At 45.2% G+C, this 71,544-nt stretch overlaps 4 protein-coding genes and 1 non-coding gene across 6 annotated transcripts; 2 read left to right on the top strand and 3 right to left on the bottom strand.

Moving 5' to 3' along the window:
- Positions 1-2,289: 2,289 nt before the first annotated feature.
- Positions 2,290-12,037, bottom strand: LOC123084101 (4-hydroxyphenylacetaldehyde oxime monooxygenase-like). Its single transcript, XM_044505879.1, has 3 exons — positions 11,446-12,037; positions 3,111-3,463; positions 2,290-2,922 (listed from the first exon to the last, which is right to left on the bottom strand). The coding sequence occupies exons 1-3, from the start codon at positions 12,035-12,037 to the stop codon at positions 2,290-2,292; spliced, it is 1,578 nt and encodes a 525-aa protein (XP_044361814.1).
- A 6,544-nt stretch (positions 12,038-18,581) lies between these two features.
- On the top strand, positions 18,582-21,572 carry LOC123087658 (GDSL esterase/lipase At3g48460). The gene is made up of 2 exons (XM_044509704.1): positions 18,582-19,300; positions 20,859-21,572. Exons 1-2 carry the CDS (start codon positions 18,656-18,658, stop codon positions 21,381-21,383), a joined length of 1,170 nt encoding a protein of 389 aa, XP_044365639.1. The 5' UTR covers positions 18,582-18,655; the 3' UTR covers positions 21,384-21,572.
- An 18-nt stretch (positions 21,573-21,590) lies between these two features.
- Positions 21,591-25,527, bottom strand: LOC123087656 (serine/threonine protein phosphatase 2A 57 kDa regulatory subunit B' theta isoform). Of its 2 annotated transcripts, none has more exons than XM_044509702.1 (4): positions 25,327-25,527; positions 23,522-24,920; positions 22,168-22,542; positions 21,591-22,074 (listed from the first exon to the last, which is right to left on the bottom strand). In XM_044509702.1, exons 2-3 carry the CDS (start codon positions 24,695-24,697, stop codon positions 22,183-22,185), a joined length of 1,536 nt encoding a protein of 511 aa, XP_044365637.1. In that variant the 5' UTR covers positions 24,698-24,920; positions 25,327-25,527; the 3' UTR covers positions 21,591-22,074; positions 22,168-22,182. The 2 variants fall into 2 exon arrangements, with proteins under 2 accessions (XP_044365637.1, XP_044365638.1); XM_044509703.1 differs by having other exon boundaries at positions 21,591-22,071; positions 25,327-25,497.
- Positions 25,528-47,092: 21,565 nt separating this feature from the next.
- On the top strand, positions 47,093-55,083 carry LOC123087659 (PTI1-like tyrosine-protein kinase 2). The gene is made up of 8 exons (XM_044509705.1): positions 47,093-47,371; positions 48,522-48,630; positions 50,544-50,788; positions 50,906-51,032; positions 51,141-51,414; positions 53,704-53,836; positions 54,428-54,514; positions 54,625-55,083. The coding sequence occupies exons 2-8, from the start codon at positions 48,537-48,539 to the stop codon at positions 54,769-54,771; spliced, it is 1,107 nt and encodes a 368-aa protein (XP_044365640.1). The 5' UTR covers positions 47,093-47,371; positions 48,522-48,536; the 3' UTR covers positions 54,772-55,083.
- Positions 49,163-49,234, bottom strand: TRNAC-GCA (transfer RNA cysteine (anticodon GCA)). Its single transcript has one exon. It is a non-coding gene; the product is annotated as a tRNA-Cys (tRNA).
- Positions 55,084-71,544: the final 16,461 nt, after the last annotated feature.

Below are 71,544 nucleotides of genomic sequence, written 5' to 3' on the forward strand. Positions count from 1 at the left end.
AACAAGCCTCTTCACACCAGCCTGGAATTTCGTCTTGTCTTCCTCCTTAAGCAGCCCTACCCAGTATAACATAAAAGAGCAAACGGTGAAGACAGCCCCCAAAGGAGTACGAGCATTATACTTATCAAAAGTAGTTTTGTTACGAAGGCACCAAACTGCCCAGCACACGGCCGCAATAATCATCATATATAATTTCTTCCCTCCTGGAAAGAGCTTGTACAACCAAGCAAAGCATTGCCAAATAGACCTAGGGGCACAAGAGGCCCCTGCTGTCAACCCCAGCACGTCCCAGACTGTGCGGGCGAGCGGACAAGTGAAAAAGAGATGATTAACAGTTTCCACATTCGTGCAAAATGAGCACATAGGATTTCCTGGATAATTCCTATGTCGCATGTTATCGTGCGTAAGCACAGCGTTTTGGAACAGCCGCCATAGAAAAGAAATTATTTTCAAGGAGATCACGGCTTTCCACACCCCTTTATAGTTAGGGCTAGATAAGTCTCTCTCCAGCCACTCGTATACATATTTAGTGGTAAATTTACCCCTACTATTCAAGGACCAGGAGACAATGTCAGGATTCTCATTCAAAGATTTCTTTCTAGCCTCGCACACCACCCAGTTCCATTGCTCCTCTAATGCACCAAACAACCTACGTCTAAAAGTTAGATCTTAGTTGTTGGCTGCAAAAGAGGCAATAGTGCAATCTTGATTTTGACAGATGTCATATAAGATAGGAAAACGATCCTGTAATGTGCAGTTATCTATCCATGGGTCGTGGCAAACCCTGGCTAAATCCCCTTTATTAATGATGATTCTCCTCCCAACCATATAAGTATCTTTGACCTTCATAATGGATTTCCAGCAAGGAGAATCAGAGAAGCGGCTGCGGATATTCGCCACAGTTTTGTTCCTGAAATATTTCACTCGGACAATATGTTGCCATAGCCCATCACTAGTTTCTAACTTCCACCACCATTTCACAAGGAGACTAATGTTTTGCTTGTGAAGATCTTTTTTCCCCAAGCCACCAATTCTCTTCGACCGGCAAATCCTAGCCCATTTAACCATGCGATAAGCATGCTTCTTATTCTTCCTCCTCCAAAAAAACATCTGCGATGCTTATTAATCTTCTCAATAGAAGTTTTGTTAAAGAGGAACATGGACATGCTCATCAACTAACCTTGTCATCTTTGAAAAACATAATTTACCATAAAAAATATTCGATTTGTCATGGTCAAAAAATCTGACGTCAAATGTGTAGTCCAAAGTCCAAACACAGACAAACCAACATATCCACAATCCACTGCAATCATCAGCTTATCCACTCTGTTTTTCTTCTGCTAGTCTTCTTCCATAGCCGTGTACCCATTTTCACCTTCTTCTTCTTCAGCTTCCGCTCGTCCACCCTCTTCCATATGCCCGATTTTGCCATCTCCCGTTGTAATGCATTTTGCTCATTCTTCCAGCATCACACGATCCTCCTCCAATTGCAAGCATGCCCAGTAATGCATAAACAAGCCTGCATAACACACAAATTCAGCCGACGACCGAACCGGTTTGAAATCAAAACAAGCTCTACTGTGAAGCTTCTGTATCGCCCATCAAAGAGCTGCTAAGCCCACAATTTGTAAGTTTCGACCATTTGTTAGGAACACAGGATTCCACCAGAAATATTGTAAGAGAGCTTTTTAACTACTAATCAGTCATCGGACCATGGTGGACTACCTTAGCAGATTGGCCCTAGAGATCCCCTATCAGAATCAGGTATCAGTGTTCCTGTCTATTTCTGTCTTCGCCCTCTGCCTCCCTAGCACAGGTTTGATGGAGAACGTGTACCCTTCGTCTCTTGTTCTGCGCGATCGATTGCTTATGACGAATTGGCTTCTTAAGTTAAGTTAAGGGGCAATTGCGAAACTTACAGATTTGACTTTTTCTCATATAAGCCCTCTCTAAAAAAACTCTACACACTTTTCTCAAAACACACATAACTCCACCACTGATTATAGTTACTCCCTCCGGCCCATATTACTTGTCGCTCAAACGGGTGTATCTAAACTGTTTGAGTAATGAGTAATATGGATCGGAATGGTATATTTTTCTAAAAAGACATGCCTCATTTTAGAGCTTAGCACAAGTGCACAACACCCTTTATTTTACCGGCTCGGCCCTGCAACATATGCCAATTTTATTATTCCATTAGAGTGCAGTGCAGCTCGTTATTTGCTAGTACAAGTTGAGTTGCAAAGTGGATAATGCAAAAGCAAATAGTGATCACCCTACTCAACAAGGTCATGGGCGCCATGGCGGCACGTAAGCGGTGGGCACGAGCACGAGGGGCGTCTTGCGGTGGAACACGAGCCTTCCTTCCTCCTCCATGCTCACGTTGTCCACCGCCATCCCCTTCGGGAGCGCCCAGTCGAAGCAGCAGAGCAGATTGGCCAGCGTGAACTCCACGGTGGCCATGGCGAGCGACATGCCGGGGCAGATCCGACGCCCAGTGCCGAACGGCATCAGCTCCGGATGCTTGCCCTTAAGGTCTATGTCGCTCCCCTCGAACCTGTCCGGGTTGAACTCCTCCGGGTTGTCCGGCCAGCTCGCCGGGTCCCTACCGATGGCCCACGCATTGACGTAGACCCGCGTCTTGGCCGGCACGTCGTACCCGGCCACCTGGATGTGCCGCATCGTCTTCCTCGGCAATATCAATGGCGCCGGCGGGTGCAGCCGCATGGTCTCTTTTACCACCATCCCGAGGTAGCTGAGCTTGGACACGTCTTCGGACAGCACCCTCCCGTTGACGTTGCCGCCAGCCACGGCTCTAATACCGGCTTGCACCTTGCCGAGCACGCGCGGCTTCCGGATAAGCTCCGACATTGTCCACAGTATCGTCACCGAGCTCGTGTCAATGCCGACGATGAACGTGTCCTGAAACTCAAAATGCTTTTATTTTTCTTGTTTTGTTCTTCTTAGTTCTTACTGAATGCACATGAATTGATCGGACCAAGCAAAGATTGATTAATTACTACTCCCTCCGTCTCATGATATAAGACATTTTTGACACTACACTTGCCTTAAACTATTGGAGGGAGTACTTAATTAATGGACATGCTTACAAAGATTATGGCCTTGACGTGGTCTCTGGTGAACCCACGATGCTCCTTCCAGTGGGCGATGAGCGCATCGACGAGGTCGCCGCCGTTCTCCATCTCAGGGGGGCTGGCGCGCTCAGGGTGCAGGTGCTGCTCGATGACCATGTAAAAGAAGGCGTCGAGCTGCCAGAAGATCCTCTCGCGGCGGGCCACGACGCCCGTGACGCGGTCGACGAGCCGGCCGATGACTTTGGGGAAGAAGTCCTCCGCGGAGGTGCTGGAGATCATCTCCATGGCCTCGTCGAGTGCGTGCTGGAAGCTCTCGTTGAGCGCGAACCTGTCGCTGGCGTAGACGCTGCCGAACGCCACCGTACCGAGAGTTAATTGCACAGAAGTACTACAATTCGGGCATCACATGCAGATTGGTACCATGATTGCTAATTTTTGCGTGTCAGTACCAACATTGGTGTAAGTTTTTGCAAATTAGGCTAAAACACGTATTTATACGTATTGACGCCCGATCCGACAGCTCGGGCCCACCCGTCAGGTGCCACGCTGGCCAATCGGCGCGTGCCCGCGTGCTGACTAGGACGAGCCGGTGCGCTGCTTCTCTCCAACCTGGTCCGGTCGCACCAGCTCCAGCCCGGTCGCACCATTCCCCTCCCCTCCTCCTCCTCGCTCGAACCCTAGTCCATGGCGTCGGCGATTCCGCCAGGGGGCGGCGAGGGCGTCCACGGCGGCAGTGAGATGCCGTTCTGGCCTCTTAGCGGAACGGCTGGCGTCGACTGGGATGGCGGCGACGACTCCAGCTCCGCGTACTTGACCGACGACGAGGAGTCGATGTTACTCACCATGGAGCAGCGGTTGCGGTTGGCGCATCAGTGGGTGGCGAACCCTAGCAGCAGCCAGAGTTGACGCATGGACTTGGCGGCGTGCTGTAAGTACCCTTGTCCTCTTCCTCCTCTGATTTATCCAATTGGGCATTTTTAGGGTTTGTTCATCTTCTGCTTTATCCAGTTGGGGATTAGGTTTTATCCAATTGAAGTGACTAGTATAGGACAATTAAACTAACCTAGTAACATAGTGTATTGCACTCTCAAATTAGTTCAATGACAGTAAAAATTTGGTATTATTGTGGCTCTCCAAATTGTTCTGTACTATCTGGTACTGTTACTTTAAATTGTTCTGTACTGTACTGTTGCTCTCCAAATTTTGCTATTGTGCTCAATTAGTAAATAATAGACTTACAGGTTACTTTAAATTGCATTGTACTGTACTGTTGCTCTGCAAATTAAGAGTAATTATAATGAATACATGAAATTTAATTTGTTCTGTAGTTTGGATGAAGACATTTGGGAAGTAAGGATCCATTTTGATGCAAGAGAGCCATTGGAGATGAAGCTGTGTGGTTCAGATATTACTTATCTGAATTTGGTTGCAGTGGTGGAAACCCAAGGATTTAATGCATATGATTGTTTGTTTCACATTGAAAATCCATCTTTAGGAGAGAAAGGGCTGGTTTTGGTAGACAGTCATGCAGAATTACAGATGATAAAGAGGAAGATCCAGGACAAATTGGTGCTTAATTTGCTAGTCAGGGCTTGTCCACCCCCTGATACTGATTTTGAGAGGCAGCATTTTGAAAAGCCAGACTTGTCCACTGTGGTGTACCAAGAGCCTCTTGTTTATGATCTGAGTGAGCCTCCTATCTTAGCTGTTGATAAGGAAGGAGTAGTCTTTGACAGTCAATGTAGCACACATCACCCTGCTGGTCCTGCTGGTGTTTGCACACAAGAAAGCAAAAATGCAACAGACAAGTTGAAAGCAGTTTTGGAAGAAGAAGAAGAGGGATATCAAGGATTTGAGGCTTATGAGGACAGTGATGCCTCTAATGAGGATGGTCAAATTGGAAGTGACCCTAATTACATGGTTGATGATGAAGATGTAGAGGTGGAAGAGGGAAAGAGACAGAGAGAGCTAGAAGCACAAGAGGAAGAATCAGATGATGATCAATCAGAAGAGGAAGAAATGTTGCATTATGAGGGTGACACTGAAGTTGAGGACCCATTTGAGGTAGAACAAGATAGGACTTTTGAACAAGAAGAAGAAACTATAGTTCAACCTGTAAAGAAGAAGCAGAAGCTGCCAGTTAGAAGAGGCCCAACCACTAGGTCACATTGTAGTGAGCTACCAGAGGTTGAACCTGATTTCAGACCATCATCAGATGAAGAAGAGAAGGGGTTGTTGAGGGAGAGTGATGATGATGGTTTTGAGCCACTCTCTTTTGTCCTACCAAAGAAAAGGAAGAGTAGGGCAAAGAAAAGGCCTGCTAGGAAGTGGTATAATGAGAAATTGGAGCAACCACATGAGCAACTGTGTATGAAGTTGTGTTTTAGGGATCAGCATCAATTCAGAGATGCTTTGTTGAATTTGCACATCACCCAGGCCAGGAATTTCAGGTATCACAAGAATTCAGATCAGAGGATAATTGTTGAGTGTACAGATAAACAATGCCACTTCTTAATGGTGGCAGCAGTTATAAAAGGGGAGAAAACCTTTGTAATTAAGAAGATGAGACTAGAGCACACTTGCCCTAGTACCACAGAGACCACCAGGGTTAGTGCTAAGTGGCTAGCACAGAAATATGAGCATCTCTTTAGATCTGATATAACTACTGGTATTCAGACTATAATTGATGCATGCAATGACAAATATGGTGTAGATGTGCCCAAGTGCATGGCATATAGGGCAAAGAACATAGCTATTGAAGTTGTGTTAGGAGATCACAAGAAGCAATATCCTAGGCTTAAAGACTATGCTCAGACTGTCATGGACACAAACCCTGGGAGCAGAGTAATAGTCACTACTGTCACTCCAACACCAACTGCAAGAATACCCCACCCAGGCCCAAGATTCCATGCCATGTTCTTTTGCATGAATGGAGCAAGGGAGGGGTTTCTCAATGGGTGTAGGCCATTCATTGGTTAGTTCCTAAACCTTGTGCACCATTTACATATTGTAGAGTACTACATTTTGTTTCTCACTTGAATGTATTTAATGTTTGGAAATGTTGATTATGCAGGTGTTGATGGGTGCTTCATTAAGCTCACTGCAGGTGCTCAACTCCTTGTTGCCACTGGTAGAGATGGCAACAACAACATATATCCACTGGCATTTGGCATAGTTGGACAAGAGGACAAAGCTAGTTGGTGTTGGTTTCTACACCAACTGAAAATTTGCCTAGGGGGAGAAGTGGGCAAGTGTGGACCTTATACTATAATGTCAGATAGACAAAAGGTATGTGTTTTGCAGAAGTGTTTACATTAGCTTAGAGTTTCATTATGTTTTGCACAAGTGTTTATAGTAGATTAGAATGCATATTTAATTCATTGGTGCATATTTCTTTAGGATGTAGCTTAGACTTGTTATATTGTTTGTGTCAGGGGTTACTGTATGCAGTGAATGCTGTGTTTCCAAATTGCAACCAAAGGTTCTGCCTTAGACATATATATGCAAATTTCCAAAATGCTGAGTTTAGGGGTGAAGATCTTAAGAAGTGCATGGATAATGCTAGCTATGCCTACAATGAACACAAATTTAATATTGCAATGAATGATCTTAGAGCTGAAAGTGAGGAAGCTTGGGAGTGGCTTACTGCAATACCAAAAAAGACATGGGCAAGGCATGCATTTGACACAAACTGCAAGACTGACTTGGTAGTGAACAACTTGTCTGAGGTGTTCAACAAGTACATTCTAGATGTTAGGAGAAAACCTATAAGGACAATGTGTGATGGGATAAAAGATAAGCAGATGGTGAGGTGGCACATGAAGAGAGAGAGTGTGTTAAGGAAGCAAGATGGGAGATAACACCTCATTACAGTGAGAAGCTAGAGGCTGAGAAGGAGAGGGCCAGATACTGCAAGCCAATACAGGCAGGGGTCAACTTATGGCAAGTTACAAGTGGGCAGAAAACACATGCTGTCAACCTGGAACTTCAGACATGTGGATGCAGGAAGTGGGACCTTAGTGGCATACCTTGCAACCATGCCATCTCTGCAATAAACAAGGCTAAAAGGAAACCAGAGGATTATGTCAGCAAATTCTTCAAGAAAGATTTTTATGCTGCAGCTTATGAACCAATGATCTTTCCTGTGCCTGGTGAGCATGATTGGACAAGGACCCCTGGTCCAGACATAGAACCACCTGCATTCAAAATCAAGAGAGGAAGAAGGAAAGAAAAGAGGATCAAGGGCAAATTTGAAGTACCAAAGCCAAAAGAAACTGCAAGAATGGGGACCATAACATGTGGTAATTGTGGTCTCCAAGGGCATAGGTACACAAACTGTCTTAAACAGTTGAAGCCTGAGCTAGCTTTGAGGAAGAATAAGCATGTGGTAATAATTTTTCACCTTGAAATATACTAATGTTTTCTTTCTTGTACATTTTTTTCTAGCATTATTAATTGTTTCCTTTTCTTTGCAAGGCTACTCCAAGTACCTCACAGCCAAGAGCTGTTGGTCCTTCTACTGCACCAACAGCAAGACAGCCAAGACCTGCTGCTTCTGCTCCTACACCACCACCATCTGGAAGAAGAGGAGCTGGCAAAGGAGCTGGTGCTACTTCTACTACAACACCACCATCTGGAAGAGGAAGGGGAGCTGGCAGAGGAGCTGGTGCTACTTCTACTACACCACCACCATCTGGAAGAGGAGCTGGCAGAGGCAGAGGAAGAGCTGGAAGAGGTGCTCCCAGGCAATATGCTGACATTCCTACTGATGGCACACACACTGGATGGATGTCCTACTTCAATGCTAGCATGGGAGGAGGAGGAGCCATGTAATGTGAAATACTGTGGTGTTATTTTGGTTGAACTTGATGCTTGAGGTGGAGTACTGGTGGAGTACTCTAGTAATGTTGAACTTGATGCTTGTAATGTTGAACTTGAGGTGGAGTACTGGATATGTAGAACTTGCTACTGGATATGTGGTTGAACTTTAGGTGATTATCTGAATGTTGAACTTTAGGTGGTTATCTGAATGTTCACCTTTAGGTGGTTTTCTGAATGTTGAACTTTAGGTGGTTTTCTGAACTACCAGTATTTGCAAAGCAGTACCACAATTGCAGTTACTTGTGACAAATTAGTACCAATACTGCTGCTATCTGTTGCATGTCAGTACCAATATTGGGGCATCACATAACATGCAGTACCACATTTGGGGATTCTGACATGTGGGACAGATACCTCTTCTACTATTAAAGTGACAGCACCAGATCTCAGAGTGGGGAACGAAACTAGGGTTCATCCACGCAGTGGCCATTTAGAGCGCAGCCAAGGAGAAATCTCAGAGGCGCTGACTGGGGCCGGCGGCGGAGATGTCGTGGTCGTCCAGTGCCGGGTCCGCTCCCGGATTTCGTCGAGCTGCAGGAAGGAGGGGGAGGAGTCGCGCTCGCCGGTGCGCTACCGCGAGAACCCAATGGCATACGAGCCTCCAGTGATGTGCCACTGCTCAACCCCGAGGAAGGCGCCAAGATGGATCTCCTGGAGCAGGCAGAACCCTGGTAGGAGGTACTATAGCTGCGCGGATGCTATGGTGAGTGTTGTTTTTTGCCCTAATTTTCTTCCTCTTTCTTCTGTGCAATAGTATGTGGCAGCATGGTGAAATTTGCTTGTGTATCTTAATAGCACGGTGGCTGTGGATTTGTGCAATGGCATGATGATCCATTGCCCACATTCTGGAGTGAGCTCATTGGGGATCTGCATGATGAAGTATGGAGGCTTAAAGGTGCAACTGTTGCTAGATCTGAAGATCAATTTCCAATCCTGACTCCAAGTGAAGATGATGGCACAAGGGAGGCCATGTTTCTGTCTCTGCAAACTCAACTCAGAGAGAAGAATGCAGAGATTGCAGGGATTAGGGCCAAATTTCACAATGTGTTGTTTCTTTTCACTATATTTGTGCTTGGCTTAGTTGCAGGCAAGATATTAAGTTAGTTAGTTGGTTCAGTTGTAGCCAAGTTGTAATGGATCAAGTTGTAATGGATCAGTGAAGTTATCTTATGATGCAATGAGATTTAGTGAGTCTTGTTCCTCTTTTATTGCAATGTACTGTCTGGTTTGCTGCAACATTGTCATAATGTACCATCATCAACATATCCATCTACATAATCAGCATATCCATACATAATAAGAAACTGATCCATACATAGCAATACATGTTCACAATACATAGAGGAGTTCCACTTCAAATGCATAGTTCATCCTTTTCTTACAAAAGGATGAAAAGCATAACTACTACATACATACACAGCCATAGTTCACCATTAGTACAAGCATACAGTACACAACATTAGTTCCTAGATGCTAGGTCATTACACAACCATCATTCCCAAAAGGTCAGTAATGCCACTAATCTCATTTTCATCTTCTTCACTTCTCCAAGATGGCATGAATCCCCCTGAACTTCTCCTTCAACTTTTCATTCTGAAACTCTAACTGCCACTTCTCTTCAATATGCTTTTCATTTCCCTTAAGCAGATCAGCAACCTGTAGCTTCAACTGTAGCTTCTCTTGGGTGAGCTTCTCCTGACACTTAGTTAGTTCTGCATTCTTCAGCTCCAAATTCATACTAGCTTCAGTAAACACTTGCTTCTCTTTCATTTTGTTCAACTTCAAGTTCTGAATGACTGTTGCTTGAGCTCTTGTCAGGTTGAGCAGCAGCTCATACTTCTGAGTAAGTTGCTGGGTCTCTGCATCTTTCTTTGCCATCTCAGTTGCCATCTTTGCCTTCATATCATCAATCAGTTCTTTTCTTACCTCCTGCTGATATGTAATGGCAGACTGCAGATGTCTGAAATCCACCACCTTATCTTCCTGGAAGTTCATCAGCTCATGCACATCTTGAACTAGCTTGTCATAGTTGGCCTCCAGTTTGTTCTTCTCTTCTGTCAGATGGTGGATAGTGAAAGAACTTTCAAGATTGTCATTCACCCTAGCACTTTTGGCATCTTCAACCATTGCCCATAGCTTCAACAATGCATTCTGCATTGTTGGGGGCCACTGGTGATCAACCCATTCAACAAAGCCACAATTGCTACCTTCCTGCAAAAACAACAACAACAACAACAAAACAGTTCATACAGCAAGTAATTACACAAAATCACTGCAGTTGCCAAAAAGAATGTCTAAATTTAGCATCAGACCACTACATTTAACAAGAGGAGCAGCCACTTGAGTAGCTGACTGACTAGTTTAGTTACTGTGCTGTTCATATCAAGGAGTGTTCAAATATTTGTAAGCTACTCTACTACCACTATTAACATAAATTACTATGTTAGCACCAGACCACTACATTTAACAAGAGGAGCAGCCACTTGAGTAGCTGACTAACTAGTTTAGTTACTGTACTGTTCATATCAAGGAGTGTTCAAACATTTGTAAGCTACTCTACTACCACTATTAACATAAATTACTATGCCATTGTACTCCAGCAAAATATACTCATACTTGACCTAAATAAGCTACTCTAACCACTATGAACCAAAATGTTGACAGCAAGCAGAGTACTCCAGCAAACAGAGTTCAATATGGCACTGACCATGTAAGAAAAAAAATCAGTATGCCTACAATCCTACAATCCATACCGACTGTGCACATGCTAAAAACCTCCTGCCTGTGTCTGTTCCTTCAAAGGCAACAAGCCTCTCAGATGCCATGCCGTGCTTCTCACATGGAGACATCACATCCAGCTCAAGCCCCTTGTAATTTGGATCTTCAATGCTGAAAGGGACCTGCAGAAGCTCGCACAAAGACAATGGCCAAATCAAAACCTAGCGATATTAACCAAATCAAGAAATCCCAAATCTGAAACCCTAACCCTAACCCTGTACTGACCTCGTTGAGACAGTCTGTGGAGGAAGACTGCATATACGGGAGGCTAGAATGGTCGTCGCTGCTTTCGTCCTCCAAAACCATGGCGTCGGCGGGGCGGTGCGGCGGCTGGCAGTCGGGACGCGGGCGGCGGCGACGGAGGAAACGAGCGACGAGGAGGAGGGGAGGGGAATGGTGCGGCCGGACTGGAGCTGGTGCGACCGGACCAGGTTGGAGAGCAGCAGCGCACCGGCTCATCCTAGTCAGCACGCGGGCACGCGCGGGCACGCGCCGATTGGCCAGCGTGGCACCTGACGGGTGGGCCCAAGCTGTCGGATCGGGCGTCAATACGTATAAATACGCGTTTTAGCCTAATTTGCAAAAACTTACACCAATGTTGGTACTGACATGCAAAAATTAGCAATCATGGTATCAATCTGCATGTGATGGCCGAATTGTGGTACTTTTGTGTAATTAACTCCCGTACCGATGACGCCGTCGGAGAGGCGCAGGACGTGCTCGTCCAGCGCCACCGCCCGCCTCGCCGCCGCGGCGGTTAACAGGGCGCTCATCAGCATGTCCACTTGCTCCTGGCGGGCGTACCACGCGGCCTTGACGCGGCGCGCGCTGAGGAGCTCGACGACGAGGAGCTTGCGGATGTGGCGCCAGTAGGCGCCGTAGGGCGCGAACGCCACGTTCTTGAGGCCGTAGGTGAGGCGCCTCGGCCCCGGGGACACGGGCCGCGTGCAGCAGTCCAGGTCGTGCACCTTGAGCACCTCCCATGCCGCCTCCGCCGACGACAGCACCACGGCGGGCGCCGTGCCGAGCCGCAGCTGCATCACCGGCCCGTGGAGCCGCGCCAGATCACGCAGAGCACGGTGCGGCAGCGAGCCTAGCTGGTGCAGGTTCCCCAGGAGGGGCACCTGGGCGGGCCCTGGTGGCAGCCTCAGCCGCCCTTTCCATTTCCTCCTCGTCAACAGCAGGAGGGAGACGGCAGAAACGAGGAGTGCTAAGAGGAGGGGCTGCCATTGTTGCCATTGTTGCCATTGTTGGGATTGGGAGAGGAGCAGCGAGGTCGCCATTTAGATTTAGTTTGGACGACTAAGTACTACTTCTTCAGTGTGTGAATTATATTCCTTCAAACTAGGAGTATGAGTGTGAGACGAAGAAAATTGCGGGTAATGCCATTGTGTGCGTGTTGAACTTCTCGAACGACTTATATAGGGTACAAGATAGGGGCAAGAAATCTTAATCTAGGAACCGGGGATAAGTCTATATACTCTAACAACACTCTCCTCGTGCAGCTGCAGCAGTACCGTCGCAAACAATAGGAACATCATGGACAACTAAAAAAACTGAAAGTAGAAACCAACGGGCTGACATCCCCATGCAGTCGTAGCAGGAGCATCGTGCATGGTACGGTGTCACGTTACATGCGCCCCGATTGTAAAGGAAGCTAAGGAAGCTAACGAGGAGCTCAAGCGAGGCGATAGCCCCCCTATTGTGCCGATGTCAAGGTAGCCAAGAATGTGCAACATAGTAGCCGTGGTCGACGTAACCATGCGAGGGACATATTGGTCAATGTTGAGGTCGGGATTGTTGGGGTCATCATCGTGTTTCATTATGAGTAATCACAGTTATCAACAGCAAAGGGAACCGCGGCTGAAAATCACAGTGACAACTCAAGCGTTTCATATGTGAGATATATATTGGCATGCGAAACTTAGCATGTCTCACATGGTTAGGTTCTTTTTGATGAAACCAGCACCAGGGTTCAAGTCCCAGCTTGAGCACTGGTACTTGCATTTTTCTAGATATATTTTAGTCTTTCGGTGATGGTTAGTCAGTGGAGAAGATGTTTCTGTCAACTACATAGATGCCTTTGTTGCCTTTGTGAATCTTAAGATGATGCCAACTTAGTATATCGGAGGATGAGTGTATGTGCGTTTGTTTAAGCGTATGTGCTTGTACCGCGCTAAAAAAAGATATATACTGACATGGAACAGGTCTATGTATGCTTGGCTGCAGTGAATGATTTTTCTAACATTTGTTTTTACCAAAATTCGCCTTGCTTTAAAGTGTTGCATGATGCTTTCCACTCCTTAGCTGTGTTGACTTGTTGTCTGTTTATGTTAGAATCGTTGGGTGACGCATTAGAGAATCGACGTCATCGCCAATAGGAAAACCAAATCTGAATATATAGGCATTCATCGTCTTGATCCATCCATGCAAGTTCTTCTTTGAGTGTGGACTCCAGCGACTTACCACGCATGCATGGTCTCGTCGGCCCGCCGCGAGGGCCGCCGGACCACCACGAGGTACGTACTAGGCCACACCGCCACAGTGGTCGCCAGCCGGTCCAGCACTCCACCTAGCTAGGTAGCTCCTCAGTCTCTGAAAGACGTACGTGCTGCACTCAACATAATACAGTACAAGGTAGAGCGTTCAGCATTGTTAGAGCATCTCCAACAGTAGTCCTATTTTTTACAAAGTCATTTTTACCGGTTAAGGTGGGGTGAACCATCCATCGTCCACACATGCATCATGATTCGTGGAGAGACCCATCACCAAGCCTACACGAGACCATATACAGCTCCTAGACCCCACAATGCATGCATGGGAGGAAAAGTCCCTTTTATTGATTCTCAAACGAAAATGTACCTTTTTTTATTAATTCTCAAAAAAGTGTACCCATTTATTTCATCTTTACTCATTTAAATCATTCATACATTTCAAACCATAATCTCATATTTGAAACTTTTTATATATTTGAATTCCTAGCCTTAAGCCCTTTTATAATAAGACCATTTTGGATACATTTCAAACATGTTTAAATTTCAATGTTTCAATTTAGTTGAAGTCGACTTTCAATTTTAGTGAAATTATTTTTCTGGAACGAGCAGAACTTCTGTTTTTTAGGAGTGAATGTTTTTTTCGTGAAATTAGTTTGTTTCAAAAGAGGAAAATTTGAAAGCATTTTGAAAAAGTGAAATATGTTATGAAATTATTGAAATCTATGATCTCACTTTTTCGAAATATCCAAAGTAAGTGAAATCATTTTTTGAAAATGTGAAATGCGCCTGAAATAGTTGAAATGACTTTTTAGGAAAAATTGAAATCGGATTCTTGGTTTAAGTGAAATATTTTGCGAAACTATTTTTTGAAATAATTTGAATTTGTTTTTGTAAAAGAACTAAAATCGGGATGTTCGAATGACTACGATGTTGGGAGCTGCTTAGAACAAGACCAATGAGTGAAATCAATTTTCATTTTTTGTGAAATTATACTTTTGGAATGAGTGAAACATGTGTTTTTGGAAAGGAATGAAGGTTTTGTAGTGAAATTAGTTTGTTTTAAAAGAGTAAACTTTTTAAAGTATTTTGAAAAGGTGAAAAATGTTATGAAATTATTGAAATGTATTAAGTCATTGTCTTTGAAATAGCCGAGTCTTATCTGAAATAAATGAAATAGTATTTTGTAAAAGTGAAACCGGATTCTTAAACCGAGTGAAATAATTTGTGAATCTGTTTCTTGAAATGATTGTTTGAAATAATTCAAACATATTTCTTACAATGGTCCACTCGTCCCTGTTGCAGCGCCGCTCCCAACACTCCGGAAAAAACTGCGGCGGCCTCACAACAGTGGCTCACAGCAACACTACCGTGGTCCGTCCACCGGGGTTGCCGTCGCAACATCACCACAACAGCGTTGCTGCAGACGACTTCACCGCCGGTCACCACTGTTGCAACCCCCTTGTCGCATTAGCCGGCTCGTGGCCGATCACCGCAGTTGCAACCCCACGTCACACAAACGGCGTTGTTGCATCCGCCTCACCGCCGACCACCATTGCAACTCTCTCGTCACAGCACCAGCGTGCCTTCGCGCCACGGTACCATCGTTGACCTTGCAACATCTCGCCGTCGTGCTTCTTTGGATGGAGGTTGCACCTTGCATGTCGCGGTGGGAGCAGGAAAAAGATAAGGAAAGGAGAGGGCGTGTGGAGAGAAGATAAGGAAGGAGAGAGGGCACGTGGACGTGCCCCCCCAGAACTCGTGTTGAATGGACTAGGCGGCTGTCGAGCGAGCTCTACAGTCAGTTGGAGAGAATCAGTTTCCATAATAACATTGTTTCATTGTTTAATTCTCTCATCTAAATGAGATTTAGCTATGTCTCAAGTCTCACACCATGCGATTAAAGGCATCGACAAGCTAGGTCCAAAATAAGTCTCACACCAAGTGATTAAAGGCGTTGTAATTTTCATGAAACCTTGCCGCTAGCACTTGTTTTCGCCGCGATCTTTTTTGTAGAACATCATTGTGGTTTTTTTTTTTTTTGAGAAACCGCCATGGGTGTTGTGCTTTCTGTCGTCCTTTTGTCTGGCCTGGTCTTTGGGAATGCATTTTTATGTCATGCGAGTTGCAGGGAGAATTGCCAGAGTTGGGCTAGCTCTCCCTTCAAGTGATTTTCACCGTCCGTTGCCCATTGTCTCTTCTCACTCCCACTCTTTCTATTTGTTTTTTCTCTCAGTATTTTTTTGTTTCCCTTTTCTGGTTTTATTCTTCATTTCAAATTCACGAACCTTTTTAAAACTCATGATTCTTTTTGTCCATGTCAGTTGCATGTTCACCATCAAATATGTAACTGGAAGTATCGCCCTTCCACCTCGCAATTGTATGTCTTTAAAATGACCGCACTTTGGGGGGACGAAATTGTTTTGTCGCACTGGGGGATGGGGCAGTTGCATATCTCATAGTAAAAATAATAGACCATAATATTAAGAGAGAATGTGAGACACATAATTCGACCTGAAGAGGGGTCGAACTCAGGTCGGCAGGCGACACCGCAACACTCCCACCACTAGGCTATGAGCGCATTAACATGTTTCGTAGTAATTAAACACATAGCTTCAAGCGCCATCACTAACTATAACTTTAGCAAAAAAAAGTCAAAATACTAGCAAAGGTTAAATATTTTCAAAAAGAAATTAGCAAACATGGTCTAGCTTTATACATGTGCGTAAAGCTGCTCAACAAAATGCATAATGTGGAAATCCCGGCAAAAAGACAAAATTGCAGGTACGAAAAAATGTGAATGGTAACTTCTATATTGTATCATTTTTGTTTTAGTCAATTTGTCACGAAATTTTACGCACATGCATAACACTAGATCATGTTTGTTCCAAAGTTTAATATTAGACTTTTTCTAATATTTTCATAAACATAATCAAATCGGGTCCATGTGCAACCATGTCATCGTTGTATTTTTTATTCAATAAGGAAATTTTCAAATTTTGAAGCCTCTTACTAATATTTCAAATAAAAATGTTATATTTCCTTTTGATGATGAATCTAAGGAAGGCTTTGGAAATCTTAAGAAAGCCTTAACTTTTGCACATATAGTTCATAATTATGTTGCAATTGTGTTATTTTGCAACAACAAAATCCCAAGACCCTGTATGCCTGCGCAAATGCGTGTGAATGGTGACATGTGAATTATTCTCCATGACAATACAACAAGCTTCACACGCACCTACTCGACTTCAGCAGACAATGAACTACTTGAGAGTTGAGACCAACCCCTCTTTCTCACTTCCATATTTGAGGATGCTTTAGAGTATCATTGAATGTTTTAAAAAGGTAAAAAGATTCAAAGTAATAAAAAAGATTCAAAATAATTAAAGACTCAAAGTAATCAAAATAATTAAAAAAACTCATAATAATAAAAATATTTAAAATAATAAAACAGTCAAAATGATAAAAGAAATAAAATGATAAAATACTGAAAATAATAAAATTGCTCAAAGTAATAAGAAGTTCCAAAATAATAAAAAGACTCAAATATTTTAAAAGTTTCAGCATCATAGAAGAATCAAAATCATCAACATATTCAAAATAACAAAAAGACTAAAAAATATAAAAAATATTCAATGTAATTACAATAACTACAATATTATAAAAATAACACAAAATAATATAGTGGTGATGTGGCAACACATATCACGCTACAAGAAAACCTAATAGTGTTGGTGTTCCCTGTTATGCCACATCACCACTATATGACGCCTTGTACCAATTGTGGGTCCCAAATATAAGTGGCCTTCAACTATTTTCCGACACCACCACTATGGTCTTAGTGATGTCGTACCAAATATGCCAATGCCACCTCTATTTGAAAAATATAGTGATGGCGTTGATTGAAAATGGGGCACCACAAACTAAAGTTCTGGCTGGCCATTTTTTTCTACTAGTGATAGGAAATAAAATGACATGTATCTCGAATCCTATTAATAGGGATAGGAAAAGAGATGCCCTTTCGTTCATATCATATGATTGTTTTTTTCATTTAGTCTAGGCTAATGATTATTTTCCTATGAAATGTGGAGGATACGAAGAGTTCCTTCATAAAATAGGATTCCATTCCTATAAACCAAGGTACTCTAACTGATTTTTTCCTGTATAAATCCTATCCTATATAATTCCTACAAAATTCCTCCAAACCAAAGGAGGCCTAAAGGGTGATAGAAATAAATCTCTTTATACAGTTTGTTAATAATAGAAAGAGGGGAAACTCTCTTTGCAAAAAAAATGAATCTATACCGCACGACTCTAGATCAAAGTTTACTTAATTTTGGCTCAAAAAAAGGTTACTCAATTTTTTTACAAACAAGCTGATGTGAAGGGTTATGATTGGTAATAAGAGGATGAAGGGGCAAGGGGAGAGAATTATAGTTTGAAAAATTAAGTAAACGTTTGTAGATTCTTTGTAGGTCTAGCATTATTGCCAGAGTAATGCTACATCTACGTAAAACACAAATGTAAATTAACCTAAACAACAACATGGTGGGCTGGGATTGGAGAGAGGGGGAGGAAGGGACCCACCCCCGGTTAAAACAGGGGTGGGGGAGAGAGGATTTAGTTTAGGCAAGTTACGTAAGCCTTTTTACTCAAAAAAAAAGTTACGTAAGCCTTTTGTAACTTTTTATGTAGATGTAGCATTATTGTTATTGATATAGATACTCCTATGTAGAGCACATACAAATGTTTAGTACTCCCTCCGTAAACTAATATAAGAGCGTTTAGATCACTATTTTAGTTATCTAAACACTCTTATATTAGTTTACAGAGGGAGTACCTTTTTTTTCTGGACTATTAATTGCACTGCAGCGCGTATATATAGTCCATCATCTAGAAGGACGTGGACAGAGGTGTAAGTGCGGCGCCTGCAGCCTGCCTGCTGTCTGTGCGAGTAATGAGCACCTAACAAATCCCAAGGGGTTGGTGCAGGCGTGCAGTGCATGACTGAACCCACACACACTAATCCGTTTGATCCATCCACATCTCCTCCTAGCTACCTCAGACACGGCCCATTATGGTCCTTAACCACCACCTAATTGGGTCTGCTAATAATTTCCCAGTGAAATTCAGCATAGTACCACCACCACTAGTACAGCAGCTTGACTTGCAGGCGCCTGCAGGTCAATGAGAAGCGCCATGCATGCAAGTCACGGGAGGCCCAGGTCCGATCTCACGGGCCGGGCCTCGGGCACGCGTTGACCCTCAAGTCAGTCAAGTCCGGCCCGGTGTGCTGGCGGGCCTGGATCCAACTATAAAAACTACCACACGCACACAAGCTAAGCAGCAGCAAGCTAAGCTAGGCAGCATCGAGAAGCTAGTGAGCTCACTCACTCAATCGCGCTCGCCATGGCCGCGTCCACCGCCGTCAGCTGTCTCTGCCTCCTCCTCGTCGCCGCCGTGACCTTCTCCGTCGCGGCCGCGGCGCCGGCGCCGGCACCACCCCCGCCGTTCCGGACGGTGTACGCGTTCGGGGACTCGTTCACGGACACGGGCAACACGCACTCCACGACGGGGCCCTACTCGTACGGCTACGTCTCCAACCCGCCCTACGGCGCCACCTTCTTCCACCGCTCCACCAACCGCTACTCCGACGGCCGCCTCGTCGTCGACTTCCTCGCCACCGACGCGCTGGCGCTGCCCTCCTTCCTCCCGCCCTACCTCTCCCTCGCCGCCCCCAACGCCAGCAGCAAGAGTAGCAAGTACTACGGCGCCAACTTCGCGGTGGCCGGCGCGACGGCCATCGAGCACGACTTCTTCGCCAAGAACAACCTGAGCATCGACATCACGCCGCAGTCCATCATGACGGAGCTGGGGTGGTTCGACGCGCACCTCAAGACGCGCCAAGCCAAGAAGGAGGAGATCGGCGAGGCGCTCTACTGGGTGGGCGAGATCGGCGCCAACGACTACGCCTACAGCTTCATGGCCGCCGACTCCATCCCGCCGGAGCGCATCCGGACCATGGCCGTCGACAGGGTCACCACCTTCCTCGAGGTACACCTAGCTACTCAACCTCAGTCAGTTACACTGACTAATTTTCGTCTGCACACTCTGTCTCTGCGGAACAATACTTCACAAAATGCATGTGCATTAATCTAGAGCACAGTGAGCATGCCTGTGGATGAAAGTTAAACCAAAATCTATCTAGTGGTGTAAGGATGCTTGCTACTCCCTCCATCCCATAATATAAGTAGCCTTTCGTCCCATAATATAAGTAGCGTCAGAAACGCTCTTATATTATGGGACTGACGGAGTAGATCTTCTAGATAGATGGATCTCCTAATTTCATCACTGTAACTTGTAATTAAGTAGTGCACAGTGAAAACAAAAGGCGGTTAGTTATCATAGTGAGCGTCCAGACCAGAGCTTCAGAGCCCATGCCGTGGATGCAACCTGTCCTTGTAGTACATGTCCGAAGGTCTGATTCTGACAGATGGGTGCATTTATTTACTTTGATTTCGGTGTGATTAATTCCTAGCTACTGAGCTGACCTCCAAGGACTGAGGGTTGTACCGAGTTTCTCTACCTTTGCTTGGTTGTAACCGGAGTCAGTAGGTGAGCGAGCTGTTGTTCTTCATCAAAACTCCTACTGGTGCGCAAGAGTAGATAGATCTACGGCTGCCTTTTTGCTGTCCCTGCCGACACTTACTACACTACTGCTGCCGATCTATCCGATCCCGTCTTAAATTCCCTCTTCAACCTTTGTCCCTGGAGAACATAATGCACCTAGCTAACAGCATCCTACTGAAGAGAATAGTAATTCCACCGTGAATCTCCCATCTGTGACTGCAGCTCAAGTGCTGGTCTGAATTTGGTTCGGTTCAGTTCAGTTAGGGGTTAGTACAGTGTCAGCCGATGATAAACAGGGAGAGGCGTGATTAATCCATTGAACTGACTAGTAGTACTCCGACTTAATTCTTGACGTTTTGATGAGGCGCCGCAGCTTCCATCCAGTACTCCGACCTACTCCCTCCGTTCCGAATTACTTGTCTTGGATTTGTCTAGATACGGATGTATCTAGACTCATTTTAGTGCTAGATACCTTCGTATCTAGACAAATCTAAGACAAGTAATTCGGAATGGAGGGAGTACTAATTTTGATGGCCATTTACTGCATTGTCTCTATCTGCTACCTCTGCATATGCATGTACAGTGCTAGCCTCAAATTCTGCTACCTACTCCCTCCGTTCGGAATTACTTGTCGTCGAAATGGATGTATCTAGATGTATTTTAGTTCTAGATACATCCATTTCCGAGACAAGTAATTCCGAACAGAAATTATGGGGGTACTCATAGAAAAGAAGCGCTGTGATGAATGAGGAAACCGGTTAAAGATTGCAGCAATCATGGACTTCATCATTCTTGTCCATGCAGTCACCATCTGGAGTTGCAGTAGTAAAAAGAAGAATCAGAGTATGGAGTAACGTACGAGAGTGTACTAGTACTACTTTTGTGCCAGGATACTTCTTCATGATCAAAATAAACCTCACATTGTCTCCTTAATTAATTTGGTGTGATTTCTCTGCGACTGACGGAGAAACAAAAATGGCAGGGGCTGCTGAAGAGGGGGGCCAGGTACGTGGTGGTGCAGGGGCTGCCGCTCACCGGCTGCCTGCCGCTGGCCATGACGCTGGCGCGGCCCGAGGACCGGGACAACCTCAGCTGCGTCGCCTCCGTCAACAAGCAGAGCATGGACCACAACCACCACCTCCAGGCCGGGATCCACCGGCTCCGCCAGGCGCACCCGGGCGCTGTCCTCGCCTACGCCGACTACTACGCCGCGCACCTCGCCGTCATGCGCAGCCCCGCCAGGTACGGCTTCGCCGAGCCCTTCAAGACCTGCTGCGGCTCCGGCGGCGGCGCCTACAACTTCGAGATCTTCTCCACCTGCGGCTCGCCCGAGGTCCCCGCCGCCTGCGCCCACCCCGCCCGCTACGTCAACTGGGACGGCGTCCACATGACCGAGGCCATGTACAAGGTCGTCGCCGGCATGTTCTTCCGCGACGCCTCGGGCACCTTCATCCGCCCATCCTTCGGCTCCCTGCTCGCCGCCGCCAGGAAAGGCCACGGCAACTGAGCGAGCGCCAGCATCATCTTCAGCATTCAGCAGCAGCAGCAGTCTTGTGGTGGCTGTTGTAATTCAGTTGAACTGTGACCAGCACCTTGTTCTGAATCCAGTGTGATTTGTGAGACAGATGTAGTTGACGCTATGGCGACCAACAGCGAATTTTAATAAAGAGTATCCTAGAGTTTCATCGGGTTAAAATGGCCAATTCAGAATACCTCCAACAAGACAGAACGCCATATAATAATAATAAAATGAATGCACCTCACACGTTCTGTGAGAAAATATTTTGGTTATATTGTACAGGAAAAGAAAACTTTGCTTCCATTTTTTACAACCATGCCGACTCGAGAACAACCATGACTCGTTTTGAAATGAAGACCGACTTCTCTCTACCTCTCTAACTAGAGATCTACCCACCGACAACAACGACCGACCATTTGCTTCCACAACAAACCCTTCAATGGGAGGAACAGACTGTGACCGAATTCCGACAAGGATAAAGGATATAGCAATGAACCGCAGATCTCAGCATGCCGAGAGAAGCCGCCGAGGCTCAGGACCAAGAAATGATGATGCTCCCGTGCTGCGCCAAACCCACCACCTGGCTTCTCAGATCTCCTGTCGATTTGCCTGCCTGATATACCTTGTATATACAATTCAATCATGTACAATGTTTCACGAATCTCTGGAGGACCCCCTACTGATTCAACAAATTCTTACATTAGACACAATTGCACGAGCTACAAACTACCCAGCAGAAAAAGAAAAGAAAAGAAAAGGAGAACATCTTTACCACTTGAATAATTAGCTACACAGCTGAAGATTGACGGGGTAAGGTTCGATGGACGAGCACAGCCTCTCCACTGGTTGCTCTTGATGACGCAATCTCTTCTAGGCGTTTCCATGTGGCTTCTTGCTTCAATTTATTCTCCTTCTCTTTGGCTTTGGCTTCTTCGTATTTCCGCAGACACTCGGTGTACAGTCCGGCGTCATGATCAGAGAACAATTTGCGCACATTAAGAGTGAGGCTTTGCACAGCTGGGTTCCAGTGCCCGCTGGAATTTCTCTCCAGTGCAGGGAATATGATAGGCAATATCACCTTGCTGTTCTGTTTGATCAAACTCTCGATATGGTCATTGTTCCACAAAAACAATGATCTCTCAGCAACCTGGAAGTGGCATAAGCACCATTAGCTACAATTCACCAGTTAATGATATACTCTGGTTCTGCGACTTCAAGCATGCTAGCATGTGCATTCATGAGTGCCTTCTCCAACAACAAAGTAAAGGTTCTATTCACATAATCATGAAGAATGAGAATAAAGAACCAGAAGCATCAGCTTTTCAAAATTCTGACAGATTCAAGATGTGCCACAAGGGCTTTTGATGGAATAAAGTGCAAGTGAAGTCCCTGAATTAGGCCATAGGATAATGGCCCACACGAAACAGACATCTCCTAAACAGAATCTTGTCAGGTGCCCATTGTAGGCAAAAGCCATAAACAGCTGATAGAATTTGCTTCTGTGACAATGTCACTAACCAGAGAACTGCCAAACCATTATTAAAACTAATCGTATAAGTTTTACTTTGGCATATTTATTCTGCTAGCATGTTCCAGTCATAGTGCTGGGAGCCCAGCGGTGCTCCATGACGACTTAAACATGCAGCATTTATGTCTAAAATTAAATAAAAAACGGCTTTTTGGCGAAGCTGTGATGTCAGAGATTGCGTGCAGCACTGCACTGCGTGTCATTAGCACAAAATAACAGGGCGCTCTAAAAAAGGAGGCCCTGAAAGTAAACGGAAAAGTATGGAATAGAGAAAACTATCACAAAAGTGTCGTTTCAAATACAAAGCAGTGAGCTGGAAATATGACATTCCGTGCAATAAGGTAACGTGTGCACTAATTCTAGACAGACCAGCCACCGGATAAATTGACACAATACAAATACTAAATCTGCACTACCATGTCTTGAATAGAAACATAATAAATAAAATGAGATTTTATCACTATTTATTTGTTACCTATCCAGGGACAAAAGGACAGATGAAAATTACACAACAGAAGAAATGGAAAATGAAGCATCAAGCAACACAAATAGATGTATACTTCTAATAAAAAAAGGTACCGTGTGCGGTTAATATTACCTGAAAGTGAGAGCTGTTCAGACAACGTGCAATCTGGCGGAAAAGAGGAACCATGCATTTCTGAAACTCTGCAGGCTGTGTAGCTTCTAGTATCTCTTCTAACTCTCCCAAAAACATCACCTCCTTGTTGCTGTTTGTGATGGGCCAATATTTCAGTAGGCCCCTGATAACTGTGTCTGAAAGTTTACAATCTTTTTCAACGAACTGCGTAATGCAGTAAGACAACTGTTGATGATACATTGCAATGCACTTTGGCTTGTGTAGTGGAATCAAGGCCCTGATAAGGAACAATTTATGCTCTTCCTTAAGTGGCAACGCAAACCCGTTGATGATGCTCCCTAAGATCTCCAGTAGCTCTGCAATTCCATTGTGCTTTTCAGTTTCGTAGATGAACTGGTAGAAGGTGTTGTTGATGGCTTTCCTAATAACTGGCCGATGAACCATGAACTTTCCATAGACACGATGGAGTATCATCTTGAGGTACTCTCTCTCCCTGGGGTCTTCGGAGTCAAAGAGATCAAGTAGCCTGAGGACAAAGGAATGATCGATGTACCTTTTAGCCAGCTTGGCATCAGTCTCCGGAGACTGAATGAACCTCAAGAACAACTCATAAACAATCTGCAAGTGCGACCAAGCAGGGTCCATCACAGGCTCATCCTCATCCAAATCATAGGCTGAAATGTTGTTCTCCCTGGGAGGGGTGGTCAGCGTCCTGAACAGGTTCAGAGAAACCATCCTCGTGGTCTCCTGCATAACTATCTCCGGAAACTTCTGATTGGCCGAGGCGACATAGTCCACGAGCTCCAACAGAGTTTGTCGTTTTACTTCCTTCTCCTTCATGCTCTTTGTCGGGTCGCTGAAGTCAAACGTGACGCAGCACAGGTTCAGTTTCTTGACGAAGAGGTTATTCTTCTCGGCGTTGGGGACATCCTTAAAGCCCGGGAGCAGCTCGAAGGCCGATGAATTGCCATTGTTGACCCTCGAGTTGTTTCCGTTACCCGGATGCTGGCCGTCGCCGTAGCTGAGCCCAGAGCTGGAGATAATTGGCGTGTGGCCGGATGCCCTCTCCGCGCCTCTCGGGGGGTTGGACACGGAGGCGCCTGACCGTCCGATCGGATCCTTGTCCCCGGACTTGGACGGCTTCTTAGGGAACCGCCCAAGGATCTGCTTGATCATACTACCACCCAGATCAGTCCAAATCTCCCCGACACGGACGCCGAATTAAGCTGCCCCGTCCCCTGGGTCCCCGGCAGCAGGAGGTGCCACCTCACCCTGCTGCTGCTGAACAGTAAACCCTAGGTCCGTCGCAGCACCACAGCGGGGAGCCGAGCTGTGCCTCCACCCACACCCAGAGCTGGCGTGTCCGGCGAGGCAGCGCGCCGAATCGAGCGCCCCCGACCTGCGACAACGAAATTGACAGGTGAGAAACATCAGATCACGGTAAGATCGCGCGAGGCACGCTCTCCGCAGGATCACAGGCGCGGCTAATCAATCGACCGGAGGGCGGGACCGAATTAGCCCGCATCGCGAAATGGAGAACAGTCCCGACGGCATCGAGAGTAAATCCCACCCATACAGAGGGAAAAAAATCCCGAGAACTCTGACAAATCCCCCACTACCGCGACCGCGACCAAAAAGGCGGCGGGGGCCAAATCTGCCCGCACCGCCGGCCGAGCCGGGAGCCTACTAGCGCAACAAACCACCGGCCGGATACATCAGAGGCCGCGCGCGGCCAACGCAGCAGCACCCACGCGCCCACGGCGAGGCGAGGCAGCACGCGACGGCGCTGACCGCTGAGCACGTACCTGTGCCTCCGAGGAGCGGGCGGAGGGAGGGAGGAGTCAAGCGGGGCGCGGCGGTGGTTGGGTCCGGTCGGTGGGGCGGCGCGGCCGGTGGGAAGAAGCAGTCGCTGGAGGAGGAAGGCGGGGACGGAGGGAGGACTCGGAACTTGGACCTTCTCTCTCTACTTTTCCTCCGCAAAAGAAAATGGCGGAGTTTGTTGGGGCGCGGGTGACGTGGCGTAACGCGTCGCTTTCCCCCCCTCTCTCTCCTCCGAAAAAAAAATGAAAAACAAATCCGTGGGCACGGCAGTTGGGCCGGGTCGCTTTTCTTTTCTTGTGCGATGCTAGGCTGGCCTGCCCGCTCCCTTCCTTCCGTTAAGCCGGAAAAAAAAGTTAGGCCGTCGTGAGATTGGCTACAGGCTAGAGAAGAAATAAATCATGAGACCGCCACCGTCTCACGTGCTCCACACTACTGCTCGTTAATTCATGATTCATTGGTTATTATTAAGTACCCAACGACTCCGCTGCCTACTCCTCGTGTCATCATTAATTAGCGGGCCGCGGTGTTACAGCTAATCCGGAAAGCCAACGAGGCCGGATCTGCACACTAACGCCCGGCCATTTTTAGAATTAGACGATGCCCCGCGCGTTATTGCGGAAATGAGGTCTTGGTTATATATATGAAACCTGAATATTTGAAATGATAGTTTTTGAACGAATGTACGAATTAAATATTAATAGCATAATAGAATGGAATTTTCCATGCATGCATGTTTGCATGTTGAGGTGGATTTTTATTATGAATAGTTGCATGTTTAGGTGGACCTTTCCCATGAATGTTGAATGATGAGGTGGCATGCTTGCATGTTGAGAGAAATATGTTAATGGGGGCTAGCTATTTAGATATAGAAGATTGATGATGACTTGCTCGCTCCAGTTTCAATCCCCCGAGAAGCAAAATGCGCTGGTACCATTTGAGCGGAAGGTTTGGAATGGAAAACAAAAATGTCATGCGCCGAGGGGGGGAATTCACAATCTTGACGAACAACCGGGTGGACTTGCTAGAGCGAAACCGAGGTCTTATCATGCATGTAAAGATGTGAATTTCATCAAGTGAAAGATGTTTGAAGGTCGTTGAGTTTATCGAAACTATGTTACTACATCGGTAGTGCTGTCGAATCTTGATCTCCATGAAGGGTGGTGTTTTGCAAGGACAACACTCCTTAGTTCATCGGATGGTGAGTGGAAGGATCTCAAGATTTAGATAGAGACTGTCGTATCGCAAGAGGAGGTACGAGTTAGAAAGATCGCGGAGAGATCCCGTACCGCAAATTACATGATTATTTCAGCATTGGTAGAGGCAAAAGGTGTAGGTAGCACCATGTATCACCCCGTGAATGTTGGGGAACGTAGCATAAATTCAAAATTTTCCTACGTGTCACCAAGATCTATCTATGGAGTCATCTAGCAACGAGGGAGGAGTGGATCTACATACCCTTGTAGATCGCGCGCGGAAGCGTTCAAGAGAACGGGGTTGATGGAGTCGTACTCGTCGTGATCCAAATCACCGATGATCCTAGCGCCGAACGGACGGCACCTCCGCGTTCAACACACATACGGAGCAGCGACGTCTCCTCCTTCTTGATCCAGTAAGGGGGGAGGAGAGGTTGATGGAGATCCAGTAGCACGACGGCGTGGTGATGAAAGTAGCGGGATTCCAACAGGGCTTCGCCAAGCGCTGCGGGAGGAGGAAGGTGTGTCATGGGAGGGAGAGGGAGGCGCCAGGGCTTAGGTTTCGTTGCCCTCCCTTCCCCCACTATATATAGGGCCAAGGGAGAGGGGGGGCGCAGCCTTGGCCCTTCCTCCAAGGAAGGGTGCGGCCAGGGAGGAGTCCATCCTCCCCAAGGCACCTCGGAGGTGCCTTCACCTTTAGGACTCTTCCTTTCCTTATCTCTTGGCGCATGGGCCTCTTGGGGCTGGTGCCCTTGGCCCATACAGGCCAAGGCGCACACCCCTACAGCCCATGTAGAGTTTTTGAAGAAGAAGAAGGAGGAAGCACATGGGATAGCAGTACCACGACCCCGTACGTGGATTCCACCACCAACAGATTACTACAAACTCAATGTGGACGCGGCCGTGTCACGCCCAGGTACGTTTGGCGCAGTTGGTGTGGTTTGCAGGGATGAGAGAGGTTTGTTCATGGGAGCGTCAGCTCTCGTTTTCAGAGGACTGCACAACCCCCAAGTGCTAGAAGCACTAGCTGTTCGGGAGGCATTAGCACTTTCAGAAGATCTCTATATCAACCATTTACTTGTTGCCTCCGATTGCAAGGTGGTGGTAGATGCAATCAGACAGGGAAGCTCAGCAGAATTTGGAGCCATTGTCGAGGAAATCAAGACTAGAGCAACTACCTTTATTTCATGTTCGTTTACTCATGAGTATAGGACCTCCAATACGGAGGCCCATAATCTCGCAAAGCATGCGTTATCTTTAGGGTTTGGCCGACACACTTGGCTAGGACAACCCGGCGATCTTCTTTTTGTACCTATGAACATTATGATTCAGTAATAAAGCTTTGTGAGATTCTCAAAAAAAATGTGCCCCCCGGGGTAGGTGGCCCCACCCGGTGGACCCCCGGGACCCTTCCGGTGGTCCCGGTACAATACCGGTGACCCCGAAACTTGTCCCGATGGCCGAAATAGCACTTCCTATATATAATTATTTACCTCCGGACCATTCCGGAACTCCTCGTGACGTCTGGGATCTCATCCGGGACTCCAAACAACTTTCGGGTTACCGCATACTAATATCTCTATAACCCTAGCGTCACCGAACCTTAAGTGTGTAGACCCTATGGGTTCGGGAGACATGCAGACATGACTGAGATGACTCTCCGGTCAATAACCAACAGCGGGATCTGGATACCCATGTTGGCTCCCACATGTTCCACGATGATCTCATCGGATGAACCACGATGTCAAGGACTTAGTCAATCCCGTATACAATTCCCTTTGTCTATCGGTACGATACTTGCCCGAGATTCGATCGTCGGTATCTCGATACCTTGTTCAATCTCGTTACCGGCAAGTCTCTTTACTCGTTTCGTAACACATCATCCCGTGATCAACTCCTTGACCACATTGTGCACATTATAATGATGTCCTACCGAGTGGGCCCAGAGATACCTCTCCATTTACACGGAGTGACAAATCCCAGTCTCGATTCGTGCCAACCCAACAGACACTTTCGGAGATACCTGTAGTGTACCTTTATAGCCACCCAGTTACGTTGTGACGTTTGGCACACCCAAAGCACTCCTACGGTATCCGGGAGTTGCACAATCTCATGGTCTAAGGAAATGATACTTGACATTAGAAAAGCTTTAGCATACGAACTACATGATCTTGTGCTAGGCTTAGGATTGGGTCTTTGTCCATCACATCATTCTCCTAATGATGTGATCCCATTATCAATGACATCCAATGTCCATGGTCAGGAAACCGTAACCATCTATTGATCAACGAGCTAGTCAACTAGAGGCTTACTAGGGACATGGTGTTGTCTATGTATCCACACATGTATTTGAGTTTCCTATCAATACAATTCTAGCATGGAAAATAAACGATTATCATGAACAAGGAAATATAATAATAATCAATTTATTATTGCCTCTAGGGCATATTTCCAACAGTCTCCCACTTGCACTAGAGTCAATAATCTAGTTCACATCTATATGTGATTAACACTCAAGGTCACATCCCCATGTGACTAACACCCAAAGAGTTTACTAGAGTCAATAATTAGTTCACATTTACCATGTGATTAACACTCGATGAGTTCTGGGTTTGATCATGTTATGCTTGTGAGAGAGGTTATAGTCAACGGGTCTGAACCTTTCAGATCCGTGTGTGCTTTACAAATCTCTATGTCATCTCCTAGATGCAGCTACCACGTTCTATTTGGAGCTATTCCAAATAACTGTTCTACTATATGAATCCAGTTTACTACTCAGAATAATCTGGATTAGTGTCAAAGTTTGCATCAGCGTAACCCTTTACGACGAACTCTTTTACCACCTCCATAATCGAGAAAATTCCTTAGTCCACTAGTTACTAAGGATAACTTTGACCGCTGTCCTGTGATCCATTCTTAGATCACTCTTGTACCCCTTGACTGACTCATGGTAAGGCACATTTCAGGTGCGGTACACAGCATAGCATACTGTAGAGCCTATGTCTTAAGCATAGGGGACGACCTTCGTCCTTTCTCTCTATTCTGCCGTGGTCGAGCTTTAAGTCTTAACTTCATACCTTACAACTCAGGCAAGAACTCCTTCTTTGACTGATCCATCTTGAACACCTTCAAGATCATGTCAAGGTATGTGCTCATTTGAAAGTACCATTAAGCGTTTTGATCTATCCTTATAGATCTTGATGCTCAACGTTGAAGTAGCTTAATCCAGGCTTTCCATTGAAAAACATTTTCCAAATAACCCTATATGCTTTCCAGAAATTCTACATCATTTCTGATCAACAATATGTTAACAACATATATATCAGAAATTCTATAGTGCTCCCACTCACTTGTTTGGAAATACAAATTTCTCATAAACTTTGTATAAACCCAAAAATCTTTGATCATCATCAAAGCATACATTCCAACTCCGAGATGCTTACTCCAGTCCCTAGAAGGATTGCTGGAGCTTTGCATACTTACTAGCATCTTTCAGGATTGACAAAACCTTCTAGTTGTATCACATACAACCTTTCCTCAAAAATCATCGAGGAAACAATGTTTTGACATCCTATCTGCAAGATTTCATAAATAATGCAGTAATCGCTAATATAATTCCAACAGACTCTTAGCATCGCTACGAGTGAGAAAGTCTCATCGTAGTCAACTCCTTGAACTTGTCAGAAAATATCTTAACGACAAGTCGAGCTTTCTTAATGGTGATACTTACCATCATTGTCCGTCTTCCTTTTAAAATCCATCTGTACTCAATAGCCTTACGACCATCGAGCCGTTCTACCAAAGTCTACACTTTGTTTTCATACATGGATCCTCTCTCGGATTTTATGGCCTCGAGCCATTTATCGGAATCTGGGCCCACCATCGCTTCTCCATAGCTCGTAGGTTCATTGTTGTCTAGCAACATGACTTCCAAGACAGGATTACGTACCACTCTGAAGTAGTACGCATCCTTGTCATCCCACGAGGTTTGGTAGTGACTTGATCTGAAGTTTTATGATCACTATCATAAGCTTCCACTTTAATTGGTGTAGGTGCCACAGGAACAACTCATGTGCCTTGCCACACACTAGTTGAAGAGACGGTTCAATAACCTCATCAAGTCTCCACCATCCTCCCACTCAATTCCTTCGAGAGAAACTTTTCCTCGAGAAAGGACCCGATTCTAGAAACAATTCCTTATTGCTTTCGGATCTGAGATAGGAGGTATACCCAACTGTTTTGGGTGTCCTATGAAGATGCATTTATCCTCTTTGGGTTCGAGCTTATCAGCCTGAAACTTTTCACATAAGCGTCGCAGCCCCAAACTTTTAAGAAATGACAGCTTAGGTAAACCATAGTTCATACGGTGTCATCTCATCGGAATTACGTGGTGCCCTATTTAAAGTGAATGTGGTTGTCTTTAATGCCTAACCCATAAACTATCGTGGTAATTCGATAAGAGACATCATGGTATGCATCATATCCAATAGGGTGCAGTTATGATGTTCGGACATCACACTACGGTGTTCCAGGCTGTATTAGTTGTGAAACAATTTCCACAATGTCTTAATTCTGTGCCAAACTCGTAATTCAGATATTCATCTCTATGATCATGTCATAGGTCTTTTATCCTCTTGTCACGACGATCTTTCAACTTCACCCTGAAATTACTTGAACCTTTCAATAATTCAGACTCGTGATTCATCAAGTAAATGTACTCAACATCTACTCAAACCATCTGCGAAGTAAGAACATAACGATGTCCACTACACGCCTCAGCACTCATTGGACTGCACACATCAAAATGTATTACTTCCAACAAGTTGCTTTCTAGTTCCATTTTACTGAAAAACGAGGCTTTCAGTCATCTTGCCCATGTGGTATGATTTGCATGTCTCAAGTGATTCAAAATCAAGTGAGTCCAAACGGTCCATTTGCATGGAGTTTCCTCATGCATATACACCAATAGACATGGTTCGCATGTCTCAAACTTTTCAAAAACGAGTGAGCCCAAAGATCCATCAACATGGAGCTTCTTCATGCGTTTTACACCGATATGACTTACGTGGCAGTGCCACAAGTAGGTGGTACTATCATTACTATCCTATATCTTTTGGCATGAACATGTGTATCACTACGATCGAGATTCAGTAAACCATTCATTTTAGGCGTAAGACCATTGAAGGTATTATTCAAATAAACAGAGTAACCATTATTCTCCTTAAATGAATAACCGTATTGCGATAGACATAATCCAATCATGTCTATGCTCAACGCAAACACCAAATAACAATTATTTAGGTTTTAATACCAATCTCGATGGTAGAGTGAGCGTGCGATGCTTGATCATATCAACCTTGGAAACACTTCCAACACATATCGTCAGGTCACCTTTAGCTAGTCTCCGTTTATTCCGTAGCTTTTATTTCGAGTTACTAACACTTAGCAACCGAACCGGTATCTAATACCCTGGTGCTACTAGGAGTACTAGTAAAGTACACATTAACACAATGTATATCCAATATACTTCTATCGACTTTGCCAGCCTTCTCATCTACCAAGTATCTAGGGTAATTCTGCTCCAGTGGCTGTTCCTCTTATTACAGAAGCACTTAGTCTCGGGCTTGGGTTCAACCTTGGGTTTCTTCACTAGAGCAGCAGCTGAATTGCCGTTTCATGAAGTATCCCTTCGTGCCCTTACCCTTCTTGAAACTAGTGGTTTCACCAACCATCAACAATTGATGCTCCTTCTTGATTTCTACTTTTGTGGTGTCAAACATCGCGAATATCTCAAGGATCATCATATATGTCCCTGATATATCATAGTTCATCACGAAGCTCTAGCAGCTTGGTGGTAATGACTTTGGAGAAACATCACTATCTCATCTGGAAGATCAACTCCCACTCGATTCAAATGATTGTTGTACTCAGACAATCTGAGCACAAGCTCAACAATTGAGCTTTTCTCCCTTAGTTTGCAGGCTAAGAAAGTCGTCGGAGGTCTTATACCTCTTGATGTGGGCACGAGCCTGAAATCCCAATTTCAGTCCTTGGAACATCTCATATGTTCTGCGATGTTTCAAAAACGTCTTTGGTGCCTCAATTCTAAACCATTTAGCATTACGCACTAAACTATCATGTAGTCATCAAAACGTGTATGTCAGATGTTCGCAACATCCATAGACAACGTTCGAGGTTCAGCACACTGAGCGGTGCATTAAGGACATAAGCCTTCTATGAAGCAATGAGGACAAACCTCGGTTTACGGACCTAGTCCGCATAATTGCTACTATCAACTTTCAACTAAAAATTTCTCTAGGAACATCTCTAAACAGTAGAACTGAAGCGCGAGCTACGACATAATTTGTGAAGACCTTTTGACTATGTTCAGGATAATTAAGTTCATCTTATGAACTCCCACTCAGATAGACATCCCTCTAGTCATCTAAGTGATTACATGATCCGAGTCAACTAGGCCGTGTCCGATCATCACGTGAGACGGACTAGTCATCATCGGTGAACATCTTCATGTTGATCGTATCTACCATACGACTCATGCTCGACCTTTCGGTCTCTTGTGTTCCGAGGCCATGTCTGTACATGCTAGGCTCGTCAAGTCAACCTAAGTGTTTCGCGTGTGTAAATCTGTCTTACACCCGTTGTATGTGAACGTTAGAATCTAACACCCGATCATCACGTGGTGCTTCGAAACAACGAACTGTCGCAACGGTGCACAGTTAGGGGGAACACTTTCTTGAAATTATTATGAGGGATCATCTTATTTACTACCGTCGTTCTAAGTAAACAAGATGCATAAACATGATAAACATCACATGCAATCAAATAGTGACATGATATGGCCATCATCAGTTTGCTCCTCTTGATCTCCATCTTCGGGGCTCCATGATCATCATCGTCACCGGCATGACACCATGATCTCCATCATCATGATCTCTATCATCGTGTCTTCATGAAGTTGTCTCGTCAACTATTACTTCTACTACTATAGCTAACGGTTAGCAATAAAGTAAAGTAATTACATGACGTTTATGTTGACACGCAGGTCATAAATAAATTAAGACAACTCCAATGGCTCCTGCTGGTTGTCATACTCATCGACATGCAAGTCGTGATTCCTATTACAAGAACATGATCAATCTCATACATCACATATATCATTCATCACATCCTTTTGGCCATATCACATCACATAGCATACCCTGCAAAAACAAGTTAGACGTCCTATAATTGTTGTTTGCATGTTTTACGTGGCTGCTATGGGTTTCTAGCAAGAACGTTTCTTACCTACGCAAAAACCACAACGTGATATGCCAATTGCTATTTACCCTTCATAAGGACCCTTTTCATCGAATCCGATCCGACTAAAGTGGGAGAGACAGACACCCGCCAGCCACCTTATGCAACTAGTGCATGTTAGTCGGTGAAACCGGTCTCACGTAAGCGTACGTGTAAGGTTGGTCCGAGCCGCTTCATCCCACAATGCCGCCAAATCAAGATTTGATTAGTAACGGTAAGCATATTGAACAATATCGACGCCCACAACTACTTTGTGTTCTACTCGTGCATAGAAACTACGCATAGACCTAGCTCATGATGCCACTGTTGGGGAACGTAGCATAAATTCAAAATTTTCCTACGTGTCACCAAGATCTATCTATGGAGTCATCTAGCAACGAGGGAGGAGTGGATCTACATACCCTTGTAGATCACGCGCGGAAGCGTTCAAGAGAACGGGGTTGATGGAGTCGTACTCGTCGTGATCCAAATCACCGATGATCCTAGCGCCGAACGGACGGCACCTTCGCGTTCAACACACGTATGGAGCAGCGACGTCTCCTCCTTCTTGATCCAGAAAGGGGGGAGGAGAGGTTGATGGAGATCCAGCAGCACGACGGCGTGGTGATGGAAGTAGCGGGATTCCAACAGGGCTTCGCCAAGCGCTGCGGGAGGAGGAAGGTGTGTCATGGGAGGGAGAGGGAGGCGCCAGGGCTTAGGTTTCGTTGCCCTCCCTTCCCCCCACTATATATAGGGCCAAGGGAGGGGGGGGGCGCAGCCTTGGCCCTTCCTCCAAGGAAGGGTGCGGCCAGGGAGGAGTCCATCCTCCCCAAGGCACCTCGGAGGTGCCTTCCCCCTTTAAGACTCTTCCTTTCCTTATCTCTTGGCGCATGGGCCTCTTGGGGCTGGTGCCCTTGGCCCATACAGGCCAAGGCGCACACCCCTACAGCCCATGTGCCCCCCCGGGGTAGGTGGCCCTACCCGGTGGACCCCCGGGACCCTTCCGGTGGTCCCGGTACAATACCGGTGACCCCGAAACTTGTCCCGATGGCCGAAATAGCACTTCCTATATATAATTCTTTACCTCCGGACCATTCCGGAACTCCTCGTGACGTCTGGGATCTCATCTGGGACTCCGAACAACTTTCGGGTTACCGCATACTAATATCTCTATAACCCTAGCGTCACCGAACCTTAAGTGTGTAGACCCTACGGGTTCGGGAGACATGCAGACATGACCGAGATGACTCTCCGGTCAATAACCAATAGCGGGATCTGGATACCCATGTTGGCTCCCACATGTTCCACGATGATCTCATCGGATGAACCACGATGTCAAGGACTTAGTCAATCCCGTATACAATTCCCTTTGTCTATCGGTACGATACTTGCCCGAGATTCGATCGTCGGTATCTCGATACCTTGTTCAATCTCGTTACCGGCAAGTCTCTTTACTCGTTTCGTAACACATCATCCCGTGATCAACTCCTTGACCACATTGTGCACATTATAATGATGTCCTACCGAGTGGGCCCAGAGATACCTCTCCGTTTACACGGAGTGACAAATCCCAGTCTCGATTCGTGCCAACCCAACAGACACTTTCGGAGATACCTGTAGTGTACCTTTATAGCCACCCAGTTACGTTGTGACGTTTGGCACACCCAAAGCACTCCTACGGTATCCGGGAGTTGCACAATCTCATGGTCTAAGGAAATGATACTTGACATTAGAAAAGCTTTAGCATACGAACTACATGATCTTGTGCTAGGCTTAGGATTGGGTCTTTGTCCATCACATCATTCTCCTAATGATGTGATCCCGTTATCAATGACATCCAATGTCCATGGTCAGGAAACCATAACCATCTATTGATCAACAAGCTAGTCAACTAGAGGCTTACTAGGGACATGGTGTTGTCTATGTATCCACACATGTATTTGAGTTTTCTATCAATACAATTCTAGCATGGATAATAAACGATTATCATGAACAAGGAAATATAATAATAATCAATTTATTATTGCCTCTAGGGCATATTTCCAATAGTGAAACCCTAAGAGCGAACCGACAAAAATGACACGTGGGTTGACAACCGACATCGGTCAAAATCCTGTGACGGAATCAACTAATTTACCTATCCAAAACTGTTTCAGACTGCTTTATAACCCAAGAGCGGACCAACAAAAATAACACATGGGTTGACAATCGAGGCAGGCACAAATCTTATGACGTAATCAACTAATGAACTACCCAAAGTTGTTTGTGCATATTGTCTTATAAGTGAGAGTGAATTGCAAAAAAGCCACCACATTTGGGGCATCGATTGCAGAAAACCACGAGGTCGCTTATCATTTGCAAAAAACACCACACATTCAGTAAACTTTTAGCAGTGTGCACTGATCGACCGATTTGCTTCGTTTGAGTGCGTTTCCGACAGATGGGGCCCGGTTTCCCCCTACGTGGCATAACGGACGGCAAACGGCGCCGTCTGGTCGAGACGACTTGGTCGGCTCGCGTCGGACCGGCCGACCGCGCCGCCCCCACTCCACTTCTCACTCACTCGCTCCTCTGCTCTCCATGGGGCTTCAATGGGGAAGGCGAAACCTGGCGGCGGTGACGGCCGCGGCAGCGGCGGCGCTTCCGCTGGCGATGCTGGTGGTGCTGGAGATCCACTGGAGCTCTGCGGGAGCTCAAATCCTTCTCAGGCGGTGCCTCCTCCCCAATCCCCGGACCCGCAGTACACAGCGGCTAGGGCATTTGCCAAGGCGGTGAAGGCAAATCCGACGGGCAGTCAACACTTTGCATCCTCCTTCGGCGGTGTGGTGTAAGCCATCCATCCTCTCCCCCTCCTCACTGTTTCCCTGTTTCCCCGATCTGGATTCTAGGGTTAGGGTTCTAGGACAAGTACAGAGTTGGGGATTATGTTGTTGGTATTTGGTTTGGATTATTGTGTGTAATGTTAGTGAACTGCAAATTAGCTTGCCCTTAATTATTCAGTCATGCTAACTGAATTTTATCTGTAATGTTTGGGTTCTAGGGTTAGGATTATTGGGTTACAGTAATGGTTTGGAGTGCAAATTAGCTGTAACACTAGTTTTCAACTTACACAGTAGTTTAACATAATTGCACTGCTCAGTCTTGCTAACTAAGATGTTTTTAACTTAACTTTAACACTAGTTTAACATAATGGCTCATTAGTTTCAACTGCAATTGCACACTAGTTTTGAACATAAGGGCTCAATAGTCAGTTGTTTTAACTGAATTGTTTAACACTAGGTTTACTGAATTTTATCTGTATTGTTCAACACAAGTTTTTATCTGAATGTTAACAACTATGTTAAATGAACTAGGTTGGATGATGAAGAATGGGAAGTGAGGTTCCATTTCTTTGATAGAGATAATTTGGAAAGAACCATTTGCTTATCAAACATAACATATTGGAATTTTATTGCACTAATAGAGTTGGAAGGCTTTAGTTCAAGAGATTATATGTATTATGTCAGAGATCCAGGAGTTGGGGTGTCAGGAATGGAAGAATTAACTGATGATGACAACAACAACAACAACAACAACAAAGCCTTTAGTCCCAAACAAGTTGGGGTAGGCTAGAGGTGAAACCCATAAGATCTCGCAGAAGAATTAACTGATGATGACAAGGTTGAAGAAATGTTGGATGACATATGCAGTAAAGGAAATAATGTGGTTAACATTACAATCATGAGAAGTGATGCACACACACCAGCTGACCTGAACATTGGTCATGTTTATGAAGAGCAGGTCCCTTTGTCTGAATTAGGTGTACCACTTGTCTATGAGGTAGATACTTCAGGAGTTCTTTTCCCCAGTCCAGTTAAGCCCCAACCACAGCCTGTCCAGGTCATGAACACCCAGGAGAGTTCATGTTTGAAGCTTAAGGGTCCAAGTGAACCAGAGTTTGCATTGGACTATGGTAGTGAGAGGCATGAGTACTTCATGGAGACAGACCAAGATCAAGAGAAGATTGAGAAGATGATGGAGCAGAGGAGGAATGAAGAGATTGAAAAGTTTAGGACCAATAAGAAACAAAAAGAGAAGTACAAGGAAGCAAAGAGAAAACTTCCAGAGGTGCTTGCTGAAGAGTTCACTGACAGTGATAGTGACAATGAGATTTTAGAAGATGAAGACATAATAGCTAGGATGGAGGCAATGAAGAGGCATAGAGCTGATCCTCTCAATCACTTTGAAGGAGACACTGATGTAGAAGAGCTTTATGAACCAGATGAGGAGGAGTTGGAGGATGAAGCAGGAGAGGAGGAGGTAGGACAGGATGAGCAAGCTGAGGAGGGTAGGAGAGGAGGAAGCACTATAGGAGGAAGTAGTGCAGGAGGAAGAAGCAGCACAGGAGGAAGCCAGAGGAAGGGGCCAACAACCAGATCACATGGAAGTCTTGACCAAATCATAGAGCAAGATTGGATACCTTCATCTGATGAAGAGAGCAACCCAGGTGACTTAAGTCAGGATGATAATGATGGTGCTCAGCTTCCAACATTTAGGCAACTAAATGGTAGGAAGAGTAGGGCCAGAAAGCAGAAGCCTAGGCTTTGGTATGATGAGAAGAGGGAGAACCCACAAGAACACTTTGTGAAGAAACTTTGTTTTCTAGATGTCCAACAATTCAAGAGAGCACTTCTTACATTTCACATCTCACAAAACAGGAACTACTCTTTTCATAGAAACTTCTCAGATAGAGTTATTGCAGTTTGCAGTACAGAAGACTGTCCTTTTTTCATTGCTGCTTCTCAAATAGCACATGAGAAAACTTTTTGTATAAAGAAGATGAACTTGTACCACAATTGTGCTGCTGTAGGAGAGAGCACCAAAGTGACTGCAAGATGGTTGGCACATGAGTGTGAGGAACAGTTGAGGGCAGACATAAACACACCAGTCCCGACCATAATAGCCAATTTGAAGAATAAACATGGAATAGAAGTGTCCATTCACATGGCCTACAGAGCAAGGAAAGCAGCTAAGAGTGTTGTCCAAGGAGATCAAAGTGCACAATACACAAGGATAAGGGATTACCTCCAAGCTGTGTTGGATACCAATCCAGAAAGTAGATGCATTGTTACAACAAAGCAATTGAAGGCCCATCCTAGCATAAATCCTAGATTCCATGGCTTGTTCATGAGCCTGAATGCTTGCAAAGAGGGTTTCCTAAATGGTTGCAGACCCTTCATAGGTACCTATATTAATTTGTGTGAACACAATCATTTATGTTGTCCTAGTACTAATGTGAAATTTTCTGCTATAGGTGTTGATGGCTGCTTCATTAAGTTGACCACAGGGCAGCAAATATTGGCTACAGCTGGTAGAGATGGTAATAACAACATATTTCCCATTGCATTTGCAATTGTTGACAAGGAAGACACTGCCAGCTGGTCATGGTTTCTAACACAAGTGAAGTATGCTCTTGGTGGTGAGTCAGGGAAGCATGGCTACTACACTATCATATTTGATAGACAAAAGGTAACTCATACACCATAGTACTTACAAATAGTGCAAATTAGAACATGCTTAGTACTTACAAATAGTGCAAATTAGAACATGCTTAGTACTTACAAATAGTGCAAATTAGAACATGCTTAGTACTTACAAATAGTGTCTTCTGGCATCATATTCAAACATTAGTTTACTTTCACAGGGTCTGCTTAAAGCAATAACCAACGTATTCCCAAATTGCCCTCAAAGATTCTTCCTTAGACATATTTATCAGAACTTCCAAACAGCTGGCTTTAGAGGTGAAGAGTTAAAGAAATACATGGATCGGGCTAGTTATTCATATACTGAGCATGGATATAATCAAGCAATGGATGGTATGAAAAAAGAGTGTCAAGCAGCTTGGAAATGGCTTAGTAAGATACCAAAGCATACATGGGCTAGACATGCCATGGACACAAATTGTAAAACCGACTTGGTTGTGAACAACATAAGTGAAGTATTCAATAAAATGATACTTGATGTGAGAGGAAAACCAATTAAAACCATGGTTGATGGGATCAGAACAAAATTGTTAGTTAAGTTCAATGCCAATAGGACCAAGACAGAGACAGCTAAGTGGCAGATATGCCCAACATATGCTGAAAAGCTGGAAGAAGCTAAACATCATTCCAGATTCTATCAGTCAATCAAGGCTGGGCCTGATCTATACCAGGTTGCAAGTGGAGAAAGCACATATGCAGTAAATCTGAAAGATTACACATGTGGGTGTAGAAAATGGGACATGACTGGGGTTCCTTGCAATCATGGTGTTTCAGCAATTAACAAGGCTAAACTACATCCAGAAGATTTTGTTAATGCTTTCTTCAAGAAACCAATGTATCAACAAGCCTACAGTCCAATTGTCTCCCCTGTGCCTGGGCCTGATCTATGGCCAAAGACTGGGACCCCTGACATAGAGCCACCTGTTTTGAGAGACAAGCCAGGGAAGAAGCAGACAAAGAGGAGAAAGAATCAGTTTGAGAAGCCAGCTCCCAAGGATACTTCTAGGATGGCATCAATCACTTGTAGTAATTGCAATTTGAGTGGGCATAGGTACACTAGCTGCCACAAAAATCTTAAGCCAGCCCTTGCAATGAGAAGGAACCAACATCAGGTTAATTGTCCAAACTTCAAAAAATTCAGTTTATGATTATATTTCCTATACTATGTTCTAATCTTTGTATGTTTACACTGCAGGAAAACAGAAGAGTTGATGCAGCTTCATCAGCCCCAAGGGCAGCTCCATCAGTACCCAGGGCGAGAACTACAGCTCCACCAGCACCTAGGCCAGCTCCAGCAGTTCCCAAGGCAAGAACTACAGCTCCACCAGCACCTAGGCCAGCTCCATCAGCTCCTCCTGCAACTAGGAGAGCAACTGCATCTACTGTTGCTGCTTCTAGGCCAAGTTCATCTACTGCTATAGCTAGAAGGCCAAGTTCATCTACTGCTGGTGCTTCTAGGCCAAGTTCTTCTACTGCTGCAAAGAAAACATTCATACCACCTAGAGCTTCAGGTACTGGAAGGCTGAGAAAACCTTCTTACAAGATGTCTGAGTGGTTCAATTGTTCCCAGGGCAGCAAGAAGAAGTAATTTCATGATGGTGATGTTGAAAACAATTTCAAGTTTGTGATGTTGAAAACAATTTCAAGTTTGTGATGTTCAAAACAGCTGTGAGTTTGTCATGTTCAAACCAGTTTAATTCAGCCTATTTTGGCTACTTTGTGATGGCACTATGTAAGTTACCTAATTATGGTTGTGATCAAGACTTTTATGCATGAGGATGTCAAGTAGACTATGATAATGATTATGTTGAATATGATGCTGTCATTTAGACTTTGTTGCATCAAGCTATTTAGGATTTTATCACTTAGGGTGGCTCGGTGTCGACCAATCTTAAATGAACCATTTTTGTCACTTAGTGTGGCTAGGCGTCGCCCAACCCCTAGTGAAGCAAATTTATCACTTAGGGTGGCTCGGCGTCGACCAACCCCTAAGTGAAGCAAATTTGTCACCTAGGGTGGCTCGGCGTCGACCAACCCCTAAGTGAAGCAAATTTGTCACTTAGGGTGGCTCGACGTCGACCAACCCCTAAGTGAAGCAAATTTATCACTTAGGGTGTCTCGGCGTCGACCAACCCCTAAGTGAAGCAAATTTATCACTTAGGGTGGCTCAGCATCGACCAACCCCTAAGTGAAGCAAATTTGTCACCTAGGATGGCTCGGCGTCGACCAACCCCTAAGTGAAGCAAATTTGTCACCTAGGGTGGCTCGGCGTCGACCAACCCCTAAGTGAAGCAAATTTATCACTTAGGGTGGCTCGGCGTCGACCAACCCCTAAGTGAAGCAAATTTATCACTTAGGGTGTCTCGGCGTCGACCAACCCCTAAGTGAAGCAAATTTATCACTTAGGGTGTCTCGGCGTCGACCAACCTTAATTCAACAGATTCATAGCTTAGTTCACAGCTTAGTTCACAGCTTAGCCAAGCTAAACCCATTACATGCCATGCCATACTTCACAGCTTAGTTCAATAGATTCAAATTTAGCACACATTACAAGCCATAGTTCAATGCTTCATAAGTAAATTAGTTCAACAGATTCAAACTTAACACATTACAAACCATAGTTCAAAGCTAGTAACTAAAGACAATGACCCACATGGTCATATGACAGCACAATTTATTCTTCACCACAAATACCCTTGATTTCCTTCAGCTTCCTCTTGTTACTTTCACCTGCTTTCTTCAGGTCAGCAACAACACACTGCAAAGTACTCTTCTCAATGCTCAACTTCTCCTTCTCTTTAGTCAACTCAGCAATGTAACAATCCAGCTTCTCCTTCTCTTTCTTCAGGTCAGCAAAGCTAAACTCCAAAGTCCTCTTATCAGAGCTCATCTTTTCCTTCTCTTTCAGATGATTGAACTTCAAATTCCTAATGGCATTGGCTTGAGCAACATGAATGCACTTCAACTGATCAACAACTGCCTTCATTTTTTGATCTCAGCATCCTTTTCCATGCTGCTGTCAGCAACATTCATATCAGTTTCATGTGGCAGATTATCCTGAGAATCCAAGAGGTTGTTCACATCTTCAACAAGCTTCTCATAAGTCTCCTGCAACTCTTTTTTCTGTTGTGCTAGATTGTGCACAGTAAATAAATGCTCAAGGCATGCCATCTTATTGGCCTGGATGCTATTCTCATACATAAGCCACAGTTTGTGGAGTGCATTCTGCAGATGATCTGGCCACTCCTCATCTACCCACTGCACTAATCCACAGTTATTAACTCCCTGCAATACAAAATAAAGTAGTTCAAACATGTTGTCACATGTTACATTTTCAGTTAAGTTCAGGTTACAGTTAAGGTGCAGATTCAGTTAGATCAATTCAACTCAAAAAACTAAACAACAATTATTGTGAGCATGTTTCCTAACATGAACAGTTACTATGAACATAAATCAATATCAATGAACCATGAACAGGAACTATGAGCAATGAACAGTAAACCCTAGAACATGAACAATTAACCCTAGAACAGATGAACTGTACTACACAGGAGAGGTTTCACATTGCAACTAATTTACTAACTTACTTCTACGGCACAGGCAATGAACCTCCTCCCAGTGCTTATCCCCTGGAATGCAACACATTTCTTCCCTGGCTTGCCATGCTCGCACATCACCCTCAAATCGTCAGCAGAACCAGTGAACAACGGGTCATCCATTGTTGGTGGGATCTGGGCAACACAAATGTACTGGTTCAAATCAAGCTGAAACCCTAAATCCAAAATGCCCAAATCAAAACCCTAAATGCAGTCCCTGTGGAACCAACTAACCTTAATAGGGGAGTCGTAGGAAGAAATGATCTGCACCTCGGAGTCCTCACTGCTCGAGCCGTCGCTCCAAGACACCATGGCGGCCGGTGGCGAGCGGAGAGGAAAGGAGGCAGAGTAAGGTTGAGAGCGGGAGGGAGAGCAAAGGAGCGAGCGAGTGAGAAGTGGAGTGGGGGCGGCGCGCTCGACCGGTCCGATGCGAGCCGACCAAGTCGTCTCGACCAGACGGCGCAGTTTGCCGTCCGTTACGCCACGTAGGGGGAAACCGGGCCCCATATGTCGGAAACACACTCAAACGAAGCAAATCGGTCGATCAGTGCACACTGCAAAAAGTTTACTAAATGTGCGGTGTTTTTTGCAAATGATTAGCGACCTTGTGGTTTTCTGCAATCGATGCCTCAAATGTGGTGGTTTTTTGCAATTCACTCTATAAGTGAAGAGCAAACCGACAAAAATGACATGTGGGTTGACAATCGACGTCGGATAGTTGATCTTGTGACAAAATTGGCTAATGACCTATCCAAAATTGTCTCGGGCTGGCTTATAACCATAAAAGGCAAACCGACAAAAATAACACGTGGGTTGACAATCGACGTCGGATAGTTGATCTTGTGACAGAATCAACTAATGACCTATCCAAAATTGTCTCGGGCTGGCTTATAACCAAAATAGGCAAACCGACCAAAATAACACGTCAATTGACAATTAACATATGTGCGAAGTTCATGACACAATTAACCAATGACCTCCCTGGAGTTGTTTTGCATTGGCTTATCAAGATACAAACGAATACAATATTAAAGAACAAGAGATGCTCCCTCCGATCTGAACTAATTGACGCAGTTAATTCGGATCGAAGGAAGTAGGTAATATAACACATATGAAAAAGAAAAATGATAAACACCTGAATAATGCAAAAGCGTCCGCAGCTAGTTCTCTCATATTTTTTGCTAGTGGCAGGCCATATATCAGGTAGGGCACAGGAGTATGCGTGAGAGAGAGAGGGAGTCCTTGAAGAATGTGTAATCCATCGCCCATGATAGACCCTAGGTTTAGTGGGTGATTATTCAAAGGATTTTCGCAGGATTTTTTTGCCTACGCAACAAACTTTTGTCGCGGATTCAAACCCGTCGGCGTGTGCAACTTATAGGGGCCTTTTCGATTCACAAAATCCTAAAAACTCAGGATTAGAAAAACACATAGAATTGGAATATCATTATCATTTAAATGATATAGTATTTGGGGTTGTTTGACTGCATCGTAAGAAAAACAAAAGGATTTTTCAAAAAGGTTTGAGTGGATGCTAGAAATTCCATGGAAAGTAATACAAAGAAATCCTTAGAAAAAAATTCCCATATGAATCAATCCTATGAATCAAACAACCAACATATGGAAAAAATCTAATGAATTCTAATCCTCCAAATTCCTATGAAAATCCTTTGAATCGGCTTCTTTGATTAGTTTAGTTGTGCTAGCTAGGAGGCTCATCGGCCGTCTCTCTCGCTTGTAGGACACTACTCTTGTGCTATGAACCCGGCTCGAAAGATGCACCGAATGAAGAGAAGACCGTGAATTCTTGGGGCTTGGGAAGGGTTTATGCTTTGTATGGAGAAAGAGGTCATGGAATTGCTTACTCAAAATTTATCTCAAGACCTGATAACTAGAAACTATGAATTTTTAGCCCTAAAAACAGTTGTAACAGCTGCATGAGGTCACGAAAAAACATGGGTATGCACCCATATTTTGCTTACAATGAGGCATATTTAGGTCCAATCTACCAGAAGATCCATCCAACCCAAGACTGGAGCAGAAAAGCCAACCACATGAATGGGAAGTTTAACCTCCGCGCTGGTCGATTCCGTCCGCCATCGTCAACACCCACGCGGTCACCCCGAGCCCTGCCGTGGCCCCAACGACCCCCACTTGAGCTTGCCATTGCCTAGCCGATTCCGGTTGTCGTCGCTTAGGCATGGTCGTCGTCAAGCTTGAACTGGAGTCAGCGCGCACTTGGCCTGTAATGACCGACGCACCGCGCTTGGGCCAGGTCATGCGGTCGAACTTGGCCATCGCCCCGGCTCCTAACACTGTTCCTCAACCTCCGTCGACCGAAAGCAATCTCGGTACCCGTGAGGTGTTCAAGGAATTCCCCAAAGGGTTTTTATTTTTATTTTTTACTCATTTCCTGATTGAATATGATGTAGTTGTAGTATGTTGCATAATATAATAGTTGAAATGTGTAATTTTACATTGAATTTTAATTTGCCATGAACCTGAAACCAACAACCAAAGATCTATTCGACATATCTAGGCCAAAGGATGCAAGCATCACACGTCGTTAAATAGAGATCAAAGTGCTAAACAACAAATACGACACATGTGCTAGTAACTAACGTAGTCGCAAAATTCATGGCTAATTCGACCGCTGCTTGCTAAAACAAGCAAACTAAAACAACAAAAGGCAACTGATATAACACTAAAATGATAAAACAACCGAAGAATATAAGAGAACTGCTTGGGTATTTTGCTACATAGTATTGCGATGATGGTCCTAAAACGGTTACATTGTTAATTAGTGGAGTTATGCGGTTTGTTTTGGAAAGCAATTGCTGGAACATCAACAATGCTATATAAACGTGTGCATTTGTCTCGTCGAGGTTTTAAGAAGCATGAGCCTAAAAACGCAAGCCTAAAGCCACCTGAACCCTAGATAACCAAACAATGGAACTTCCATATTTTAAAATTTTATTCAATTATTTTAGGAGCATATATAAATGCATTATTACTGTTATAACCAGCATTTTTTTCCGAGTAATTGCATCCTTTATTAAAATCAGACATTCATAGGGATACATATTATGTCGAGCAGAACAGAAAGCCACACATGGTGCCGGAACGGAAGGGAAGAGGATGCCTTAGCGGGAATGAGGCTCCCCATTGAACTCTCTCTTTTGGTGAATGAACTTGACATTTTGAAAAGTTTAGAGGTATTTTGTGCTTGTAGACGGGCCAACCATCGTGCGCCGGGCTTGGGCCGGGCTGCACAGGCCCAAGTTTAATGCTGTCATCATCATTGTGCTTTTTCACTAGTATGTAGAGAGACGATCGACCTTGAAATAACAATAATACTACATCTACGAAAGGTGCTACCTAGGCCTACTTAACCTTCCATAAAATTCCTTTCTTCCCCCTTATTTTAACCGGTGTGGGCCCCAGCTGCTAATCCTGGCCCAATTAACAAATCCCACATCAGCTTTTACGTAAGATCTGAACGCAAGCTTACCTATGTCTAGCATTGCTCTTGAAATAATCTGTCGCTGACTCACTGTAATCAGGGCTGTGTTGTGTCTAATCATACAGTGTTGGACAAGGATTAATCGTACTATTAGCAAGGTTGTTGAAATAATCTGCCTCTGACTCACTGTAATCAGGGCGGTGCCAGGACCCACAAGGTCAGCTATCTGCAACACCTGCCCCGGACGTAATCCACCCGCAGGTCCCCGCGGGCCCACGCGTTTTCGGTGCCGCCGTGGGGCCCGCGCCCGCCCATTTCCATTCCCACCCGAACCCGGCGTAGACACTTGCAGACCCGGTCCACGCCGCAAGCAACGGCCGGAAGCCCCTCGCCCATCCCCACACCGCACCCGGAAATCCGCTCCGCCCACCCACAGACAGCTGCGCCCCACCACCACGCGGTGCCCACACGTCACGCAGGGCACCGCGGCCCACCGCGGGTGAACACGCTACCGGCCAAAACCGGCCACCTGGTTCGGCGCGCCACCAGGTCGGTTCAAGCAAAGATTAGCACCCGGCTCACCGACGCGCGGGCCACGGGGCCGCTGGTCCCCACGCGTCATTGGGTGGAGTGGGCCGGTTTCCCCGTTTCCGTTGGCGGTGGATGGGCGCGGGGACGGCGTGGGCCGCGCTGTTAGGGGCAGCCGTGTAATTAGCGACGCTCCCACACCGGTAACGGACGGCGGCTTTTGCTTAGGCGGGCGGCAGCGGGGAGGGGGAGGGGGAAGCGAAGCGAGGCTGCTGCTCTGCTCTGCCCTGCCCACCGCCCTCTCTGCTCTCTCCGTCCCGTTCCCCTCCATCCCCTTGGATTTCAGGCGAGGCGGCCGGAGCGAGCTAGCGCGCGGGCGGTAGTGCGGCGTGCTGCTGCTGCTGCTGCTGGTCGCCGCGGCCGGCGCGCAGGTAAGCGAACAGCTCCGCCCCTCCTGCTCCTCCGCCTGGTTAGTTAGTTGGTTCGCTGGCTCCTCGGCCTCGAGATGTCTGGGACTACTATGGTTTTGGTTTTGCTAGCGGCTGCACGAGGCGCGGCCCGCGGGGTCGACGGGGAGGAGCGGGGATTCGTCGCCCAGGCGAGCGCCTGGGCTCGTCCTGTTCTGTTTCCGAAAAGGGGAAATAATCACTGGGGTCGGCGCCGCTTGCTCGCGATTAATCCCCAGGCCGTTTGGTTCAATCCGCGACGAGTTGGGGGTGATTTGGGGCGGTCTGTGCGAAGAGGAAGACGCTTATAGTTCGCGCGGTGCGACTGATGTTTCCGTTTCGATCGGCTGGTTGTTTGCTCCTTCCTAAATTAGTATAGTTTAGTACTACTACTTCTCCTTATGTTAGCTGCTGGATGTGGAGTGCGTGTGGTTGGTGCCGCGCATTCATCAGTAGTAGTATGCGTTTTTGGCCAATTAGAGCGTGTGGTGCAGTGAGGGTAGCTTATGTGTAAGGTTTCCATTTGTGTGCTATTTCATTTTCAACCCCTTGTCGTTTTCGCACCATCGAATGGTGCATGTGGAAATTGGATTTGGAGGAATTGGGGATGTGGGGGATTGTAGATGGTGGGTTCCTAGACCAGCCTGGAACTGGAAGCGCCTGAGTATACCCACCTTTTGTTTTGTTTTTTGCACACAACATAATTGAACTCTATATTTTGTACGTGCTGGCTGGTTGTTCCTTAAATCAGTAGTAAGTAGTACTGCGTGCTTAAGCTGCTGGATTTTAAATGCGTGTCATTGGTACCGTGCATTCATCAGCAGTAGTAGGTGTTCTTGGCAATTAGAGTGCGCGGCTCAGTAAAGCGCAGCTTAATATATGCGTTGGATAGTTTGTGTGGCAGTTGGAGGAATTGGGGTTGTGGGATTGTAGTGGGTGGGTTCCTAGACCATCCAGAAGCTACTGAATATATCCACCTTTTGTTTTTGGGCACAGGGTATAACTGAACTCTAGATTTTGTACGGATTTGATGCTTCGTTAGAAATGTAATTTTTGTGTGTAATGAAATGGCTTGTGCCCCAAACTTTATATAGGCTAACTCTTTTGTTTTGTGCATTTGGTGCATGGATTGAAGTGGCCAGGAGACAGTATGAGGCATTGGCTTTGTTGCAATATCCGGAGCGGTGACGACGACGACAGACATGAGGTGGAACATTCCAAAGCTCAGGGGAATAAGATAGACGGTTCGTTCATGTACTTGTGTGTTTAAACATTATTTGGTTCACTCTGCATTATGGATGCAAACTGAATAACAATTGTATCCCTGTGGTTTTAGATGTGAATTTGAATGCTAGTTAGGACTTAGCACATACTCAGACCAGGTGTATGTGCCATCAAATATTAGGTAGAAATGTACTTCAAGCTGTGCCCATGAAAGGTTGTGCAAACCATTCTTAGATTCTTTTGAAGGGCGGGCCCTGATTCGTGAAATGTTCTTGCTATGTGTCTAACAATGAATAAATTGGTCTACCATGCTCCACAGCATAATAAGCTCAATTTTGTAGTATTTTGGAACTGCTCGAACAGCGGTAACCATCTTGTGTAAGCACAACGGTTCTCAGGAAGAAGAATTGACATATCCAAAAATGTATAACAGATAAAAAAGAGAATAAAGCTAGATATGGTTAAAACCTGAAAGTAAATACTTGCGAAGAAAGTGTGGAAGGCCAAGACAATAGTTGAAAATGGAAATAAAAATAGAAGAAAGAAAAGAATAGGGCCCAACCGGGTTCGAACCGGTGACCTATTGATATGCAGTCAATTGCTCTACCACTGAGCCATGGACCCATTTCTATCCTTACATTTGACCCTAAATGAATAATTTCACAAGCAAATATTAATTGGTTCACTCTTTATTGTCAATGCAAATTGAATATCAATTTGTATCCTTGCAGATTTAGATATGGATTAGAGTGCTAGTTAGGAACTCTCACACACTCATATCAGCTGTATATGCCATCATAAATTAGGTAAACATACTTCAACTTGTGCTCATGGATTGCCAGTTCCAGCTTTTATGTAAGATGCTATTTTTGGGTTATGCCATTCTTAGATTCTTTTGAAGGGACCTAATTGGAGAAATGTCCTTGTACGTGTCTTAAAATGCGTATATCAGTCTATCACGCTCCACAGAATATACAATACATAATTGTCTTAATTTGAAGTAATTGAGAACTGTTTCAATAGCGGTTAACCATCTAATGTAAGCATAACAGTTCTCACAAAGAAGAATCGACATGACAAAAAATGCATAACGGATGAAAAGGGAACTATTTGAATAGCGGTGTCCATTTACTGTAAGCATAACAGTCTCACAAAGAAGAATCGACATGACAAAAGGGAACTATTTGAATAGCGGTGTCCATTTACTGTAAGCATAACAGTCTCACAAAGAAGAATCGACATGACAAAAGGGAACTATTTGAATAGCGGTGTCCATTTACTGTAAGCATAACAGTCTCACAAAGAAGAATCGACATGACAAAAAATGCAAAACGGATGAAAAGGGAAGTAATTGAGAACTATTTGATTAGCGGTGACCATCTAATGTAAGCATAACAGTTCTCACAAAGAAGAATCGACATGACAAAAATGCATAACGGATGAGAAGGGAATAAAGCTAGATATGGTTAAAACTTGAAAGTGAATACTGTGACGCAAGTGTGGAGGGCCAACACCGTGGTTGACAAAGAAATAAAATTAGAAAAAGAAAACAATAGGGCCCAACCGGGTTCGAACTGGTGACCTATTGATCTGCAGTCAATTGCTCTAACAACAGCAAAAGCAGTGGGTCCATGCACAGTGGTAGAGCTACCACTGCGTTATGGACCTGCTGCTGTGGTTGTTGTTGGTCATACATATATGTGGAACCATCTATGAGCTGTGTGTATCAATATTGGGTGGTAATGGCCTCTGTCATATTCGAGTCCCTTGTTGCGGATTTTCACTCATATGCCTTATAATGTATTCTGTAGCAATCTGTTTGGGAAAACGGTTTCAAATATATTATGTTATTGCTTGTTGCATCTTTTTTCCTTTTGCTGACATGATTTTTATGCTGAGTCCTCAGTGATTGCATTTTTATGTCTTTCATCAGGCAAGCAAAAATCTTCGAAACCTGCTGATCAACCTGAGCCAGATATTTCCCCTCCTACAATTGATGTCCCAGAACTGTCATTTGAGGACTTGAAAGAAAAGACTGACAATTTTGGATCGAGTTCTCTGATTGGTGAAGGTTCATACGGACGAGTATATCATGCTACCATGGATGATGGCAGGCAAGCGGCTATTAAGAAATTTGATGCATCTGAAAATGAGCCTAACGATGAATTTTTGAAACAGGTGAATATGTGTTGCCTATTTAGTTTATTTAATCTTAACTTTCTGAATGTTATACCTCGTGCATTGATGATAGTACCAAAGGAATTAAGCTCTATAGTTTTATTTTTATAACTCCAGGTCTCACTTGTATCAAGGCTAAAACATGAAAATCTTGTGGAGATGCTGGGCTACTATGTGGAGGGCAACTATCGTATACTGGCATATGAATTTGCAACAATGGGTTCTCTTCACGATGTTCTGCATGGTAAGACTTGAGAACCTAGTGTCTTTAACATGTGGCATACTCATGAAACTATTCTTAAGGGCAACAAGTTCAGTTATGATGGACCTGCATCTATTTCTCTATAAACAGGAAGAAAAGGAGTTCAAGGTGCGCAACCTGGCCCCGTGCTTGACTGGATGCAGAGAGTCAAAATTGCTATCGAGGCGGCAAAAGGTATAGAGTACCTACATGAGAAGGTTCAGCCTTCAATCATCCATCGGGACATCAGATCAAGCAATGTGCTTCTGTTTGAGGACTTCAAGGCGAAAATTGCGGACTTCAACCTCTTAAATCAAGCTCCTGATATGGCAGCACGTCTCCATTCGACTCGTGTATTAGGGACATTTGGATATCATGCGCCAGAGTAATTGTCTAATTCATACTAATACATTTTTGCATGTTGTTCAATACCTTGCATTAACATAACTCAACTACAGTTGTTCCAGCGCACAAGTCTTGAAAAAGTTAGATATAATAAAATTTTATTGCAAAAGTAAGTATTCATATGGTTTTAGTTCATAATGATGTCAATGTGGTAGGGCCCATCTTTAAATGACAGCTGCTTCGAAAGGTTTAATATGCTGTTTGGATGAAGTAACTTTTAGACTGTCCTTGTCACCACGTGGCTTGCTATCGTACGCGTTTTATGTTCAGCTGGTTGATTCCTATTGACTTCAACCCACTTTTTGTGTACGAATGCCCTACTGACGGTTCTCGTAAGTTGTAACTGCTTAAGTAGCCAGCATAAACCACATTTGTGGTGCTCCTGATATAGCAATAGATTCATGGGGTTGACATTCAATAGACATGACCGGAACAAGCTTAAGTGCCATGACCTGCATATTATCATAGCCAAAGTAACCCTGTCGTGGATGTGGTGGCGCATCATGGCAGGGAAGCATTCATGTTTCATGCACACAACAAATAAACACTGCAGCATAGTTCTGGGAACCTGCTGACCAAATAAGAATGGACCAAATGTAGTGGATTAAAGAACTTCCTGATTTGAACCCCATGATGTACACCTGTATCAATAGAGTGGACGCCCAAACCGCTGCACGCTACCATTCTCTGTGGCAAATGTTGGAATTGAAAGTAGTAGTGTATGCCGTAGTCACCGGGAATATGGTGCACGGCATGGCACATATCCTCTAGAATTTATCTTAAAACCGTTATTGTGCTGCAACTCGACTTGGGGTGATGAATCTGATTACCATGATATGTGCCAGTAAACTGATGCTCACTATTTTTGTCCATTTTTTACTCGCGTAATACATTACAATTTGCACATCTAGTACATTTTTCTCTTCTTCACAAGGATAAATGAAAACTACTTGTATGACTTTTGAGCATTCAATTTCGTACTATCACCTGGTCTTTAGAACCAACCGTTGGACTTGAGAACCTCCACATAATTGCATATCCAAAAAGAACACTAATAAATCTGGCTTTAATGTGTCGAGCGAGTAGGATATGTGGAGTTTTAGACTGGTAATCATGTTTTACATTGATAACCATTAGCCCCAACTGTCATATTTTCGTGTGAGACTAATATCGTTTGATATAATATTTAATTGTCTAGATGTGTAAAATTTATTCGCCATTATATGGTCGTTTGGATATCAACTTATGAACTTCCAACTATACGGTGGTTGGCTTCTGCTGATATTTAGGCATGCAGCCTTTCTCTGCTAACTAATGTTCCTATATAGCGGCACTGATATTGCGTATTTGGGATAAAAACAACAACACACTTATTTTAGGATAAATATGTCATACTAAGGAAAATGGCTGACTTTTGGAGATTGTATTTCTGTCTTTGGGCATCGCCTAGCACGCTGTCGGACATCATGCAGCTTTTCTCTGCTAACTAATGTTCCTATATAGCGGCACTGATATTGCGTATTTGGGATAAAAACAACAACACACTTATTTTAGGATAAATATGTCATACTAAGGAAAATGGCTGACTTTTGGAGATTGTATTTCTGTCTTTGGGCATCGCCTAGCACGCTGTCGGACATCTGCTTTCCCAGTTCGCACACGACAAAATATGGCTTGTCAGCATGTAGTGTACATTTTTGGACATTCTGCAGAACATCATTAATTTGCCAAATAGGTGTGTGCGTCATCTAAGCGACCGAAAACCTTGTGGTGGACTACATAAGCCTAGTTAAGCGGTAGCCTTTTATTCCAGACCTAGTTAATCCTATATTTTCAGGATATTTGTCTCAATCCACAAAGTTAACATTTCCGGCAACAATTTGATATTTGCTTTCCGGTGCCTACAAGAAACAAAATATGTTTACTGATTGATTTTGTTTGCACTTCTGACTGGAAGGAAACCGGTCAAACAAGAAACACGACGAACTGCAATTTTTGTGTTTTGCCTGGACGATGTTGGTTTATCTGTTCATAATGATTATATTCTCAGTATTACCCTGCGTAAACTAATCGTGAAGTTACCAAGGACTGGCCCTAAGAAATATTCTAGTGAGATCAATAACTTATATGGCAGCCACTATATCTTTATCTAGTCAGATTAACATTGTAACAAAAGGCGTACTTTTATTCTTGGCATGTGTTGCGGAAATATTTGTAGCCCTGCTTTTCATGCATTTCTTCTCTAATTTGATGCTCATGTTTGTTGCAGATATGCTATGACTGGCCAGCTGACACAGAAGAGTGACGTCTACAGCTTTGGCGTGGTTCTTCTTGAACTTCTGACTGGAAGGAAACCGGTCGATCACACAATGCCTCGGGGGCAGCAAAGTTTAGTCACTTGGGTATGTTATTTTGTTAGCATACTGTTACTGTGTTTGCTTATTTCCCTGTTACTCTAGTGAATTTCCCCTTGTCTACTATGATATATATCAAGTGCGTAAAACTGAAGCTGTAAAAGTTATAAAGAAATGCTGGGAAAAGAGAGGCTTCTTGTTGCAAGTTCAGAATTATAAATCTTAACAGTACAGCAACTATCTGACTGGATACCCTCATTTGCACACTGATTTATGTTTTCTAAAAGTTAGCTTGGCTATAAGTTGTTCGGGATGTGAATTTATATTTAACTCACTAGTGTACTTGTACAGTAACAGCTCAGTCCAGTTGAGTACTTCAATCAGTTAGTGTCTGAAGTCTGAACACCAGACCTAACAGGAAATTAGATGATAACACACATTTTCTGTCTAGAATTTTGGATTTTTGTAAGTCTGAACACCAGACCTAGCAGGAAATCGGGTGGTAACCATCATCTATGCACACTTTCTGTCTAGGATTTTGGATTTTTCTATTGCCTATTATTTGCTGGTTCCAGTTGGTAATTAGTGAGCAATTGGCACTGATTGATAGCAATCTGGTTGTGCAATGTTTCTCTCCAGGCTACTCCAAGATTGAGTGAAGATAAGGTGAAGCAATGCGTAGATCCTCGGTTGAAGGGAGAATATCCTCCAAAGGGAGTTGCTAAGGTATGTCTATTCCACTTTGTTTATATGGTATTCTCCATTGTTCCGCAATTATTTGTATCGGTGAACCATGGGGTCGCTGGTGCTTACCCCCTTGCATTCTCAACCTGCAGCTTGGTGCGGTGGCAGCTCTGTGCGTGCAGTATGAAGCAGAGTTCAGGCCCAACATGAGCATCGTCGTCAAGGCGCTCTCTCCTCTGCTACAACAAAGAGCAGCAGCCCCGGCAGCCTCGGAGCTGGCCCCGGCACCCGGGGCTTAGGAGGTGCTGGATCATGAGACTTCCCAGCGCTTACTAGCCCGAAATGGCTGGCACACCGGGTGTGATTTGCGAGCGGTTTGTAGATTTGTTTTCCGGGATTCTTCAGTCGGATACATAATATTTTCTCTGCCAGTCTGTTGCTGCCACCCTAGGGATTTTCTGCTGTTTGAGATTTGTGATGTACATTTGTCTGTTATATAGGTGGTCAGTGGTTATCTGTGCTCTTTTTATTGGAAGTGCATATCGGAAATGTCCAAAACTCGAGGCGTCTTTTGGAACTAGATTAAATGCAACATGCTCATAACTTCTTTATTTGGTGCTCCGTGTGGTCACCCGTGCTAGTATCTAGAATCAGTTTGGCTAATTCACATCTAGATGTTTTCGAAGGATGTCACATCTAAACTTCCGCAAATAACGCAGCAACAAGGAACAAAAAAAACTGGAACAAAAAAAAATAGACCATAAACATAGTGGACATCAGGTTAAATATGACATAGATTGGCAGAACTATGTCACATATAGATGTGTCCTAGATAGACCCATCTAGAATCTTGACAGAATCTCAGCAATGTCAATTTTTTCGCATCTAATCTCAAGATGGATGGCATGATGGGAAATTCGGAACCGGCTGTCCAAACACTTATAGCTTTTGAGTGGGGAACAATTCTTTTGATTCAAAAAACTTGGAGATACACCTCGACAAAAGGAAGGGTGGCATGGCATATAGCTCGACAGCTCGTGAGTACAGAAAAAGAAAGTGGGAGCACCTACTCATCAGGTGCCTGAAAAGAGTGTTTGCATTAGTCACTTTGTTTCCCGTCCGTTAGATCGAAATCCAACAGTCCACATCCCCCCTTCCTCCTCAAGCATGACTCGTTCACGTTCTTCCTCACGTAGCTGCCCTTTGACCCAGCCCTAACCGTTTGCTATCGCTGCCCCGGTCATCCCTCTACCCGCCGACCCCCCGTACCTCCCTCCCCATTAAGTTTTTTTCTCGCCTCTACCTGGGACGTACAACGGCTCGCTGTTGCTTGCATCGTCGTCCTCGGCTCCGATAAGGTCCCGGCTCAGCCTCGGTGTGGTTGACGCTTGTCACTGCCGCTCCTCACGTCATCCCCACCTTTGACCTCATGCAAAGCGGAAATCGACTCGCACGGGAAAAAAATCAGGCACCTAACAGTTAACAAACCAAAAAAAAACACGTCATCCCTACCTTTGGATTCCAACTGTTTAGAAAAACAGGATATGCATTGTTCAACTGTTTGCCAAACCCCTTACGCCTCCAAGTTCCCTAGAAAGAAACCACGAGCATCATGTGATTTGGCCTTCTCTCGTGAGGTGGACCTCACTGGTCAACATAAGGATTGTGTGGTGGACCCTGATGGTCAGTTATCTCGTGCAACTCTGGTACCGCATTTGGTCCAACTCCGTCTGTCGTGTGTCGGTCGTCTCTGTTTTCATGGTCTTCGTGTCGGCTCGGATCTGGTGATGGTTTCTGGAGAGCAAGAAGGTGAGGGGCGGGCAACACGAGAATATGGTGTCTCTGTGGGGTCTTTGCCAGGGCGGGTACCGTGAGAAGCTGCTTAAGTACATGAGAATCAAAAAATGACGTGGCTACAAGTTGTGATAAGGAGGATGTGGTGGCCGGAGGTGGCTCATCGGCCGCGCTGAGGGACAACGGTGGCCGCTACCGTGTGAAGGTGGGGGAGAGTAAAGAAGAGACAATGTTGCTACTGCGAGGAAGGAATGTCCCACGATTCAAGCGGGGATTTTTTGGACGAGAAGGACCCCAATTAAATTAAATTAATTAAACAGATGAAAAATGTTTCAAATAATTTGACCAGTCAAAAGCTGTTGTGGCGTTGCCTAGTCAGCAATCAACACGGTCAAAACCGGTCAACGCGATCAAAACCAAGGAAAGGGTTGATTCCTGAACCAAGTGGCAAGTGTAGGGTGTAGGACAACCGGTTTTGAAGTCGAGGGTTTAATCCAAAATCGAGTGGCAACTTGAAGGTTGTAACATGGACTTTTCTCTCTAATTTATCACTTCGATGGCAAATGATACTGGTTCATATATGCATTTAAAAAAAGAATTCTCAGTTTGTCGACGACAACAGACATGAGTAATTCCCCGTTTGTTGTTCACTCAAAGCAACGGTAACAGTATACGACGGGCTTCTGGTAGGAGTACAACATAATTAAGCACCCAAGAAAACTCAAGCAGGAACTTGAATTGTACTATGCATAACGGCCGAGGCTGCAAGGCAGAAAGCGCGGTAGTACAGAAATCAAATAAAATCATGGCAGAAACCAGAAGCCAGCCCACCATCCATGTGATCGAATGTGATTCAGTCCTGAAATGTGATGGATAGCGCGCATGTAGATTTTGGAGGAGCGTGTATGTTGCCCCTACCTAGGAGTAGCTAGGAATGTGTTAGACCCTCTTCCTCATCCTGTTTCGCTTCACAAGGAGAAAAGCTCCTCCGACGATGATCACGACGACGACCACCACCGCGACGGCGCCGACTATCATGACGACAAGATTATCTCGAATCCTCTTTCTTGCACGCACACGTCAGAAGCTATATATTTAGCTCAAAATCAATCACCAACTTCTACTCCCTCCGTTCCTAAATATTTGTCTTTCTAGAGACTTCAGCAAGTGACTACGTACGAAGCGCGAATCAATCTGTGGTTGAGTTGGTTAGGTGGACAGTGGTATCCCCAACCCATCAGGGTTCAAATCCTGGTGCTCGCATTATTCCTGGATTTATTTCAGAATTTCCGGCGATGCGCTTTCAGTGGGAGGAGATGTTCCCGTCGACGACGAGGCGCCTACGGTGACTTCGTAAATCTCAAGATGATATGCCGGCTCAGTCTCTCGGAGGTGCTCATAGGGGTAGGGTGTGCGTGTGTGCGTTCATGGGAGTGAGTGTATGCGCGTGTATATGAGCGCTTGTGTCTGTACTGATGCTAAAAAAAACTACGTACGAAGCAAAATGAGTGAATCTACACTCGAAAATATTTCTATATATATCCGCATGTGGTAGTTCATTTGAAATCTCTAAAAAGATAAATATTTAGGAATGGAGGGAGTATATATTTAGGAGTAGTTTGCAATAATGCATGCATGGTGTGAGCTCACTTACGGATCCTTGCTCCTTTCCCCATGGGCGGCGGCACCGGCGCGGATATCTCGAACCGCAGCGCAGGTAGCAGTTGTAGCGGTGCACCAGATAGCTCCAGTTGGAACGTCTCGGGCGAAGAAAGAGGAAGGTAGCCCCCACGGCGGCGATGAGGAGGAGCGAGCATCGACGCGCCATGACGTTGACCATTTGTGTTGGCTTAGCTACGAGAAAGAGATGGAGACGATATTACACATTAGTACTCCTCACACATCGAAAGAACAGCATCGTATACATACATAGTTCAACATCCGTACGTGCATTCCTCGTATCACAGGTACAATACAAGTGGGAAGAATTAATCACCGGACATTTTTTTTGAAACATATTAATCACGCACGGTTTTCCTTTCCTTTTTGACAGGTGCGCGCGTGCAGACGTGTTCTACCTCTTGAAATGGGAACGACTACTCAGAAGCACCATTTTTTGGATTCGCAACAAAAACACACACCATTTTTCATGTTATATGATGAGTCGACGAGTGCGAACCAACCTGTGGTTAGATGGTTAGAGAGACTGTGGTATCCCAAGCCCACCAGGGTTCAAATCCTGGTGCTCGCATTTATTCCTAGATTTATTTCATGATTTATGACCATGGGGTAGAGTGTGCGGGTGTGCGTTTATATGGGTGAGTGTATGCACGTGTATATAAGCACTTGCATCTATACCGTGTTAAAAAAATGATGAGTCGACAAGAAACACGTCACACCTCGACCATTTCCCACCTATGTATCATTGCTCTGATTTTTTTTCCAGACCACTCGATTTCATCCCACTCGTCGCATTAAAATCCACTCATTAAGTTGCAATGACTCTATCAAAGTATTCCATGCCACTGATGCAGACCATACTTGTCCTCGACACCATGGCTGAGACCGCGAATAGATTCAGAGTTCCCTTGCGATGCTACTTAACAAGTTCGACTTCTTGGTGCTTAAAGTTTAAAATATGTAATGAAACCAATAAAGAAACACATATATGTCCTTTTTTATTCGTTAAATTTTGGTGCCACATCAGCCCTGAAAGTGAGCCTGTCTATCATATTTGGCATTAGACATATTTGGCATCAAACGGCTCTCATTTGACCAGTTAGTGCTTTCGGCAACGCGATTACTGAAAATCAATGTTTTCGGCAAATTTTTATGAAAACGGTAGATTTCTGCACCGAGCAACGCAATTGTGGTGGTTTTTGATAATTTACTTTTTATGTAGATATGTATATGCTATGACGCGCCTTAAAGCAAACAAGAAATGATCATACTATAACAACTAGATTAGCACCGTCAAGTTTTCTTGCATGGGACAATGCATGCAACTGGCAACTTTTCCCATAGGGTATGAGATGCTCATCATGACCAATGTAAGCAACTGGCAACTACTTGCCCCTTATATCACAGAAGAAAGCTTTATTCGATATTGGGGACTTAAAAGCTTGAGGGCCAGATTTCTAAAAAGGTTCTGGCCCATGCCGGGGGAGGACCTAATTGAGGAGGTTATGAAAGAAATCAACACATATACTATCCCGAACGGTTGGAATGATACGGCGATCGTGATGATTTCTAAGATTAATACACCAGAAAAGGTAACACAATTTAGACCGATTAATTTATGTAATGTGGTATACAAAATAATTGCAAAAATGATGGCTACTCGATTGAAGGTTTTTCTACCAGAAATTATTAGTCCAACACAAAGTGCATTTGTACCGGAAAGATTGATAACGGATAATATTTTAGTGGCATATGAATGTTTTTCCACAATCAAGAACAAAAGAGAAGGTAGAGAGGGCTTGTGTGCTATAAAACTTGACATGCACAAAGCATATGATAGAGTCGAGTGGCCTTTTTTGAAGGAGATTATGTTGAGATTGGGTTTTCGTCGAAAATGGGAGAATTCGATTATGCAATGTGTCTCAACTGTCGAATACATAGTAAGGATCAATGCAGTGGAAAGTGAGAGCTTCACGCCTACTAGAGGGTTGAGGCAGGGTGATCCACTATCACCATACCTCTTTCTGCTGTGCACAGAGGGGTTGAATGCCTTGCTGACGCATGCTGAGGAAAACGGAAACATATCTGGAGTTAAAGTCTGTACAGACGCCCCGCCAGTCACAAATCTTCTCTTTGCAGATGATTCATTGATCTTGATGAAAGACAACCAACATAATGCGACAGCCCTGAAATCAGCATTAGATTTATATTGTGCGGCATCGGGATAGCTGGTAAAAGTTGAAAAGTCAAATATTTTCTTTAGTCCTAATACAACCGTAGAGATCAGAGAACAAATGTGTACAACACTGAATATAATGACGGAGGCAATGAATGACAAATACTTGGGCTTGCTAGCAAATGTGGGTGTTGATAAAACATACTGCTTTAAATTTATGATTGAACGAATTGTTAAGAAAATTAGTGGTTGGAAGGAAAAATTATTGTCTGCCGGGGAAAGGAGATCCCGCTCAAGGCTGTGATCCAAGCCATACTACCTATGCAATGTCGGTCTTTAAAATTCCTAAAAAAATTGTAAAGAAATCATTGACACGATTGCATTTCTGGTGGGGAGACGAGGAGAACCAGAGGAGGATGCACTGGATGGCCCGGTGGAAAATGTGCGTACCAGAAAACCAAGGAGGAATGAGATTCCGTGATATCCACTGCTTCAACCTGGTTTTGCTCGCCAAATAGGCATGGCGTCTCATTGATAATCCTGATTCCTTGTGTGCTATTCTAAGGGCCAAGTACTATCTTGATGGCGGTTTGATGAAGTCCAAGCGAAAGCATGACACTTCCTTCACCTGGCAAAGCATTATGGCAGGCACAACTACTCTGAAATGTGACTATATTTGGCGAGTGGGGAATGGACGTAACATCAATATTTGGGAAGATGCTTGGATCCCAAACTGTGTCACTACACTACTAGGAAAAAGCTTATAGGCAGATACTTACTAGTAGCGCGGGTTTATACCCCTAGCTACTGCTACTTACTACTAGCGCGGGTTTTTTACGCCTCGCTACTACTAAGTTGATAGTAGTAGCGCGGGTTTTTACCCCTCGCTACTACTAAGCGGTCTCTACCGTGCCCTTCCGGGACATGCCATAGTAGTAGCGAGGGGTATAAACTCGCGCTACTACTAAGTTGATAGTAGTAGCGTGGGTTTATACCCCTCGCTACTACTAAGTATGAGGTAGGTGAAGTCCCCATATCCTCGGCCGATTCCCTCCTCTCTCCCTCACTCTTCCCCTCTCTCCATAGGTTCTCCGGTGGTGAGGTGCTCCTGCCCAAGTACATCTCCTCCTCCATGGAGCCCAACGAGTCCGCCTGCTCGCGTCGCCGGCGTCCAGCAGCTCGCCCGTCTTCCCCCTCGCCTCCATGCCACCACGACAGAGCACCTCATCACCGGTACCAGCCCCAATGCGCCCTCCATCTCCTTCCTTTCTCCCTTGTTTCTCTTTTTTCCTCTCCATCTTCCTTCGATTGTACTCACCTCCCATGCCCATGCCTGTGCAGGTGGTCGACATGGCCAACCAGGAGCTCTCCGCCTTGGCTGCGAAGAGGATCCTCACACCGTCGTCTTGCTCTACACTAGATCCGGTCCCTCTCCAATAGCCGTTGTTGGATCTGGTCTGCCGCTACCCGTCCGCACCTCCGGCGACCCCTGTCATCGCTGGATCGAACCATTGACACCATTGACAACATGCACGGGGTCGAGATTATTTTTTTGTTTTTGAAATTAATAGTAGTAGCGCGGGTCACAAACACGCACTACTACTAGCACACGTACTAGTAGCGCGGGATGCACCGCGCTACTACTACCAGTTAGCTGTAGCACCGTAGTAGTAGCGCGGGCACCCGCGCTACTACTAGCTGTTTAACCCGCGCTACTACTAGGATTTTTCCTACTAGTGCTAGGAAGATAGTGACCAGGGGGACAATTGTTATCAAAAGTGGGTGACCTGATTGACCCTGCCTCCAATAATTGGGATGAGGACCTGATTAGATAAACTATGTGGCCCATTGACGCACAACGGATTCTTTCAATCCCACTTTCGCAACATGATATGACATATTTCATTGCCTGAAGTTATATGAAAAATGGTATATTCTCGGTATGGTCTGCTTACTCTGTGGAGTCGAATTATCAGTATGGGAGTAAACTAAAATATTTTAATGGGATGGGGAGAATCACTCCTAATCCTATATGGTGTCAAATATGGAAGTTATCTTGTCCGACAAAAGTAAAAAAAATTATATGGCGCACATTACATGGCAGTCTCCCATGCCGGGTAACACTCGCTAACAGACACATGAAGGTCTCACCCTCTTGCCCTAATTGCTCTCAAGGTTTAGAAGATACGAAACACATGCTTTTACTCTGTAGTAAAGCAAAGGAGGTTTGGAAGAAACTAGGGATGGATGAGATTATTGATAAAGCTTGTGAGGTTGATCGTGCTGGGGAGGCGATATTGGAATACCTTCTACTTCCTCCAGACCAAGATTTGAGTATTATGGGGTACCAAAATGTATGAGAAATGATAGCTATTTCAACTTGGTACCTATGGTGGGAAAGAAGAAAATTAGTGCACAAGGAATTAACTCATAATGCAAATCAGATATCAATGGGGATCATAGCCCTCACATCCAACTTTATAAATGCATCATCTCCAAAGGCGTCCATGAAAAAGGGGGGATGGTACTGTCCTCCTAGGTTTTTTTGGAACTTAATGTTGACGCCTCATTTGATCATGACATGCTGAAGGGTACGATGGGGCCAGTATTGAGAGATGATAAAGGTAGGTTTACTGCAGGAGGAAATTGATAGATTGACTATTGTGCGGATGTTCTGATGGCTGAAGCTTTAACACTCAAATTTGGCCTAACACTGGCGCAAAGGGCGCGGTGTAATTGCATAATCATCAACTCAGATAAGCTAGAGCTGATAGAGACCATGCGGGATGGAGGACAATCAGTGGGTGCGGTGGCCGCGATTTTTCGAGGACTGCTTTCACTATGTGTGTGATTTTGTCATGACTAGATTCGAACATTGTAATAGAGAGGCAAATAAAGTAGCTCATGAACTTGCTAGATTAGCTAGATTTTCTTTGACTTCAGACGGGTTTGAGGAGCCTCTAAATGAAATTGTAATGATCTTCACAAATGATGTAATGGTTATCTCTAATGAATAAAGTTTAGTTTTAAATCAAAATAATAACGCTGATCGGACAAGATTAAGCCCTGAACCTTGAACTATATACTGGGGATCATACATAACTTACACTCAAATCCATTAGTGTCTCCGCTTCATATATAAATTCTGTAACATTTTCAAAAAATCCTCAGATTTCTTATGATTGAATGTCTAGCAACAATTTTACATATGTATTGCTTATAATGTGACACAGATACGATAATCACACAACGACCATACACTTGGATTTTTTTGAACAATGACGGGGGGTGGGGGTGGAGCATCCTCACCTGAATATATATTACTCAAAATGGCCCGAAAGACTAGGTTACATCAGAGATTACAATGAGAAGAGAGGAACAGGCGCCAAGACAAGGCGGCGTCTCTACTGACCGGGTCTTTAAAATGGAAGACCCAAAGCGTGAAGTCTGAAATTACATTTCACACGGTATCGAAAGTGGAATGAGTTTCAGAGAGAAACACCAGGGGTGTCACGAGAGTCCCGGAGTTTCCAAAGAATGGCAAGGGTGACGGTGGGCCATAGGTTGATGTCGAGGCCAGCCGGTGTGACGGTATCCCAAAGATGATCGATGTCGGGTGGTGGGTGAAGCCCCAACATCTACCACACCTGGACTGCCCTAGGGCAGGAGATGGGCAGGTGCAAGGCGTCATCGAAGGGGTGGTCACATCTCAGGCAGGAAGAGTTGGAGGCGATGGTCTTGTGGTGAAGATTGGCCTTAGTATTGAGCCTATCTCTGAATAGAAGCCAGCAAAAGATATTGACTTTAATCGTTGCCTTTGAGCTCCAAATGCAATCAGCCTGGATGTCTGGCTCGTCGGTGGAGGAGAGTAGTGAGTAAGCGCACCTAGCGGAGAACGGGGTGCCATGGGTGAGGAACCTATCATTGGGCGCATCTGTGGAAGCAACATCCTACACAAAGATAGAACAACAACAAGCTCGGTAGATGCAACATGGGTTATAGGCGGTTCTGCTGGGTAGCGAGCAACCCATCATGCTAAACCTTGGAGACCAGAGCATAATGGTAGGTGGAGTGTGAGAATAGGTTGGGGTACTTTTGGGCAAGCGGAATATCAGTGAGCCAAGTGTCAAACCAGAAGAAAGTAGAGGATCCACTGTATGTTGAAACAAAGGAAACTGAGAAAAGGATTTGAAGCTGGTTTTTAAGAATCTTCCAAAGAAAATAAGGGGGTGGGTGCAAAAACAGAAAAATTTAGCGAGTAGTGATGAAGAAACCACTTGGCCCAGGGTAAATCTGGTTTTCCTAGGAGCTTGAAGGCAAATTTTAGGAGAAGGCAATTGTTTTGAAGCTACAATTTTTTATGCCTAGACCACCATATGTTTTTTTCCTTGAGCACATTTTTCCAAGTGATGATACACCTAGCGCCCAAACATGTTCCCTCGGCAGCCCCAAATAAGGAGCAGCGAATCGTGTCTAAACCTTTAATAATTTTCTTAGGGAGTTTGAACACCGACATGAAGGGAGTGGAGAGGGCGTTGAAAGTAGAGGATATCAGAGTTAGGCGACCACCCTTAGAAAGAGGTCGAGTGGCCCAACCGGCAAGGTACTTCAGAAAGCAGTGGACTAAGGGTTTGAAGGCAGAAGAAGGGAGATGAGTGTGAGACAGCGGCAGATCTAGATAAATCCAGGGGAAGGAAGATAGATCACAGGAAAAGGTGAGCACGGTGTTTTGAGCCAGCACTACTAGGGAAAAGCCTAGCAGTAGCGCGGGTCAAATGCTCAGTAGTAGTGCGGGTAGCCGCGCTACTGATACGGTGCTACAGCTAACGCTTGGCAATAGCGTGGTTTGACCCGCGCTACTGCTATCTAGGGTTAGCAATAGCGTTCGTCACCAAAATGCGCCCCTGCTAATATCTGTAGCGCCTTAGTGCAATGAGCGCTACTGCTAAATACATATCCAACGCTACTGTTATTAGTTTCTGATTTTTTTTCTGCTCCATATTTTGTGCTTCTGAATTTTGTTTAGGGCTTTATACAATAATCTCTAGCATATCATACACATACAAATGTAATCATAGCATATACATACAAATAGTCTCATCAAATCATGTCATCATCATAATCATCATCCAACACAAAGTGGTCTCTCGTCATCATCTCGAAAATAGTGATACAAGTCTCGAATACTTGCAACTACATCGCCATCCATCTAAACAATGATATACGCGAGAAGAGCTATCACTATGAGTGATAGTGGAACTATGCAGTACATGAGGCGGCGGTTATGAGTCCTCTCTCGTGCTAGCGTGAACCTCAAGTAACTAGCATCTGCTTCTTGTCTACTTTTAAAGCCTTTATGGCTGGCGCCCGAGACCCCCTCCACTTGCGCCAGACACTCAGGCAACTCGTCGTACACTCCCGGAACCTTCCCTTTGTACACGACATAGCGCTGCTCTTCGCCATCAAGAATCTAGGTACCTGTTAGAGATGCATCTTCATCAAGAGAATGTACAATCATATATGCAACAAAATATACTTGAGCAACATGAAAAAGAAAGGGTTAGCAACTAGATGCAACATATAGTATGCAAACTAATTAACTAGAGGTACGCATGTCATCGTACCAAAACTAACAAAGTAGTGTTACACAAGTTCGACAGGGACCGTGGACATCACAAAGTTTCATCCCTACAGAAACTATACAAATTCAACTGACACATATCAGCATCATCGGCATCGTAAATCACTAGAAGTTCCATCCTTCCATATCATCGAGGATGGACCCTAGCTTCTTGAACGGCGTGAGGTCCTAACGTTGCATGCCTATGCGAGTTCGAACGTCAACTTGCAATATAGGGTCATGGTGGAACATCTGAGGGAGTCCTGGACTAAGGGGTCCTCGGGCGTCCGGCCTGTTAGCCATGGGCCGGATTGATGGGCTGTGAAGATACGAAGACCGAAGACTGTACCCGTGTCCGGATGGGACTCTCCTTGGCGTGGAAGGCAAGCTTGGCGACCGAATATGTAGATTCCTTTCTTTGTAACCGACCTTGTGTAACCCTATATCCTCCCGGTGCTTATATAAACCGGATGACTTAGTCCGGGAGAGGAATTATTCATTACCACAACCATACCAGCTAAACCTCTAGGGTTTAGCCATTACGATCTCGAGGTAGATCAACTCTTGTAATACTCGTACTCATCAATATCAATCAAGCATGACGTAGGGTATTACCTCCATAGAGAGGGCTCGAACCTGGGTAAACATCGTGTCCCTTGTCTCCTGTTACCATCGACCTTAGACGCACAGTTCGGGACCCCCTACCCGAGATTCACCGGTTTTAACACCGACATTGGTGCTTTCATTGAGAGTTCCACTGTGCTATCGACGGAAGGTTCGATGCCCCCTTCAATCATCGATAGTGACGCTGTCCAAGGAGAAACTTTCCTCCCCGGACAGATCTTCGTGTTCGATGGCTTCGCACTGCGGGCCAACTCGTTTGGCCACCTGGAGCAGATCGATAGCTATGCCCCTGGCCATCAGTTCAGATTTGGGAGTTTGAACTACGTTGCGGACATCCATGGAGATTTAATCTTCGTTGGATTCGAGACCGCGGCGACCGCTCCCGGTCACCCCGATGATCATGACCTAAATCTGTCATCAGACCGCATCCAGGATATCGCTCATGTAACCGCTCTGGCCTTAGAGCCGGAGCAGACTGCGCCATACGAGGACGGGAGGATCAACCCCACCACGGAGGCCACAGATTCCACGGCGTCGGAGCCGTACATAGACTTAACCTCTCACGACGTCTGTGTCACCGGAACTCCAGACTCTTCTCTGGCCATAAGTTCCGAACCAGGTGAGCCCACGGACGCCAAACTTGATCGCTTATCGATCTTCGAGTTCAGCGCCACAGACATCTTCCAGCACTCGCCTTTGGGCGATATGCTAAACTTGTTAAAGAACCTGTCCTTGGCGGAGGACTCACAGCTGAACTGTATCCGGTTCGAACTAGGGGCTGAAGGTGGAGAATTTTGCTTCCCACCTGCCTCCCACTTCATAGCCACGGTCGAGGATTTGACCGACACACTTGATTACGACTTCGAGGACATCGACGGTATGGACGACGATGCCGGAGAAGAAGAGGCCCAGAACCCGCCGTTCACCGGACGCTGGACGGCCACTTCCTCGTATGATGTATACATGGTGGATGCACCAAAGGAGAACAACGGCAATGACAAGGAAGATCTAGCTAAGGATAAACCTTCCGAAATACAATCCAAGCGCCGGCGTCAGCGGCGCCGCTCTAAGTCACGCGGCAGCAAAGACAGCAACACCGGCACAGGAGAAGATAACACTCTAGAAGGTGCCGAAGACAATGAAGACCCCATTGAAACAGCTAATGAACAAGATGAGCGGGAAGATGGGCAGGCTAGCCCTGGTAAGCAGGCCACGCATGAGGACTCAGAGGACAGAAGTTATCTTCCGCTCTCTGAGGATGAAGTGAGCCTCGGCACCGATGATTTCATCATGCCCGAGGAACCTCTTGAGCAGGAGCGCTTCAAGCGCCAGCTAATCGCCACTGCAAGGAGCCTGAAAAAGAAGCAGCAACAGCTTCAAGCTGACCAAGATCTGCTTAATGATAAATGGATGGATGTCCTACCAGCCGAAGAATACGGCCTCAAGCGCCCAACCAAAAGCTACCCAAAGCACAAATTGCTACCTCAGTTTGACGAGGAGGCACCAGAATACATACCTCCATCGTACAATGCGGCTGACCGACCACCACGTGGTCGAGACAAAACGACAACTCACGCCGAACACCAGCCAGCCCCGCCTCATCGCACAGGTAGAGGTAAATTAGCCTACGGTCATACATATGACCTCAGGCAAAACCTGAACAATAAAGCAGGACATACCAGATCAATCTACGGATCGCGAGAACGTGCCTCGACACGCGACGACGACACCCATTCGGACATGACAAACTTAGTCATGCGCGGGCTGAAAATCGTAGACAGACTCCATCAGAGCTACGTCGCGATACGGCCCGATATAGAGGCGCCGCACACCCTCATTGCTTCACTGATGAGGTCCTGGATCACGAATTCCCAGAAGGGTTCAAACCCGTGAATATAGAATCATACAATGGAACCACAGACCCCGCGTGTGGATCGAGGACTGCATTCTCCACATTCATATGGCCCGCGGCGATGACCTCCACGCCATCAAATACCTCTCTTTAAAACTCAAGGGGCCAGCTCGACACCAGCTCAACAGTCTGCCTGCAAATTCTATTCGCAACTGGGAGGACTTGGACGAGGCCTTCCTCGATAACTTCCAAGGTACATATATTCGACCTCCGGATGCTGATGACTTAAGCCTTATAGTTCAACAATCCGGAGAGTCTGCCAGGAAATTCTGGACTAGGTTCTTAACTAAAAAGAACCAAATCGTCGATTGTCCAGATGTCGAAGCCCTAGTAGCCTTCAAACACAGCATCCGTGACGAATGGCTCGCTTGCCATCTCGGCCAAGAAAAGCCAAAATCCATGGAATCCCTCACGGCACTCATGACCCGCTTTTGTGCGGGCAAGGACAGTTTGTTGGCCCGTAGCAAAAACAATGTAAGCGACGCCGGCACCCCTGAAGCTAAAACTAGCAAAGAAAAGTCTCGACGCAACAAATACAAGCGTCGAAATAACAGTGATAACACCGAAGACACGACCGTCAATGCCGGATTCAGGGGCTCTAATTCCGGTCAGCAGAAGAAGCCATTTCAAAAGAACAATTCAGGCCCATCCAGCTTGGACCGCATACTTGATCGTCCATGCCAGATTCATGGCACCCCAGACAAACCACCCAATCATACAAATAGAGATTGCTGGGTTTTTAAACAGGCTGGAAAATTAAATGCCGAGAACAGGGAAAAGGGATCGCAAAGCGAGGACGATGACGAAGAGCCCCAGCAACCGAACACAGGGGGACAGAAGAAGTTTCCCCCTCAGGTCAAAACGGTGAACATGATATACACTACCCACATCCCCAAGAGGGAGCACAAGCATGCGCTCAGGGACGTCTACGCGATAGAGCCAGTCGCCCGAAAATTTAATCCATGGTCATCATGCCCGATCACCTTTGATCGCCGGGATCATCCGACCAGTATCCGTCACGGTGGCTCAGCCGCACTGGTCCTAGACCCAATAATTGATGGGTTCCACCTGACTCGCGTTCTTATGGACGGTGGTAGCAGCCTCAATCTGCTCTATCAGGATACAACGCGAAAAATGGGCATTAACCCATCATAGATCAAACCCACCAGGACTACCTTCAAAGGAGTCATACCAGGCGTAGAGGCTCGCTGTACGGGCTCAATCACACTAGAGGTTGTCTTCGGATCTCCGGACAACTTCCGAAGTGAGGAGTTAATCTTCGATATCGTCCCCTTCCGCAGCGGCTATCACGCACTGCTCGGACGAACTGCATTTGCTCGATTCAACGTAGTACCACACTATGCTTATCTCAAGATCAAGATGCCCGGCCCACGTGGCGTCATAATGGTTAACGGAAATACGGAACACTCCCTTCGTACAGAAGAGCACACAGCTGCCTTAGCAGCAGAAGTACAGAGCGGCCTTCTCAAGCAGAACCTTAATTCAACTGCCGAGCCCACAGACACCGTTAAGAGGGTCCGAACCACTCTTCAGCAGGAGAGCTCGGCTCGTCAGGAGCTTGACTAGCAATCCGGCCTCCATCTCAGTCCCGATCAAGTGGTGGCATTCGTGCCGCGCGTACATAACTACGCACTCAAAATCCCATGGGCATCGACGGAGGCATAGCTAGCTTGTGGTCCATAGTATGGCTCAACCGACATCGGATACACACATAATTTCACTTTTACTTGTTTCCTTTTCAGGTCTCAATCCAACAGGCACCATCTGGTGGTTTGGTCATCGGTCCTCTTGAAGGATAAACACACCAAGACGGCGAGAAATGCAGACATATGGGGGACTTTTTAGGTGATTCCGTTAACGATAACTCTACTTGTTTTTCAGGACCCACATGCAGCTCTCCCTTGGTTTCGGCATGTCAAATAGCCTGTTGCTTATCACACTACGTGTATCAATGCGCCTTGACGTACTAATTAAATTACAATGAGAACAGTTTACGGTTGGAGCTGTACGACCCCAACTTTTTACCTTTGTACCTTTTCTATTTTTTTTCTCTTTTTCAGCTCCCCTATGGATAACCCTATCAGGTAGCACCCGTACACTTTGGTACGTTTGATGTTTGCCAGGGGCTTCATAGCTCCCCACTTTACGGCAACAAAAGTCCGAACACTTTTTATAAGTATAGTTCGGCACCCCGAATTTAGCATTATATGCATTGGCTCCGAATCATGTCTTTGGTCATTAGTTGGGTTGCCCAGCTCCTGTGCTTGCTACCTTACGTTCCGCTATATCGGCTAAGGTAGTAAAGGGAGAACTACTGCGATTGTGCCTTGGTTTATCCAACGGAGCACCTCAGTAGAGAAAGCCGAAAACTGACTGTCATGATGCGGTGAGAGCCGGTCAGCTGTTCAGAGGTTGCAAATCGTTGGAGATTTCTTCCACATTACGCGAAGGATTGGTACTTCCTGATCAGACGCTTATAGCACTCTAGTTCGGATACTAGGGGCTGCGCCCATGTTTTTATTGTCACACTCCTATGGCTAAGTGAGGGCGTTACAGCCGCATAGTCTGGTTGCCTGGTTCGTTGCACTAAACAACTCCTTCAAGGACCATCTAATTGGATCAAGATTGTTTATATTCCATCCTGAACACCCCCGTACTACCTACATGGGGGAAGAAGCGGACAAATGGTTAACCCTCAGATTTCATACAACACGGCCGCACAGGAAGTAAATTTTTTAAAACATAACAAGTATTATATTGCATAAACACTTTGTTTCATCATACAAGGAAGAGGGAGCTCGAATACATTCATTCAAAGATAGTGTCTTTCGCACAATGATCCACAACAATACGGGACCCTTCCAAGACACCGCCAAAGTATCGCTCGGGTGTGCGGTGCTCCTTGCCCTCCGGCGGCCCCTCGGCCGCCAACTTGATGGCGTCCATCTTCGCCCACCAGACCTTGACATAGGAGAAGGCCAGACGCGCGCCCTCAATGCAGACGGACCGCTTAATGACGTCCAGCCAAGGGCAGGCATCAACCAGCCTCTTCACGAGGCCGAAGTAACTGCTGGGTATAGCTTCGGTTGGCCACAGCCGTATTATTAATCCTTCATGGCCAGTTCGGCCACCCTGTGCAGTTCGACCAGCTGTTTTAGCTGACCGCTGAAGGGCACCGGATGTTCCGGCGCAAGATATTGCAACCAGAACAGCTTCTCCGGGGAGCCCCCTTCTCCGGCTCGGAA

Source organism: Triticum aestivum, chromosome 4A (assembly GCF_018294505.1).
Source record: "Triticum aestivum cultivar Chinese Spring chromosome 4A, IWGSC CS RefSeq v2.1, whole genome shotgun sequence".
In the NCBI taxonomy this organism is placed as follows: domain Eukaryota; kingdom Viridiplantae; phylum Streptophyta; class Magnoliopsida; order Poales; family Poaceae; genus Triticum; species Triticum aestivum.

What these genes read in the sequence shown, in the direction of transcription:
- LOC123084101 (XM_044505879.1), bottom strand. Translation starts at nt 12,037, where the DNA reads ATGGCGACCTCGCTGCTCCTCTCCCAATCCCAACAATGGCAACAATGG. An exon ending in GCGCCTCTCCGACGGCGTCA is followed by an intron (nt 3,464 to 11,445) that starts TCGGTACGGGAG and finishes TGCAATTAACTC; the next exon opens with TCGGTACGGTGGCGTTCGGC. An exon ending in ACGTCAAGGCCATAATCTTT is followed by an intron (nt 2,923 to 3,110) that starts GTAAGCATGTCC and finishes TTTGAGTTTCAG; the next exon opens with GACACGTTCATCGTCGGCAT.
- LOC123087658 (XM_044509704.1), top strand. Translation starts at nt 18,656, where the DNA reads ATGGCCGCGTCCACCGCCGTCAGCTGTCTCTGCCTCCTCCTCGTCGCC. An exon ending in GGGTCACCACCTTCCTCGAG is followed by an intron (nt 19,301 to 20,858) that starts GTACACCTAGCT and finishes CAAAAATGGCAG; the next exon opens with GGGCTGCTGAAGAGGGGGGC.
- LOC123087656 (XM_044509702.1), bottom strand. Translation starts at nt 24,697, where the DNA reads ATGATCAAGCAGATCCTTGGGCGGTTCCCTAAGAAGCCGTCCAAGTCC. An exon ending in TGAACAGCTCTCACTTTCAG is followed by an intron (nt 22,543 to 23,521) that starts GTAATATTAACC and finishes TGCCACTTCCAG; the next exon opens with GTTGCTGAGAGATCATTGTT.
- LOC123087659 (XM_044509705.1), top strand. Translation starts at nt 48,537, where the DNA reads ATGAGGCATTGGCTTTGTTGCAATATCCGGAGCGGTGACGACGACGAC. An exon ending in TCAGGGGAATAAGATAGACG is followed by an intron (nt 48,631 to 50,543) that starts GTTCGTTCATGT and finishes GTCTTTCATCAG; the next exon opens with GCAAGCAAAAATCTTCGAAA. An exon ending in TCTTCACGATGTTCTGCATG is followed by an intron (nt 51,033 to 51,140) that starts GTAAGACTTGAG and finishes CTCTATAAACAG; the next exon opens with GAAGAAAAGGAGTTCAAGGT.